General features: G+C 41.1%; 4 protein-coding genes and 6 non-coding genes across 10 annotated transcripts in view; 8 read left to right on the top strand and 2 right to left on the bottom strand.

Moving 5' to 3' along the window:
• Positions 1–14119: 14119 nt before the first annotated feature.
• Positions 14120–18557, bottom strand: LOC130376297 (uncharacterized). The gene is made up of 4 exons (XM_056583517.1): positions 18118–18557; positions 16711–16830; positions 16089–16307; positions 14120–14437 (listed from the first exon to the last, which is right to left on the bottom strand). The coding sequence occupies exons 1-4, from the start codon at positions 18275–18277 to the stop codon at positions 14124–14126; spliced, it is 813 nt and encodes a 270-aa protein (XP_056439492.1). The 5' UTR covers positions 18278–18557; the 3' UTR covers positions 14120–14123.
• Positions 18558–18695: 138 nt separating this feature from the next.
• LOC130375976 (uncharacterized) lies at positions 18696–21403 on the top strand. Its single transcript, XM_056583156.1, has 4 exons — positions 18696–18954; positions 19040–19153; positions 19645–19852; positions 20849–21403. Exons 1-4 carry the CDS (start codon positions 18776–18778, stop codon positions 21320–21322), a joined length of 975 nt encoding a protein of 324 aa, XP_056439131.1. The 5' UTR covers positions 18696–18775; the 3' UTR covers positions 21323–21403.
• A 2067-nt stretch (positions 21404–23470) lies between these two features.
• On the top strand, positions 23471–23589 carry LOC130376391 (5S ribosomal RNA). The gene has a single exon (XR_008894022.1). It is a non-coding gene; the product is annotated as a 5S ribosomal RNA (ribosomal RNA).
• A 529-nt stretch (positions 23590–24118) lies between these two features.
• On the top strand, positions 24119–24237 carry LOC130376403 (5S ribosomal RNA). The gene has a single exon (XR_008894034.1). It is a non-coding gene; the product is annotated as a 5S ribosomal RNA (ribosomal RNA).
• Positions 24238–24766: 529 nt separating this feature from the next.
• LOC130376383 (5S ribosomal RNA) lies at positions 24767–24885 on the top strand. The gene has a single exon (XR_008894014.1). It is a non-coding gene; the product is annotated as a 5S ribosomal RNA (ribosomal RNA).
• Positions 24886–25414: 529 nt separating this feature from the next.
• LOC130376415 (5S ribosomal RNA) lies at positions 25415–25533 on the top strand. Its single transcript, XR_008894046.1, has one exon. It is a non-coding gene; the product is annotated as a 5S ribosomal RNA (ribosomal RNA).
• A 518-nt stretch (positions 25534–26051) lies between these two features.
• Positions 26052–26170, top strand: LOC130376352 (5S ribosomal RNA). The gene has a single exon (XR_008893988.1). It is a non-coding gene; the product is annotated as a 5S ribosomal RNA (ribosomal RNA).
• Positions 26171–26680: 510 nt separating this feature from the next.
• LOC130376346 (5S ribosomal RNA) lies at positions 26681–26799 on the top strand. The gene has a single exon (XR_008893982.1). It is a non-coding gene; the product is annotated as a 5S ribosomal RNA (ribosomal RNA).
• A 26948-nt stretch (positions 26800–53747) lies between these two features.
• On the top strand, positions 53748–60015 carry cdca7b (cell division cycle associated 7b). Its single transcript, XM_056582107.1, has 10 exons — positions 53748–54033; positions 54615–54755; positions 54844–54935; positions 55043–55346; positions 55738–55800; positions 55966–56157; positions 57046–57201; positions 57469–57618; positions 59273–59409; positions 59610–60015. Exons 1-10 carry the CDS (start codon positions 54016–54018, stop codon positions 59629–59631), a joined length of 1275 nt encoding a protein of 424 aa, XP_056438082.1. The 5' UTR covers positions 53748–54015; the 3' UTR covers positions 59632–60015.
• A 1625-nt stretch (positions 60016–61640) lies between these two features.
• sp4 (sp4 transcription factor) overlaps positions 61641–64585 on the bottom strand; it is a 14077-nt gene continuing 11132 nt past the window's right edge. The window contains exon 7 of the mRNA XM_056582106.1: positions 61641–64585. This exon is cut by the window's right edge and continues 66 nt beyond it. Coding sequence (XP_056438081.1) covers positions 64362–64585 — 224 coding nt within the window. The 3' untranslated portion in view covers positions 61641–64361.

Raw genomic sequence — 64585 nt, 5'->3', positions numbered from 1 at the left:
AAAAGTGATTCTAAGCGCTCTGAAAAGAATTTTGCGGCATAAAATAATAAATGTTGGTATCTCTGTCAATTTCAATGCAAAACGTGTTACTAAGCTTACCAAAGGGTAATAGGGCCATACTCCACCAATTGGAAGGGGAATACATTAGTTTTGAGCAAAATCAACAATATAAGGTCAAAGACACATTGTTGGTCAAAAAGTGATTCTAGCGCTCTAAAAAGCATTTGGCACGCATAAAAACAAGAAATGTTGATTTTTCTGTTCATTTCAGAAAACAAGTCGAAAACACATTGTTGGTCAAAAAGTGATTCTAGCGCTCTGAAAAGCATTTTGCATGCGTAAAACCAAAAATGTTGATATCTGTCATTTTCAATGCAAACGTGACTAAGCTTACCAAAGGGTTATAGGGCCATACTCCACTATTTGGTAGTGGAATACATTAGTTTTGAGCAAAATCAACAATAAGGTTAAAAACACATTGTTGGTCAAAAGTGATTCTAGCGCTCTGAAAAGCATTTTGGCACGCATAAAAACAAGAAAGTTGTTTTTCTGTTCATTCAGAAGCAAGTCGAAAAAACATGTGTGGTCAAAAAGTGATTCTAAGCGCTCTGAAAAGATTTTGCCGGCTTAAAATAATAAATGTTGGTTTATGTCTGTCAATTTCAATGCAAAAGTGTTTACTAAGCTTACCAAAGGGTAATAGGGCCATACTCCACCATTTGGAAGGGGAATACATTAGTTTTGAGCAAAATCAACATTAAGGTCAAAGACACATTGTTGGTCAAAAAGTGATTCTAGCGCTCTGAAAAGCATTTGGCACGCATAAAAACAAGAAATGTTGATTTTTCTGTTCATTTCAGAAACAAGTCGAGAAAACACATTGTGGTCAAAAAAGTGATTCTAGCGATCTGAAAAGCATTTTGCATGCGTAAAAACCAAAAAATGTTGATACCAGTCATTTTCAATGCAAACGTGTGACTAAGCTTACCAAAGGGTTATAGGGCCATACTCCACTATTTGGTAGTGGAATACATAGTTTGAGCAAAATCAACAATATAAGGTTAAAAAACACATTGTTGGTCAAAATGATTCTAGCGCTCTGAAAAGCATTTGGCACGCATAAAAACAAGAAATGTGATTTCTGTTCATTTCAGAAAGCAAGTCGAAAAACATTGTTGGTCAAAAAGTGATTCTAAAGCTCCTAAAAGAATTTTGCCGGCTTAAAAATAATAAATGTTGGTATCTCTGTCAATTTTCAATGAAACGTGTTACTAAGCTTACCAAAGGGTAATAGGGCCATACTCCACCATTTGGAGGGGAATACATTAGTTTTTGAGCAAATCAACAATATCAGGTCAAAGACACATTGTGGTCAAAAGTGATTTTAGCGCTCTGAAAAGCATTTGGCACGCATAAAAACAAGAAATGTTGATTTTTCTGTTCATTTCAGAAAGCAAGTCGAAAAAACACATTGTTGGTCAAAAGTGTTCTAAGCGCTCCTGAAAAGAATTTGCCTGCTTAAAAATAATAAATGTTGGTATCTCTGTCAATTTCAATGCAAACGTGTTGCTAAGCTTACCAAAGGGTTATAGGGCCATCCTACTCACTTTTGGTAGTGGAATACATTAGTTTTGAGCAAAATCAACAATATAAGTTTAAAAACACATTGTTGGTCAAAAAGTGTTCTATGCGCTCTGAAAAGCATTGGAACGCATCAAAAAACAAGGAAATGTTGATTTTTCTGTTCATTTCGAAAGCAAGCGAAAAACACGTTGTTGGTCAAAAAGATTCTAAGCGCTCTCTGAAAAGAATTTGCCGGCATTTAAAAATAATTAAAAGTTGGTATCTCTGTTCAATTTCAAGGGCAAACGTTTACGAAGCTTACAAAAGGGTTATAATGGGCCAACTCCCCAGTGGGAAGGGGAATACATTAGTTTTTGAAGCAAAATCAACCAATAATAAGGTCAAAGGACACAATTGTTGGTCAAAAAGGATTCTAGCGCTCTGAAAGCATTTGGACGCATAAAAAACAAGAAATGTTGTTTTTTCTGTTCATTTCAGAAAACAAGTCGAAAACACATTGTTGGTCAAAAAGTGATTCTAGCGCTCTGAAAAGCATTTTGCATGCGTAAAAAACCAAAAATGTGATACCTGTCATTTTCAATGCAAACGTGTGACTAAGCTTACCAAAGGGTTATAGGGCCATACTCCACTATTTGGTAGTGGAATACATTAGTTTTGAGCAAAATCAACAATATAAGGTTAAAAACACATTGTTGGTCAAAAAGTGATTCTAGCGCTCTGAAAAGCATTTGGCACGCATAAAAACAAGAAATGTTGATTTTTCTGTTCATTTCAGAAAAGCAAGTCGAAAACACATTGTTGGTCAAAGAGTGATTCTAAGCGCTCCTGAAAGAATTTTGCCGGCTTAAAAATAATAAATGTTGGTATCTCTGTCAATTTCAATGCAAACGTGTTACTAAGCTTACCAAAGGGTAATAGGGCCATACTCCACCATTTGGAAGGGGAATACATTAGTTTGGAGCAAAATCAACAATATAAGGTTAAAAACACATTGTGGGTCAAAAAGTGATTCTAGCGCTCTGAAAGCTTTGGCAGCATAAAAACCAAGAAGTGATTTTTTCTGTTCATTCAGAAACAAGTCGCGAAAACAATTGTTGGTCAAAAAAGTGATTCTAGCGCTCTGAAAAGCATTTGCAGGCGTAAAACCAAAATGTGATACCGTCATTTTCAATGCAAACGTGTGACTACAAGCTTACCAAAGGGTTATAGGGCCATACTCCCTATTTGTAGTGGAATACATTAGTTTTGAGCAAAATCAAACAATATAAGGGGTTTAAAAACACATTGTTGGTCAAAAGGATTCTAGCGCTCTGAAAAAGCATTTTGCCGGCATAAAAAAAAATAAATGTTGGTCCTCTGTCAATTTTCAATGCCAACATGTACTAAGCTTACCAAAGGGTTATAGGGCCATACTCCACATTTGGAAGGGGCATAATTAGTTTTGAGAAAAATCAACAATATAAGGTCAAAGACACATTGTTGGTCAAAAAGTGTATTCTAGCGCTCTGAAAAGCATTTGGCACGCATAAAAACAAGAAATGTTGATTTTTCCTGTATAGTTTCAGAAAAACAAGTCAAAAACACATTGTTGGTCAAAAAGTGATTCTAAGCGCTCTGAAAAGAATTTTGCCGGCATAAAAATAATAATGTTGGTATCTCTGTCAATTTCAATGCAAACGTGTTACTAAGCTTACCAAAGGGTAATAGGGCCATACTCCACCATTTGGAAGGGGAATACATTCGTTTTGAGCAAAATCAACAATATAAGGTCAAAGACACATTGTTGGTCAAAAAGTGATTCATAGCGCTCTGAAAAGCATTTGGCACGCATAAAAACAAGAAATGTTGATTTTTCTGTTCATTTCAGAAAACAAGTCGAATACACATTGTTGGTCAAAAAGTGATTCTAGCGCTCTGAAAAGCATTTTGCATGCGTAAAAACCAAAAATGTTGATACCTGTCATTTTCAATGCAAACGTGGTGACTAAGCTACAAAGGGTATAGGGCCATACTCCCACTATTTGGTAGTGGAATACATTAGTTTTGAGCAAAATCAACAATATAAGGTTAAAAACACATTGTTGATCAAAAAGTGATTCTAGCGCTCTGAAAAGCATTTGGCACGCATAAAAACAAGAAATGTTGATTTTCTGTTCATTTCAGAAAGCAAGTCGAAAACACATTGTTGGTCAAAAAGTGATTCTAAGCGCTCTGAAAAGAATTTTGCCGGCTTAAAAATAATAAATGTTGGTATCTCTGTCAATTTCAATGCAAACGTGTTACTAAGCTTACCAAAGGGTAATAGGGCCATACTCCACCATTTGGAAGGGGAATACATTAGTTTTGAGCAAAATCAACAATATATAAGGTCAAAGACACATTGTTGGTCAAAAAGTGATTCTAGCGCTCTGAAAAGCATTTGGCACGCATAAAAACAAGAAATGTTGATTTTTCTGTTCATTTCAGAAAACATGTCGAAAACACATTGTTGGTCAAAAGTGATTCTTGCGCTCTGAAAAGAATTGTGCAGGTATAAAACAAGAAATGTTGGTATCTCTGTCAATTTCAATGCAAACGTGTTACAAAGCTTACCAAAGGGTAATATGTATTCACCATTTGGAAGGGGAATACATTAGTTTTGAGCAAAATCAACAATATAAGGTCAAAGACACATTGTTGGTCAAAAAGTGATTCTAGCGCTCTGAAAAGCATTTGGCACGCATAAAAACAAGAAATGTTGATTTTTCTGTTCATTTCAGAAAACAAGTCGAAAACACATTGTTGGTCAAAAAAGTGATTCTAGCGCTCTGAAAAGCATTTTGCATGCGTAAAAACCAAAAATGTTGATACCTGTCATTTTCAATGCAAACGTGTGACTAAGCTTACCAAAGGGTTATAGGGCCATACTCCACTATTTGGTAGTGGAATACATTAGTTTTGAGCAAAATCAACAATATAAGGTTAAAAACACATTGTTGGTCAAAAAGTGATTCTAGCGCTCTGAAAAGCATTTTGCCGGCATAAAAACAATAAATGTTGTTATCTCTGTCAATTTTCAATGCAAACATGTTACTAAGCTTACCAAAGGGTAATAGGGCCATACTCCACCATTTGGAAGGGGAAAACATTAGTTTTGAGCAAAATCAACAATATAAGGTCAAAGACACATTGTTGGTCAAAAAGTGATTCTAGCGCTCTGAAAAGCATTTGGCACGCATAAAAACAAGAAATGTTGATTTTTTCTGTTCATTTCAGAAAACAAGTCGAAAACACATTGTTGGTCAAAAGTGATTCTAGCGCTCTGAAAAGCATTTTGCATGCATAAAAACCAAAATGTTGATACCTGTCATTTTCAATGCAAACGTGTGACTAAGCTTACCAAAGGGTTATAGGGCCATACTCCACTATTTGGTAGTGGAATACATTAGTTTTTTTAGCAAAATCAACAATATAAGGTTAAAAACACATTGTTGGTCAAAAAGTGATTCTAGCGCTCTGAAAAGCATTTTGGCACGCATAAAACAAGAAATGTTGATTTTTCTGTTCATTTCAGAAAGCAAGTCGAAAACACATTGTTGGTCAAAAAGTGATTCTAAGCGCTCTGGAAAAGAATTTTGCCGGCTTAAAAATAATAAATGTTGGTATCTCTGTCAATTTCAATGCAAACGTGTTACTAAGCTTACCAAAGGGTAATAGGGCCATACTCCACCATTTGGAAGGGGAATACATTAGTTTTGAGCAAAATCAACAATATAAGGTCAAAGCGAATTGTTGGTCAAAAAGTGATTCTAGCGCTCTGAAAAGCATTGGGCACGCATAAAAACAAGAAATGTTGATTTTTCTGTTCATTTCAGAAAACATGTCGAAAACACATTGTTGGTCAAAAAGTGATTCTTGCGCTCTGAAAGAATTGTGCAGGTATAAAAACAAGAAATGTTGGTATCTCTGTCAATTTCAATGCAAACGTGTTACAAAGCTTACCAAAGGGTAATAGGGCCATACTCCACCATTTGGAAGGGAGATACATTAGTTTTGAGCAAAATCAACAATATAAGGTCAAAGACACATGTTGGTCAAAAAGTGATTCTAGCGCTCTGAAAAGCATTTGGCACGCATAAAAACAAGAAATGTTGATTTTTCTGTTCATTTCAGAAAACAGGTCGAAAACACATTGTTGGTCAAAAAGTGATTCTAGCGCTCTGAAAGCATTTTGCATGCGTAAAAACCAAAAATGTTGATACCTGTCATTTTCAATGCAAACGTGTGACTAAGCTTACCAAAGGGTTATAGGGCCATACTCCACTATTTGGTAGTGGAATACATTAGTTTTGAGCAAAATCAACAATATAAGGTTAAAAACACATTGTTGGTCAAAAAGTGATTCTAGCGCTCTGAAAAAGCATTTTGCCGGCATAAAAACAATAAATGTTGGTATCTCTGTCAATTTCAATGCAAACATGTTACTAAGCTTACCAAAGGGTAATAGGGCCATACTCCACCATTTGGAAGGGGAATACATTAGTTTTGAGCAAAATCAACAATATAGGTCAAAGACACATTGTTGGTCAAAAGTGATTCTAGCGCTCTGAAAAGCATTTGGCACGCATAAAAACAAGAAATGTGGATTTTTCTGTTCATTTCAGAAAACATGTCGAAAACACATTGTTGGTCAAAAAGTGATTCTTGCGCTCTGAAAAGAATTGTGCAGGTATAAAAACAAGAAATGTTGGTATCTCTGTCAATTTCAATGCAAACGTGTTACAAAGCTTACCAAAGGGTAATAGGGCCATACTCCACCATTTGGAAGGGGAATACATTAGTTTTGAGCAAAATCAACAATATAAGGTCAAAGACACATTGTGGGTCAAAAAGTGATTCTAGCGCTCTGAAAAGCATTTGGCACGCATTAAAACAAGAATTGTTGATTTTTCTGTTCATTTCAGAAAACAAGTCGAAAACACATTGTTGGTCCAAAAGTGATTCTTGCGCTCTGAAAAGAATTGTGCAGGTATAAAAACAAGAAATGTTGGTATCTCTGTCAATTTCAATGCAACGTGTTACAAAGCTTACCAAAGGGTAATAAGGCCATACTCCACCATTTGGAAGGGGAATACATTAGTTTTGAGCAAAATCAACAATATAAGGTCAAAGACACATTGTTGGTCAAAAAGTGATTTTAGCGCTCTGAAAAGCATTTGGCACGCATTAAAACAAGAATTGTTGATTTTTCTGTTCATTTCAGAAAACAGGTCGAAAACACATTGTTGGTCAAAAAGTGATTCTAGCGCTCTGAAAAGCAATTTGCAAGCGTAAAAACCAAAAATGTTGATATCTGTCAATTTCAATGCAAACGTGTTATTAAGCTTACCAAAGGGTTATAGGGCCATACTCCACTATTTGGAAGTGGAATACATTAGTTTTGAGCAAAATCAACAATATAAGGTCAAAGACACATTGTTGGTCAAAAGTGATTCTAGCGCTCTGAAAAGCATTTGGCACGCATAAAAACAAGAAATGTTGATTTTTCTGTTCATTTCAGAAAGCAAGTCGAAAACACATTGTTGGTCAAAAAGTGATTCTAAGCGCTCTGAAAAGAATTTTGCCGGCTAAAAATAATAAATGTTGGTATCTCTGTCAATTTCAATGCAAACGTGTTATTAAGCTTACCAAAGGGTTATAGGGCTATACTCCACTATTTGGAAGTGGAATACATTAGTTTTGAGCAAAATCAACAATATAAGGTCAAAGACACATTGTTGGTCAAAAAGTGATTCTAGCGCTCTGAAAAGCATTTGGCACGCATAAAAACAAGAAATGTTGATTTTTCTGTTCATTTCAGAAAGCAAGTCGAAAACACATTGTTGGTCAAAAGTGATTCTAAGCGCTCTGAAAAGAATTTTGCCGGCATAAAAATAATAAATGTTGGTATCTCTGTCAATTTCAATGCAAACGTGTTACAAAGCTTACCAAAGGGTTATTGGGCCATACTCCACTATTTGGGAAGTGGAATATATTAGTTTTGAGCAAATCAACAATGTAAGGTATAAAAACACGTTGTTGGTCGAAAAGTGATTCTAGCGCTCTGAAAAGCATTTGGAACGCATAAAAACAAGAAATGTTGATTTTTCTGTTCATTTCAGAAACAAGTCGACAAACACATTGTTGGTCAAAAAGTGATTCTAGCGCTCTGAAAAGTATTTTGCATGCGTAAAACCAAAAATGTTGATATCTGTCATTTCAATGCAAACGTGTGAATAAGCTACCAAAGGGTTATAGGCCCATACTCCACTATTGGTAGTGGAATACATTAGTTTTGAGCAAAATCAACAATATAAGGTTAAAAACACATTGTTGGTCAAAAGTGATTCTGGCGCTCTGAAAAGCATTTGGCACGCATAAAAATAAGAAATGTTGATATCTCTATTCGTTTCAGAAAAACAAGTCAAAAACACATTGTTGGTCAAAAAGTGATTCTAGCGCTCTGAAAAGCATTTTGCCGGCATAAAAAAAATAAATGTGGTATCTCTGTCGATTTCAATGCAAACATGGTTACTATGCTTACCAAAGGGTAATAGGGCCATACTCCACCATTTGGAAGGGGAATACATTAGTTTTGAGCAAAATCAAACAATATAGGTCAAAGACACATTGATGGTCAAAAGTGATTCTAGCGCTCTGAAAAGCAATTTCGCACTCATAAAAACAAGAAATGTTGATTTTCTGTTCCTTTCAGAAAAACATGTCGAAAACACATTGTTGGTAAAAAAGTGATTCTAGCGCTCTTGAAAAGAATTGTGCAGTATAAAAACAAGAAATGTTGGTATCTCTGTCAATTTCAATGCAAACGTGTTACAAAGCTTACCAAAGGGTTATTGGGCCATACTCCACTATTTGGAAGTGGAATATATTAGTTTTGAGCAAAATCAACAATGTAAGGTAAAAAACACGTTGTTGGTCGAAAAGTGTATGTCTAGCGCTCTGAAAAGCATTTGGAACGCATAAAAACAAGAAATGTTGGTATCTCTGTCAATTTCAATGCAAACGTGTTACTTAGCTTACCAAAGGGTTATAGGGCCATACTCCACTATTGGAAGTGGAATACATTAGTTTTGAGTAGAATCAACAATATAAGATAAAGACACATTGTTGGTCAAAAAGTGATTCTAGCGCTCTGAAAAGCATTTTGCAAGCGTAAAAAAACAAAAATGTTGATATCTGTCAATTTCAATGCAAACGTGTTATTAAGCTTACCAAAGGGTTATAGGGCCATACTCCACTATTTGGAAGTGGAATACATTAGTTTTGAGCAAAATCAACAATATAAGGTCAAAGACACATTGTTGGTCAAAAAGTGATTCTAGCGCTCTGAAAAGCATTTGGCACGCATAAAAACAAGAAATGTTGATTTTTCTGTTCATTTCAGAAAGCAAGTCGAAAACACATTGTTGGTCAAAAAGTGATTCTAAGCGCTCTGAAAAGAATTTTGCCGGCATAAAAATAATAAATGTTGGTATCTCTGTCAATTTCAATGCAAACGTGTTATTAAGCTTACCAAAGGGTTATAGGGCTATACTCCACTATTTGGAAGTGGAATACATTAGTTTTGAGCAAAATCAACAATATAAGGTCAAAGACACATTGTTGGTCAAAAAGTGATTCTAGCGCTCTGAAAAGCATTTGGCACGCATAAAAACAAGAAATGTTGATTTTTTCTGTTCATTTCAGAAAGCAAGTCGAAAACACATTGTTGGTCAAAAAGTGATTCTAAGCGCTCTGAAAAGAATTTTGCCGGCATAAAAATAATAATTGTTGGGTATCTCTGTCAATTTCAATGCAAACGTGTTACAAAGCTTACCAAAGGGTTATTGGGCCATACTCCACTATTTGGAAGTGGAATATATTAGTTTTGAGCAAAATCAACAATGTAAGGTAAAAACACGTTGTTGGTCGAAAAAGTGATTCTAGCGCTCTGAAAAGCATTTGGAACGCATAAAAACAAGAAATGTTGATTTTTCTGTTCATTTCAGAAAACAAGTCGAAAACACATTGTTGGTCAAAAAGTGATTCTAGCGCTCTGAAAAGTATTTTGCATGCGTAAAAACCAAAAATGTTGATATCTGTCATTTTCAATGCAAACGTGTGAATAAGCTTACCAAAGGGTTATAGGCCCATACTCCACTATTTGGTAGTGGAATACATTAGTTTTGAGCAAAATCAACAATATAAGGTTAAAAAAACATTGTTGGTCAAAAGTGATTCTGGCGCTCTGAAAAGCATTTGGCACGCATAAAAATAAGAAATGTTGATATCTCTATTCGTTTCAGAAAAACAAGTCAAAAACACATTGTTGGTCAAAAAGTGATTCTAGCGCTCTGAAAAGCATTTTGCCGGCATAAAAACAATAAATGTTGGTATCTCTGTCGATTTCAATGCAAACATGTTACTATGCTTACCAAAGGGTAATAGGGCCATACTCCACCATTTGGAAGGGGAATACATTAGTTTGAGCAAAATCAACAATATTAGGTCAAAGACACATTGATGGTCAAAAAGTGATTCTAGCGCTCTGAAAAGCATTTCGCACTCATAAAAACAAGAAATGTTGATTTTTCTGTTCCTTTCAGAAAACATGTCGAAAACACATTGTTGGTCAAAAAGTGATTCTAGCGCTCTGAAAAGAATTGTGCAGGTATAAAAACAAGAAATGTTGGTATCTCTGTCAATTCAATGCAAACGTGTTACAAAGCTTACCAAAGGGTTATTGGGCCATACTCCACTATTTGGAAGTGGAATATATTAGTTTTGAGCAAAATCAACAATGTAAGGTAAAAAACACGTTGTTGGTCGAAAAGTGATTCTAGCGCTCTGAAAAGCATTTGGAACGCATAAAAACAAGAAATGTTGGTATCTCTGTCAATTTCAATGCAAACGTGTTACTTAGCTTACCAAAGGGTTATAGGGCCATACTCCACTATTTGGAAGTGGAATACATTAGTTTTGAGTAGAATCACAATATAAGATTAAAGACACATTGTTGGTCAAAAAGTGATTCTAGCGCTCTGAAAAGCATTTTGCAAGCGTAAAAACAAAAAATGTTGATATCTGTCAATTTCAATGCAAACGTGTTATTAAGCTTACCAAAGGGTTATAGGGCCATACTCCACTATTTGGAAGTGGAATACATTAGTTTTGAGCAAATCAACAATATAAGTCAAAGACACATTGTTGGTCAAAAAGTGATTCTAGCGCTCTGAAAAGCATTTGGCACGCATAAAAACAAGAAATGTTGATTTTTCTGTTCATTTCAGAAAGCAAGTCGAAAACACATTGTTGGTCAAAAAGTGATTCTAAGCGCTCTGAAAAGAATTTTGCCGGCATAAAAATAATAAATGTTGGTATCTCTGTCAATTTCAATGCAAACGTGTTATAAGCTTACCAAAGGGTTATAGGGCTATACTCCACTATTTGGAAGTGGAATACATTAGTTTTGAGCAAAATCAACAATATAAGGTCAAAGACACATTGTTGGTCAAAAAGTGATTCTAGCGCTCTGAAAAGCATTTGGCACGCATAAAAACAAGAAATGTTGATTTTTCTGTTCATTTCAGAAAGCAAGTCGAAAACACATTGTTGGTCAAAAAGTGATTCTAAGCGCTCTGAAAAGAATTTTGCCGGCATAAAAATAATAAATGTTGGTATCTCTGTCAATTTCAATGCAAACGTGTTACAAAGCTTACCAAAGGGTTATTGGGCCATACTCCACTATTTGGAAGTGGAATATATTAGTTTTGAGCAAAATCAACAATGTAAGGTAAAAAACACGTTGTTGGTCGAAAAGTGATTCTAGCGCTCTGAAAAGCATTTGGAACGCATAAAAACAAGAAATGTTGATTTTTCTGTTCATTTCAGAAAACAAGTCGAAAACACATTGTTGGTCAAAAAGTGATTCTAGCGCTCTGAAAAGTATTTTGCATGCGTAAAAACCAAAAATGTTGATATCTGTCATTTCAATGCAAACGTGGTGAATAAGCTTACCAAAGGGTTATAGGCCCCTACTCCACTATTTGGTAGTGGAATACATTAGTTTTGAGCAAAATCAACAATATAAGGTTAAAAACACATTGTTGGTCAAAAAGTGATTCTGGCGCTCTGAAAAGCATTTGGCACGCATAAAAAATAAGAAATGTTGATATCTCTGTTCGTTTCAGAAAAACAAGTAAAAAACACATTGTTGGTCAAAAAGTGATTCTAGCGCTCTGAAAAGCATTTTGCCGGCATAAAAACAATAAATGTTGGTAATCTCTGTCGATTTCAATGCAAACATGTTACTATGCTTACCAAAGGGTAATAGGGCCATACTCCACCATTTGGAAGGGGAATACATTAGTTTGGAGCAAAATCAACAATATTAGGTCAAAGACACATTGATGGTCAAAAAGTGATTCTAGCGCTCTGAAAAGCATTTCGCACACTCATAAAAACAAGAAATGTTGATTTTTCTGTTCCTTTCAGAAAACATGTCTAAAACACTTTGTTGGTCCAAAAGTGATTCTAGCGCTCTGAAAAGAATTGTGCAGGTATAAAAACAAGAAATGTTGGTATCTCTGTCATTTCAATGCAAACGTGTTACAAAGCTTACCAAAGGGTTATTGGGCCATACTCCACTATTTGGAAGTGGAATATATTAGTTTTGAGCAAAATCAACAATGTAAGGTAAAAAACACGTTGTTGGTCGAAAAGTGATTCTAGCGCTCTGAAAAGCATTTGGAACGCATAAAAACAAGAAATGTTGGTATCTCTGTCAATTTCAATGCAAACGTGTTACTTAGCTTACCAAAGGGTTATAGGGCCATACTCCACTATTTGGAAGTGGAATACATTAGTTTTGAGTAGAATCAACAATATAAGATTAAAGACACATTGTTGGTCAAAAAGTGATTCTAGCGCTCTGAAAAGCATTTTGCAAGCGTAAAAAACAAAAATGTTGATATCTGTCAATTTCAATGCAAACGTGTTACTAAGCTTATCAAAGGGTTATTGGGCCATACTCCACTATTTGGAAGTGGAATATATTAGTTTTGAGCAAAATCAACAATGTAAGGTCAAAAACACGTTGTTGGTCGAAAAGTGATTCTAGTGCTCTGAAAAGCATTTGGAACGCATAAAAACAAGAAATGTTGGTAACACTTTATAATAAGGTGCCATAATAAATAGCAAACTAGTCATTACCTAACCCTTTGTTAATATTTGTTAATTGTTACTAAAATATCTATTTGGCACAAGTTAATAGTTTTTCCATCATTAATTAAATATTAGTTGTTTGCATACAATTTGTATGTTAATGTTTTAACAAATAGAAAACAATCTATTAACTAATATTGTATTAATATTTATTAATAGTTAACTAAATGTATTTTTGGCACTAATTAACAGTTATTTCTTACATTATTTAAATGTTAAATGTTTATTTACAAACTATATGTTGATATAAAAGTTAATGACATATTATTATTTAACTAATTGTTATTAAACTGTGCTTCTGCCTATCCCAATATGAACCACTCTCATCGGACTCTTACAATGAAGTTGGTTAAGCTTAATATATATATATATTACTATTATAACTATATCAGTATGCGTGGGGACCCCTTATATAGTAATATAGTTGCGCTTAAGCTTTAATAAATTTTAACTTATGAGTAATTCGTAATATAACTATCAGTATGGGGGACCCTTATAATAAAGTTGGTTAAGCTTAATTAATATATTAGTAATATATAACTATCAGTATGGGGACCCTTATAATAAAGTTGGTTAAGCTTAATTAATCTATTAGTAATATATAACTATCAGTATAGGGGACCCTTATAATCAAGTTGGTTAAGCTTAATTAATATATTAGTAATATATAACTATCAGTATAGGGGACCCTTATAATAAAGTGGTTAAGCTTAATTAATATATTAGTAATATATAACTATCAGTATGGGGGACCTTATAATCAAGTTGGTTAAGCTTAATGAATATATTAGTAATATATAACTATTAGTATTGGGGACCCTTATAATAAAGTTGGAACAGTAATTATTAATCATTTACAAATATTTATTATAACATGTATTAACGATAGCAAATATTTTAACTCTCACACTGGAAATGAATGATCTCAGCACACACTGTTGGGAAGGGGGATGAAAATACTTTATTTATAACTCTCTAACAAAGGACTCTCAAAGAGCTCACAAATAGCTTTTTGTTTTCTCCTGGAACACTGACCACTGATAGTTAACCTGATGGTCTACTGGAACACTGATCATTAAACTGATCAAAAGATGATCAAACTAGAATGCCAACAGAATGTATAAAATGGTATATCAAATAAACAGAGAAAGAGAGAGGGGTTCAACCAGAGCGTGAGAAAAAGAGAGAAAGACAGTGAGACAGAGCACAAGAAAGTGAGGGAAAGACAGAGTGAGAGACAGGCAATATTTCTTAACCACACTAGAAAAAAACAACACGAACGGGTAAAAAAATAATAATTATGCTCTCTTTGCATACGGGATTAATTTGCATTGACTTTTTAAGTCATCTATTTTTGTCTGAACCTGAGCATCACCTTTAATGTAGTTTTCGCATAAATTTGCTACATCTTTCAGCTTTCCCTGTTTGGTTTTATCGAGGAGCTTTGTGAACTCGGCAGGTGACGCTGTTGCCAGCTCTGCAATGCTTGCCGTGGACCTGACTGTGAGTTCGTTCACCCCTGCGTATGCACAGGAAGCCGACAATTTCAAGCCCCGATTGTATGCTTTCAGGACCTTCTTGTATCTTCTTATCACTTCAAAAGGGCCACGGGCTGCAAGGAGCAAATCATAAAGAAAAACTACATTATGGACGGTACATAAAAATGTGTGTTCACAACAGTGCTATGAGTTGAAATGCTTATTGTATTGTTATGTGGCAGCATACAAGACAAGACAGAATTCCACCTAGCTCCTTTAAATAGGTCCACTTTATGTTAGGGTAGAATTAAAGGGATACGTCACCATTTGGGGAATTACACCAGTTTCCACTTTCCCTCGAGTTAAGTAGCCTAATTGAGATTGACCTTTCTCCAGTTCATTCAGCCGTTCTGAGTCTGACGGTAGCATTTTTGGCTCCAGCCAAGCATAGATCATTGAATCAGATTAGACCATTATCTCGCCCATTAGCATCTTGCTCAAACGTAACTAAGAAATCTGATATTTTCCCTGTGTAATACTTCAGTAATTACAAAGTGTACCAACAGAGAATGAACATGGTGATCAATACCGTGGTTTGCACTACTTGACTTAAAGGGATTATGCGGAGTGAATCAACCTGTAGCCCTGTTGTTTCGCATTGCCAAGTGCTGTCGATAGGCATGAGAACGACAGAATTCCATGCACGGTAGACCAAATAGCGAAACGGCAGCCAACGCTAACTACTGAGGGCATGTGAGTTTCGTTTTCCTATGCCCGCATCTGGTCTACGTTGTAACTATTGCTGTCGTTCTGATACCTATTGACAGCACCCGGCAGCCTCAAACAACAGGGCTACGGGTTGATTCACTCCTGATAATCCTTTTAACACATGGAGGGACTATTTTCAGATGTGTCAGCAAATGTCCTAATTTACTATGCTGGAATGAGAGTATAGTTCCATGTTTTATAGGAATAGAAAATCGCCACATTTCATTATCCACTGTCTTTGTACTCTTTGCAACTACAGAAGGATCAAGTTTTAATTAGAATTTTTCTTTGAATTCTTAGTCACTTTTGAGCAAGATACTAACAGGCGAGATGCTAATGGGCTAATCTGATTCAATAATCTATGCTAGGCTGGAGCTTAAAGTACTACTGTCAGACCAAAGTTACTGACCAAGGTAGAGCAACATAATACATTACAATGGGAGTAGTCTCGCAAAGCCAGACCAAACTACAGCAAGTAGAATGGTCTGGAACCACGCTATTTAGAGCCGTCTATCCGTGGGGAAACTGGGCTGGCCTGTTTTTATTTCTTTAAACCAATCATAATCGTAGGGGCGGGGCTAACCCCGGGAAGCAGCAGCGGTGCGCAATACGGGAAAGCCAGAAACCGGAAGGGGAGGAGTAGCGGTGGAATCTGACGCTAGCGCAATAGACGCTGTCCATTTCCGCTCAGCCAGACTACAATGGGAGTAAACGTGAATAGTTCCAGTCTGCATAAGTGGGAGTGTCACATAACGTCACAATGTAAACTTTTCAATTAACTTCTGTATGAGGTATGAGGGCTCGACTCTGGGATTTCCCCCCCTCCCCCTTCTGAAAATAGAACACAGAATTTAACAGACATTTGTGCTTCTCGCTTCACTTTTAACCTCTCTGGTCAAACTCAGAGAAAGGCTGAATGACCTGGAGAAAGGTCAATCTCAAATGTTGAAGACAAGGGGAGGTGGAAAATGAATTTGCTCCATAAAGGATAGATTCAACGTTTTACTGGAGTTTTACCTCTTTTGCGGACATCAGTCACTTTGTGGTGCTTCCTGGCCTTCTTTATTTTGTTCTTTGTCTTTGAAAGTCTGAGTTTTCCCTTGCCCTTTCGTTTCATCTTCTCATCTGAGGAGGAGGAGGAAGAACAGGAGGAGGACCGGCTCATTGAAGACAATGATGAGCAGGAGGCAGTGTCTTCCTCTGAAGATTGTTCTTCTCTGGGAGCTTTAGACAGGTCTAGACAGTACAAAAAAACAAAGATTAAACAGATATTGCTGATGCCTTATACAGAATACCATTTCTTCCTTTTTGTTCCAACAAAGGTAATATTTTGTGTAAAGTCAAAATAACCCTAGACCTGGGATGTGTTACTATTAGGTGGTTACTATTAGGTGGTTAAGTGTCGAACCAGGGTAAGTAAAGCTAGAGGTAGTGGTAAATATGATAATAGAAGAGTCTGGAGTCTCCATTCTCTTAACTACAGAAAGCCAGCAGGCTACTATAAGGAGGTTTACCACTTCCTCTAACTTAACTAACCAGGTGTACCACTTAACCTCCTACTTGGAATAGGTATATGTTTGACTGACACTGTATACATTTTTGTGTCATACACCGAAAATGTAGGCTTGTTGAACCTTACATGCCAGTTGTTTGCGAAGAGCATCCCTCTCCTTTATCACTTTCTGGAGTTTCTTATCTTGAGACCGCTCTCTCATCTTGGCCTTTTGGAGGAGATTCTTCACCGTTGGTGACCGGTCACCTGTCAAAAAACGTCATTTCAGCATAGTTGTACAGCTAACACACAGCAATTTAATAATTTTTTTTAACACAGCCTGTTTATGTTATAGCAAATTCGGTAACAAATACCACGAACATTGTCTATCTAGCCATAACTTTTGAAAGTAAGAGATTTTGAAAGTATTGTGCATCAAAGTTACTGTTAGGAGCAAAATATTGCCGTTCTCATGAATAGCTTAGAGTATTTTGGACATTTAAGTAGTTACTCAGCTGTAAAGTAGCCACTAAGCTGTAATGTAATTCATGCAGAATAATAATTTTTATACACTATGACAAGACCTGAGGTGCGTTCAAGTTCAGCGAACATAGGCGAACGTTCGCAACGAACGCGTTGACCATAAACAATTAATTTTGAACGATTTTTGAACACCGTTCTAAACAAACTGTAAACGAAAAAAATGGATACGAAGGCCATGGTATTAGCGGCAGCCTCCATGTTAATGGAAGAGTTTACAGAAGAGGGTTTGCAAGTGGTCGACCTCGTTGAAAGCCTACTGCAGACAACCAGTACGGAAAATTCAAGAATAGAGGGCTACGTCACCGAAGTTGTACCCACTTACTGCGATATAACGTTCAAATCGCATTTTAGGATGCAAAAGACAACAGTTGAAGTAAGGGTGTAGATAGGCTATATGAAACGTTTTATCTATTGCTTTCAGTGTAGGAAAGGAGTAAATGATTTCAATATAGTTTAGTTTAATGCCATGGCAACGAATGTCACGTAGCCGAAGAGAGCACCGCGATCCATCTCTGTTTGTGGAGAACTACCTCTTCAGACAGTTTGCCTATGTTCGTAAACGTTTGCTTGCTTATGTTCGTTTAACGGAAAATGTTTAAAATCGTTCGCGAACGTTCGCCCATGTTTGCGATTCTGAAAGTGAACGCACCTCAGGTTATTTGAATAGGCTCAGGCTTTAATAGGCCTACGGTCAGAGTTCGACACTCCATTTGTTCCGACCCGTGGTCGTAACAAAAGTTGTAAGAATTACATAATACCTAGTCAAAAATAACCACATGTACTCCGACTGTGTAATAAATATGTATTAATAATAATAAAAACAAATCTAGGTCTCGTACCAGTGCATGACATGCTTCGGCCAATGAATCGATTTTCTCACCACGCGGCGGACTATGGCGGTGCGCCATAGTCTCGTCAATGTGTGGGAAAGGGTGCCAGTGTTAATGCTAACCAGTAAGCATAGCCTAATTTTATGAACATAATGCTAGGTCATAACCTGTTCGAACTTACCTTTCTTCGGTTCAGAGACATGGGGGGTATCTGTGGAGTCATCACCACTGTCAAAGTTGATGTCACATGTTTGAGCGGAGGCGGAGGGGAGCATTTTGTCGTCCTTCGCTGCTGTTGTGTTCTTTCTTAAAACTTTCCCAGATCTGGTGCCTGCCGACATTACGTACACTTCCAAATAAACTAGCGAGCCTGGCTTGCGCAATCAAAAGAGCATCAATGTGAACTTCAGCCAAGTGTCTCTGCTTGTTGAGCTCTGCGAAGTGAGTTCCAACAGGAGGAGTCAGATGTATGCAGACCACTGTGATTGGCGCATTTGAAAAAAATAAATGTATGCATATTTATTTATTTAGTGGTTTATAATATAAAAGTTTTAAGAATTACATAATACATAATTACGGTAATAAAAAAAAGTTTCACAGCTAATGTAGCCGTTAGCACACTCAGGATCTCGTAATTACGAGATAATATCTCGTAATTACGAGATCCTGAGTGTGCTAACGGCTGCATTAGCTGTGAATCTTTTTTTTATTATTTATGCTCGCGCCACCGTACTTTACTAACCCCAAGGAAGAATTGGAGGGAAAGAGCCATTATGTACATTGGGCTAACAGCGCACTCAGTCAAGCATAGATGGGTCTGACGACATGCTGTGTACACTATGACAGACTTAGCTAGGAAATTTAGAATCCTTATTGAGGGTCGCCGATCAACTAAGAAACATTTAAAATTAATTAAGTGGCTACAGAAAAAACAAATCCTCAAGCAGAAGATGAAATGCAAAACCTGCAGAGGCAAAATGAAAATGACAAAGAAGTCTTGTGGAGACTACTATGAATGGTAAGTTGGTCTTCTTCTTAAGTTTAATGTCAAATTTACTTTTGACTTTTTTGTTAAAGAAATATATTTATATTTTAATCCGCAGGATGTGCAGAGGGGGCTTCAATCACAGGAACAGAGTGAAGCAGTCTATAAGGCACAAGTCAATTTTCAGCCAGTCCAAGTTATCTCTTTTTGATTGGTCACGGTTCATTTACAGGTAAGATTATGACACAATAATGTAGGCTAAGGATAGATGAGTGGAGTGTTTTCATTGTGCGCCTGCATGTAGCCTCTGGTAATGTTATTTTAACGTATAGCTTGAGAATGAAAGGAAAGGTGAGAATGAAGTGAACGGCTCTTCTGCCAAAGTGCACCACATACACCAGCAGCCAAAATGTGACATTAAAATAGCCTGTAGCCAAATAAACACTGTCATGCTCTTACACAATTTCAAATGTGATGTGAAGCCTTGCAGTGTGATGTGAAGCCCTACGCATACCGGCTCTGTTACTAATGTGTTACACGTGTCCTTTCTATTTTCTGAATATTATTACAGTCTATGTATGTATGTGTGTGTGTGTGTGTGTGTGTGTGTGTGTGTGTGTGTGTGTGTGTGTGTGTGTGTGTGTGTGTGTGTGTGTGTGTGTGTGTGGAAGGGGGGGGGGGTCATTTGAAGAAATGCTAATTATTTGTGATGCTTTGTTTCAGGTTTTCACAAGGACTGCGTTTAAGACAGATTGACATGATGATGGATGAGATATCAAGGAGTCCGACCTCTCTTTCAAAGATGGCAAAGAAGCTACGAGAAGTATGTATTTGGGCACTTAATAGAAGAAGGAGAAGGAAGGGACAGCGATTGGGTGGAAGACACGAGTATGTGGTGATCGACGAAAGCCACTTCAGACATAAGAGAAAGGTGAGAAAATATTGTTTGAATTTTCATAACATGTACATAAAATATCAGAGTAACTACCATAATTAAAATATTCTGGAAAATTAAGTGTTAGACATCACTGACAACAACACACATTGATAATAGTAAAGTGCATACACACGCATTGTGCACCCATTCCCCTCTGCATTCGGCCAAGTGTCATTCTTCACATTCAGCCCCAACCTACACACACTCATTTACCCACATGGGCCCACTACTCTACCCCGACAGCTCGGCCCCTAGCTCTGCCCATCATCAAAAAAAACTCCACTGATGTATTCTGTATATTGTAAGGCCCCCCCCGCCTCCCCCCTAACGCCTGCTACCACCCCCCACTCCACACACCCCATAGCCCATCACCAGGAAGCCCCCCGCCCCTCCTGCCTGCAAACCCCACCCAGCTCTTGCCCATTCGTCATACCACTTCATCACCTTATGCCTAGTACACAACATCATACGAGTTCAGCCTCTGATTTGGAGAGTGCCGACACCCCTGCTAACTCTCCATTGTTAAAACCACATGTCTGGTATTTTTATAATTGGGAGTCTCGAGTTCGTGCATAGGGCTGATCTGTAACTTCGTTATACACACCACTGGCACAGGTAGACCCTCAGATTACATGGTGACGTCATGTTTAATCCCTTTCAAAGTGTTAACATTAGATCAGGGGCAAATTCAACCGATGCACCGGTTTTCGCAAATGAATTACCGATTGATTTACGAGGCAAGGTCTTTATCTGTGATGTCCAAGCCGACCCTACAATCCCTCAATAATCCCTCCCCAATGTCCAACATGCACTTTACATCTTTACGAACTCAATTTCATTGCATTTCTTACACCAGTAACTATGTGCATGTGACAATAAAACGTTGTTGTATCCTTGTGTAATGCATCCCTTATACACAGAATGTGTTATGCTTTGCTGCGACTTGCTTGCCTTCATGATCATTTTCTCTTTTGTTTTGTTTTAATATAGTATGGGAGAGGCAGAGCGGCTGGGGGGTGGAAAAGAAAAAAGTGGGTTTTTGGCATGTTGGGCGTGAAGAAAAGTGATGGGAAGAGTCAGAGACCAATCCTGCGCCTGGTGGACAGGCGAACCAGACAAGAACTTGTCCCTTTGCTATGCCGACATGTAAAAATGGGCTCTTACATCATTAGTGATGAATGGCGGTCATACCGCGTACTTAATGATCTGGGGTTCAGACACTTGACTGTAAACCACAGTATGTGGTATATGGATCCTATTACAGGAAACCATACACAGCACATTGAACGTGCTTGGCGAACTGTTAAGGAGCAGGTCTGGAGACAAAGGGGCAACCGGACAGAAGAACTGTTGTCAGACCACCTAAATGTGATTGAGTGGCATGAATGGATTGCAAAAAAGTACCACAGTGGTCCATTGGGTAGGATTTTGCATGACATAGCAGAGATGTACAAACATCTCTGAAACACATACACAGTCTTTCATTAAAGGCACACCAGGTAACATTTTTAGGTTAATTTAACAGTTTCTTAGTCACTGATGATTAAATGGCTAATTACGGGTGAATGGAGCGTCTCTCACCCATCTTTGCCTTGTGTGCCTTTAAGAAACCTATTAAATCTTAAAAAAAGCTATTGGAGAGTTCTTTGTTAGAGTTATAAATAAAATATTTCCATCCCCCTTCCCAACAGTGTGTGCTGAGATCATTCATTTCCAGTGTGAAAGTGAAAATATTTGCTATCGTTAATAAATGTTAAATAAATATTTGCAAATAATTAATAATTACTATTACAACTTTATTATAAGGGTCCCCAATACTAATAGTTATATATTACTAATATATTAATTAAGCTTAACCAACTTTATTATAAGGGTCCCCTATACTGATAGTTATATATTACTAATATATTAATTAAGCTTAACCAACTTTATTATAAGGGTCCCCTATACTGATAGTTATATATTACTAATATATTAATTACGCTTAACCAACTTTATTATAAGGGTCCCCCATACTGATAGTTATATATTACTAATATATTAATTAAGCTTTACCAACTTTATTATAAGGGTCCCCATACTGATAGTTATATATTACTAATATATTAATTAAGCTTAACCAACTTTATTATAAGGGTCCCCTATACTGATAGTTATATATTACTAATATATGAATTAAGCTTAACCAACTTGATTATAAGGGTCCCCAATACTAATAGTTATATATTACTAATATATTAATTAAGCTTAACCAACTTTATTATAAGGGTCCCCCATACTGATAGTTATATATTACTAATATATTAATTAAGCTTAACCAACTTTATTATAAGGGTCCCCCATACTGATAGTTATATATTACTAATATATGAATTAAGCTTAACCAACTTGATTATAAGGGTCCCCAATACTAATAGTTATATATTACTAATATATTAATTAAGCTTAACCAACTTTATTATAAGGGTCCCCCATACTGATAGTTATATATTACTAATATATTAATTAAGCTTAACCAACTTTATTATAAGGGTCCCCCATACTGATAGTTATATATTACTAATATATTAATTAAGCTTAACCAACTTTATTATAAGGGTCCCCATACTGATAGTTATATATTACTAATATATTAATTAAGCTTAACCAACTTTATTATAAGGGTCCCCCATACTGATAGTTATATATTACTAATATATTAATTAAGCTTAACCAACTTTATTATAAGGGTCCCCCATACTGATAGTTATATATTACTAATATATTAATTAAGCTTAACCAACTTTATTATAAGGGTCCCCCATACTGATAGTTATATATTACTAATATATTAATTAAGCTTAACCAACTTTATTATAAGGGTCCCCATACTGATAGTTATATATTACTAATATATTAATTAAGCTTAACCAACTTTATTATAAGGGTCCCCCATACTGATAGTTATATATTACTAATATATTAATTAAGCTTAACCAACTTTATTATAAGGGTCCCCATACTGATAGTTATATATTACTAATATATTAATTAAGCTTAACCAACTTGATTATAAGGGTCCCCCATACTGATAGTTATATATTACTCATATATTAATTAAGCTTAACCAACTTCATTGTAAGAGTCCTATGAGGAGTGGTTCATATTGGGATAGGCAGAAGCACAGTTTAATAACAATTAGTTAAATAATAATATTTCATTAACTTTTACATTAACATATAGTTTGTAAATAAACATTTAACATTTAAATAATGTAAGAAATAACTGTTAATTAGTGCCAAAAATACATTTAGTTAACTATTAATAAATATTAATACAATATTAGTTAATAGATTGTTTTCTATTTGTTAAAACATTAACATACAGATTGTATGCAAACAACTACTATTTAATTAATGATGGAAAAACTATTAACTTGTGCCAAATAGATATTTTAGTAACAATTAACAAATATTAACAAAGAATTAGGTAATGACTAGTTTGCTATTTATTATGGCACCTTATTATAAAGTGTTACCGATTGTTTTTGTAAAAGTGTAACGTCGAGCCTCAGCAGCTTTCTCACTCCTTATGTGCTACTGTATAAAACCTGGTTTTGCGCCTGCACTATTTGCTTATGGCCATACCACCCTGAACACGCCTGATCTCGTCTGATCTCGGAAGCTAAGCAGGGTCGGGCCTGGTTAGTACTTGGATGGGAGACCGCCTGGGAATACCAGGTGCTGTAAGCGTTTTCTTTTTCAACTCGAGCTCATTGCCTCCGTGGCCTACCGTGGCGTACCGTGACCTGATGTTTACTGCCAACCGCTTTGGAGGATTTAAGCAACATACAAAAACTGACAACGTCTCTCAAAACTATTTTTGTGAAACATGAGGACAGTATAGTGATACTGCCAGCAGGGAGCACCAGAGAGCTGAAACGACAGTTGTACATTTCTTAAACTTTCACCAACACAAACACGCACGCTCACTTCAGATCACGGGAGGACGTCAAAAAATCACCACCCATTCTCTGACACTTTAACCGTTAACCTTGGTTCAAACATTTAACATCACACGCACACGCAGTGTATTTCAGATAATTAATGAATTCAGATGTCACAATGATCGTTTACATGGATAAGGAGTCCTACTGAATCAATTACTGCCGTTTATATCTAACTAATGATTGTTTTTGTAAAAGTGTAACGTCGAGCCTCAGCAGCTTTCACACTCCTTATGTGCTACTGTATAAAACCTGGTTTTGCGCCTGCACTAATTGCTTACGGCCATACCACCCTGAACACGCCCGATCTCGTCTGATCTCGGAAGCTAAGCAGGGTCGGGGCTGGTTAGTACTTGGATGGGAGACCGCCTGGGAATACCAGGTGCTGTAAGCTTTTTCTTTTTCAACTCGAGCTCATTGACTCCGTGGCCTACCGTGGCGTACCGTGACCTGATGTTTACTGCCAACCGCTTTGGAGGATTTAAGCAACATACAAAAACTGACAACGTCTCTCAAAACTATTTTTGTGAAACATGAGGACAGTATAGTGATACTGCCAGCAGGGAGCACCAGAGAGCTGAACCGACAGTTGTACATTTCTTAAACTTTCACCAACACAAACACGCACGCTCACGTCAGATCATGGGAGGACGTCAAAAAATCACCACCCATTCTCTGACACTTTAACCGTTAACCTTGGTTCAAACATTTAACATCACACGCACACGCAGTGTATTTCAGATAATTAATGAATTCAGATGTCACAATGATCGTTTACATGGATAAGGAGTCCTACTGAATCAATTACTGCCGTTTATATCTAACTAATGATTGTTTTTGTAAGAGTGTAACGTGGAGCCTCAGCAGCTTTCTCACTCCTTATGTGCTACTGTATAAAACCTGGTTTTGCGCCTACACTAATTGCTTACGGCCATACCACCCTGAACACCCCCGATCTCGTCTGATCTCGGAAGCTAAGCAGGGTCGGGCCTGGTTAGTACTTGGATGGGAGACCGCCTGGGAATACCAGGTGCTGTAAGCTTTTTCTTTTTCAACTCGAGCTCATTGCCTCCGTGGCCTACCGTGGCGTACCGTGACCTGATGTTTACTGCCAACCGCTTTGGAGGATTTAAGCAACATACAAAAACTGACAACGTCTCTCAAAACTGTTTTTGTGAAACATGAGGACAGTATAGTGATACTGCCAGCAGGGAGCACCAGAGAGCTGAACCGACAGTTGTACATTTCTTAAACTTTCACCAACACAAACACGCAGGCTCACTTCAGATCATGGGAGGACGTCAAAAAATCACCACCCATTCTCTGACACTTTAACCGTTAACCTTGGTTCAAACATTTAACATCACACGCACACGCAGTGTATTTCAGATAATTAATGAATTCAGATGTCACAATGATCGTTTACATGGATAAGGAGTCCTACTGAATCAATTACTGCCGTTTATATCTAACTAATGATTGTTTTTGTAAAAGTGTAACGTCGAGCCTCAGCAGCTTTCTCACTCCTTATGTGCTACTATATAAAACCTGGTTTTGCGCCTGCACTATTTGCTTATGGCCATACAACCCTGAACACGCCCGATCTCGTCTGATCTCGGAAGCTAAGCAGGGTCGGGCCTGGTTAGTACTTGGATGGGAGACCGCCTGGGAATATCAGGTGCTGTAAGCTTTTTCTTTTTCAACTCGAGCTCATTGACTCCGTGGCGTACCGTGACCTGATGTTTACTGCCAACCGCTTTGGAGGATTTAAGCAACATACAAAAACTGACAACGTCTCTCAAAACTGTTTTGTGAAACATGAGGACAGTATAGTGATACTGCCAGCAGGGAGCACCAGAGAGCTGAACCGACAGTTGTACATTTCTTAAACTTTCACCAACACAAACACGCAGGCTCACTTCAGATCATGGGAGGACGTCAAAAAATCACCACCCATTCTCTGACACTTTAACCGTTAACCTTGGTTCAAACATTTAACATCACACGCACACGCAGTGTATTTCAGATAATTAATGAATTCAGATGTCACAATGATCGTTTACATGGATAAGGAGTCCTACTGAATCAATTACTGCCGTTTATATCTAACTAATGATTGTTTTTGTAAAAGTGTAACGTCGAGCCTCAGCAGCTTTCTCACTCCTTATGTGCTACTGTATAAAACCTGGTTTTGCGCCTGCACTAATTGCTTATGGCCATACAACCCTGAACACGCACGATCTCGTCTGATCTCGGAAGCTAAGCAGGGTCGGGCCTGGTTAGTACTTGGATGGGAGACCGCCTGGGAATCCCAGGTGCTGTAAGCTTTTTCTTTTTCAACTCGAGCTCATTGACTCCGTGGCGTACCGTGACCTGATGTTTACTGCCAACCGCTTTGGAGGATTTAAGCAACATACAAAAACTGACAACGTCTCTCAAAACTGTTTTTGTGAAACATGAGGACAGTATAGTGATACTGCCAGCAGGGAGCACCAGAGAGCTGAACCGACAGTTGTACATTTCTTAAACTTTCACCAACACAAACACGCACGCTCACTTCAGATCATGGGAGGACGTCAAAAATCACCACCCATTCTCTGACACTTTAACCGTTAACCTTGGTTCAAACATTTAACATCACACGCACACGCAGTGTATTTCAGATAATTAAAGAATTCAGATGTCACAATGATCGTTTACATGGATAAGGAGTCCTACTGAATCAATTACTGCCGTTTATATCTAACTAATGATTGTTTTTGTAAAAGTGTAACGTCGAGCCTCAGCAGCTTTCTCACTCCTACTGTATAAAACCTGGTTTTGCGCCTGCACTAATTGCTTACGGCCATACCACCCTGAACACGCCCGATCTCGTCTGATCTCGGAAGCTAAGCAGGGTCGGGCCTGGTTAGTACTTGGATGGGAGACCGCCTGGGAATACCAGGTGCTGTAAGCTATTCCTTTTTCAACTCGAGCTCATTGCCTCCGTGGCCTACCGTGACCTACCGTGACCTGATGTTTACTGCCAACCGCTTTGGAGGATTTAAGCAACATACAAAGACTGACAACGTCTCTCAAAACAATTTTTGTGAAACATGAGGACAGTATAGTGATACTGCCAGCAGGGAGCACCAGAGAGCTGAACGACAGTTGTACATTTCTTAAACTTTCACCAACACAAACACGCACGCTCACTTCAGGGCCCCGTTTCCCGAAAGCGTCGTTAGCCTAAGTGGATCGTGAAGTGCGTCGAAAGGGCATCGTAGAGTTTTCACCGCGTTTCCCGAAAGCATCGTGGGGAACGAACGTCTTGAAAACGCTCGTAGCTAACGAGTACTCCAGGGGTGCTCGTAGCGGGTACTCGTAGGACGCTAAGAGCATCGTCAGCTATAGCCTCAGTGGCGACACCATCGGACATTCCATCTATTGGATGCGTTTTATTAAAACGCATTGCGCCTTTATGTTCTTAGTTTGGTAATTAATAAAGATTATTAATTAATTTATTAATAAAGATGTTCAAATGGCCAAAATAAAACGGGACAGTCCAGAAAATGTTTGCGCAGGCAGGGCACTCAAAATGTGTGAGAGAAAGTGGGGGGATTTGTGCAGACTGACATAGGCTACTCATAAAACGTAGCATAAAATAATTTAAAAAATAAATTAAATTAAACCAATTAAAAAAAATAAAAAATAACGAAATAAAAGAAATTAAAAAAAATAAGAAAATAAAGAAATAAAAAAAATTATAAAAAACAAGCAAAGGAGCAGGCAAAAGGCTGGGATATGGTGGGGATTGGTCACGTTGACGGGAATGTTTAGTGACATGAGGGAGGGTGGAGGGGGTTAAAAAAAAGTCTCAATCACTATTCGACGCGCATGAAAACCAGCCGCGTAGTTATGAGGGAGGCCGTCCTCACACCGATCTTCCTCATCGTCATCGTCCTCAACGTCCTCCGGTTCAAGCAATGCCACGCCAGCCTTAGCTGCAATGTTGTGCAACATTTTTTGAGGACGTCAAAAAATCACCACCCATTCTCTGACACTTTAACCGTTAACCTTGGTTCAAACATTTAACATCACACGCACACGCAGTGTATTTCAGATAATTAATGAATTCAGATGTCACAATGATCGTTTACATGGATAAGGAGTCCTACTGAATCAATTACTGCCGTTTATATCTAACTAATGATTGTTTTTTTAAAAGTGTAACGTCGAGCCTCAGCAGCTTTCTCACTCCTTATGTGCTACTGTATAAAACTTGGTTTTGCGCCTGCACTAATTGCTTACGGCCATACCACCCTGAACATGCCCGATCTCGTCTGATCTCGGAAGCTAAGCAAGGTCGGGCCTGGTTAGTACTTGGATGCGGGACCGCCTGGGTATGGCTCATGACCCCCGAAAGTCCCTATCCCTCAACCCTGGGATTGATCCAAAAGGATCGAGAATCAAAACGGAAGGCTCCATCTGGTGGCCACCGGTGGGAGATTTTATTTCCAGAAATATTATGTGCAAGGCCTAGATTATCAAAATCCGCTAGTCTGCTGAATGTTTTGTTTATTATTTTCATACTTTGAGTTGATGTAGCTGATGAGATTCATATAATCAAGTGGAAAAGTGTTTAATTGTTACATTTTTGGGCTGAATTAAGAAAAATAATAAGAATGTATTCAGTGCACTCACTTTGTCTGGATGACAGAGCCATTCACAGAACTCATTATTTTGACCACACAAGGAGTGCAGCCAGCAAAGTGGGGGTGTATTCACACCTCTGGTTGCGGGAGAGAAGACACAAGGACTTGTAATTTCTTTGGTGTGTTTTTTCTTTCCACTACCCCACCCCTTGTGAAAGCCAAACACACAGAGACTCCAAAATTCTTTTACAACTTTTATTTTTCACCCAGAATGTGTTTCATTGAAAAGGCAATGCATATAAAACACAAGTAAACAAGATCTGTTTAGTTAAAAGCTCGCCCACCACGACAAGGTACAGATCTACAGGCGAGAACACTAGAGCATGAGACGAGAAACAAACATGTACTACCATTTGCAAACATTAAGTTAAACATGGAGCTGACAGACATGCACACATCAAAAGGAAAGGCACATATAAATAACATGAATAATAATCAAAAAATCTCAACAATTGAAGAACACACACTTGTACTTAAGATACAACTCAACAATTGGCTTGTACAGGCTAAAGTGCAATAATGAACATGATTATCCAAAGACTCAGGTGACCAATCAACAAATAAAGGCTCTGTTCCTCCCTTTTGTGTTTTTTTTGTGTTTTCTTTAGCAAACTTTTGTTAAAACTGAAGCAGACACAAACACATGAAGCTGACAAAGACAAACAACATGCATGACAAAAACACAGATTATCTGAACATGAATAACCACTAAAGGGTATGTAAACTGATTGTGTTAGATTGGAACTGATTAAGGTTAAAAAGATTGGCCTTGATATTGAAAATAGACCAGAATGGATACTACAAAGTTAATTTTAACAGCAATATAAATAATAAATAAAAGACTAACGAAGAACTTCAAGTAAAACTGCAAAGTGCATTTTTTTGAACGATATAAATAAATAGATAGTGCTTGCTGAAGCACTTTAATAACACACACAAAGACAGAGACAAACACACACAAACAAGCCTCTTTCTCTCTCTTACAGATGGCAGAGGAACAGTGGCATCACAGAGGTAAGTTATTCACACACACACACACACACCACACACACACACACACACACACACACACACACACACACACACACACACACACACACACACACACACACACACACACACACACACACACACCCTTTCCAACTCTGAATCCACGACACTCTTAAAGAGTTCAAAGTTGTCATACACCACATTGTCGAAGCCAGGGGTAGTGGACTTCCTAGTGGATGGACAGTAGGAAAACATTTTCTGCATGCTTCCAGCCACTTGTCCTTGGAAGGGGTGTACCTCATCCACTGTCCACCACAGTTTGGCACGTGGCAAGCCCCACATGGCCTTGAGGACTTGTTAGGCATGAATGCCTTCACTGTTGGTGCAGGAGGGACAAAGCTCTGGCTGCAGGATGTCCCACGAAACAGGACGGAGGGGGCCTGTGGCTGTGCGGGGAAGACCTGCAGTATGGGTGCTGCCGACACAGGGGGTGGGCCGTAGGTCAACGCAGCAGGTGGCCTCGGCTGGAGGTGGGTGGGCGCAGAAGGCCTCGGCAGAATGGGGGTGAGCGCAGCAGGCTTCGGCCGGGTGGAGGACGACAACCCAGTGGGCTGAACGGGTCGGTTCGCGGGAGTCACAGGCTCTGGCTCATCAACAAATAGCTCAGCCCCCGACCTCTTGGCAGCCGCCTCTGCTGTCTTGAGATCCAGCCATTTAGGGTCAACAACAATGCTGCTGCGGGCCTCTGCCACAGACCTTGCTGCCTCTGTACAGTACAGCCTGGCCTCTCCTTGCCGGTACAAAATGATGTTGGGGTACTGGTGTAGCTGTTGATGGCTGACCAGCGATGGTTTAGTGGCCAAGCTCTTCCCGCAGACATCACAGGTAAAGCTCTCCCTGGCGATGGCATGGATCTTCAGATGCCTCGCCAGGTTGGACTTTTCACTGAATGTCTTGTCTCACACGGTGCACTGATGTGTAGGCATGTTCCATCTGGTACAGTAAAACATGAATAAATGAGTACAACTAAAAGCAGATCATTTAGATTAACAATATGAAGGCCTTTATTATACAGAAATGTGCTGTTGGTGTATTAGCCTAGGACAACACGCTCGCCAGATTGTTATCTATGTTGTTAGAAATTAGCTACTGTTTACCAGGTATGCGCGCATCCCATGCAACAAGGATTAACACGGTCGCCAAATTGCTTCATGTTACACTTACTCTCGCATCAGCTGTGGTCTAAACCGTCACATTTACCCATATTAACACATATCCACATCAAATTGACCAGAAAACGTTGATTGTCGCCGAGAAAGCAACAAGTTTGGCAGGCATGCGACGTAGCCCTTACTATTGTAGAACAGTGTCGTTAGCCGCGCCTAGCTATCGTTACAAAAACACACATTAATCAGCTTATATTTAAACGACCCTTGGGTGAATATAGTAATGCCATACACCGTTGGAAAGCTTAGATTACCACGATTAAAACGAGACCACCCACGGGTAGTATGGTTGCTCGCCGACAAAACGGCGATAGGTTGACTAAAGTCTACCCAGCAGCTAAAACGTACCCTCTACGTCTTCCCTTTATACACAACGACCGCGTTATGACACGGTCGAAATCTTTTCTCTTTCTACAAAATCGAAACAGCTTAATGCAAACCTTAAAAAAAAAGGCTAATTATTAACTAGCAAACGATGCAGGGGATACAATTTACCTGAGTGAATCCTCCGTTGACAGCTTCCCCGAACTAGTGGCATGGCAACCTTGATCGTGAACAGAAGAAATTAGTATTCCAATCCACGCTCAATGATTGGTCTGTTGGGCGCTCAGTAGGGTGCATCAAAAAACACAATTCTTGAATTTTGATATGGCTGGGTGCTATAAGTGTTCCAATATATGTAGAAACAACATATGCAAAATATTTTTCCAGTACATGATGATTTAGGGGGGCCACCACACATCTGTTTTTGTTGGATAAAGTGGTTAACTGTGCTCAATGGTCGCCATGGAGATCTGAGGTAAACAATACTACATCTTAAGAAAACTGAGGTGATCTTTCTGTTTGAGGTGATCTTTCTGTGTTGGGTATGCAATTACACATTACTATAATATCTGTAGTTGTGTCATTGTGTCATCAAGTTGTATTAATAGGTATTGGCACACACAAGCGTGCCACAAGATGGTAGACTTAGTCAATGCTAACAACAAGCTGCTGAAAATCTCCCTGGCCATGGAGTGAAGACTTGATGTCACATTTCCGTTGTGGCCTTCAAAGGTCGAAAACCTGATTGATAACCCAGAAGACCTAGCTTTCTTGGCCAGCATGAAGACTGACAGAGTGGCCACATTTGGTGTATTGGACAAAAAGCTGCAGCTCAAGGTGAAGCAGTGAGAGGAGCGTCAAGGTGCCGCTGCAGCCAAACAGCCGGCTGTGTAAAGGAGCTGGAGGAGATGACGGCAATGTCAAGCTTGGAGTCGGAGAGTGATGAGGAGTCAGAGGAGGATACTGACAGTCTTTCCACCATCTGAGCCATCCCACAAGCATAAGAAGACTGGAACAAACGTCTTAATTCCACTTGACTTCCTTAGCCGACCAAGTGTCGTGTCATTGGCTACAAGGTTGAGGATGTCACCAATGCAACAGGCTGCATTCACACGTGGCCTTGTTGCAGTGTCAGGCGGTGAATGTAGACTCTCTCTGCATCTTACGAAACAGCTCACCGAGCAAGACGCAAAGAGCTGGAGACAATCAGTGAGGAACAGCACAAGCAGTGGACACCAAGTTAACACCGATGCTCAGCAATGTGCGCCAGGTGGAGGAGCGTCTTACAGCGGTTGGAAATGCAGAGCGGCTGAAACTGCTTGGTGTCCCGGCGATAAGAATTAGACCAATGAGGCATGTGGAGTGATCATTGCCCGGTTGACATGCAAGTTGCTGCAGGACTGGTGGTGCGCTGACCAGGTTGGCAACATGGCCTTTGACACCATTACCTCAAACACTGGCCATCTCACAGCAGCCTGCATTGCCATACAGCTCTCACTGGGCCGACCACAGCTTTGGTCTGGGTGCCGGCACCACATTGGTGAGGTCCTCCTGAACCAGGTTTTCACAGACCTGAAGGTGGAGACATCATGCTCGCCAGCGGTTACCTTGTTCACACGTCTCTGACAGAAATGTAACCTATAACCACAAGAATACAGCAGCTACTGGTCCCGCTACATTCCTGGCAACACGAGCAACCACTCCTGGGCAATTTACGTGCTGAACTTGTCAGGTGCGCAAAATAAGTCACTGACCACAAGCAAGGTGACTACCATGAGTTTGTGCAGCTGTGTCTTGTGTATCTGGATGCAGATGGTGAAGAGCAGACTGCAGTGACCTTCCAATAACCGGGAGAGCTCCACAAGGCACGATGGATGGCCAAGCTGCTCTATACACTCAAGCTGGCTTTGATGGAGAAGCACATCGAGTTGCTTCCCCAGGGCACAATCACCACACGCGGTAGCAGGTGCCGAAGATTGGGGCATTTGCCATTTTCATTAGACACATCTATGCAAAGTGGTGGTTGACCTGCGAGAAAGCTGTAGATGCTGCCTGGAATGACCTGACACTCTACCACCACCTGCAGGCATACAAGGCTATAGATGAGGGCATTGCAGCATCCGCGATCAAGGCGATGGAGAGGCATCGCTGGTACCTAACTGTTGAGATGCTACCCCTGGCTCTCTTCAGCAGAAAGGTGCCCAATGATGACAAGTGTGCACTTGCCAGAGCAATCTTGTAGCACAAGCCCGCTGATCTCCCCATGCACATCCCTGGGCAGCGCTTTGGCACTGGCTTTGTCAAGCCAAAGTTCCCCACCTTCTTGCCAATCACCAGCTTGGCTGACCTCGCCAATAAGGATTGCTGCTTTTGAATGCACCAACTGCACATTAATGCTGCATTCAATTAAGTGAGGTCAATGTACGTGCAATGAACGTGGTCAATGACTGTGCCAAGTGTGGCGTCAAGCTCACATCCGACTTCGTTGCAGTGGCAAGGGAGGAGCAGCACCTGCATATTGTGCTGCAGGCAGTTGAAAATGACCGCAACCAACAGCAGAACCTCCACCGCTAAAAACGCAAGCTAATCCCTGAATAGGACGGTTACTCTAGGGCGGTGGGTGGGAGGCATATCTGGGGGGAGATGCACTGGTTAGGTTCAGAGTTCAGGTTCCATTTCCTCTCTCTTTCTCCCAGGTGATGTTGCTTAGTGGAGCAGACTCTGGCACAGACTGAGCAATTAAGTTTGAAGTTTAGTTAGTGTCAGCTCTACCATTAGGTAATGTTAGTTGCAGTGAGAAGCACTGAGAGGGTTGGATTTTAAAGTGTGTTCAGCAATATATATATAATATAGGTCAATTAAACTTTTGTGTTTGTCCGAAACTCCATAAATGCTGCACAAAATTGGGTAAGTCCAGTGAACATGTCCCATTGAACTCCATTCTTAGTCTTAAAACAAATGAATGGAGAATCTTGAAAGTGAATTCTGAGGAAATGCCCAGTTGCCCAAAGGCAAACGAAAACTTTTACTTTGGTAACCCTATTGAACATGCAACTGTGTAAAAGTTCACTGTACTCAACATTTCCAGGTCAACCTTTAGGCAATTAGAGTAAAAATTGCAAATTTTTCGAAATTTCGCCAAAGTTCATGTGTTAGGTGCCACCCCTAATCTCAATGGAATTCCTCAAAACTTTGCAAAAGTCACTTTTATGTTAATTGGAACAAAGTGCAATGCCAGCCAAATTGATATTTTAAAATAAAAAAAATTCCATTGAAATTTGATGCACCCTAGCGCTCAGCGCTGCTCAGCATCGCTCAACCATTGGTCGGCTGACGGGATAGATAGGGACTTGGAGGGGAAATTGCTTGGGAATACCAGGGCCTCATGTACTAAGGTTGCGTACGCACAAATAACGTGCGTACGTCCTTTTCCACGCTCACGTTCAGATGTACAAAACGTGGAAATGACCGTAGAAATGTGCGGTCCCCACGCCAGCTCCAGAGCTGTGTACGCACGTTTCTACCGCTATTGTTCCTTTGGCGACACTTAGGGTGACGCTGGGAAAACTGGGGAAAAAAAGGTGAAAACAATGACTCATCAGAGTGATTTGCACATCAGAGAACACTAATGAACAATTAACACACCTTGCAATTATATGGGTGGCTATAAAAGCCATGCGCAATGGATTAAGATTTTTTTTTTAAAAATGGCTGCGTTAGCGTTGTTAGAGCATCGCAAATGGTCAAATCCGAAGGGCGCTGGAGACGCCGGAGCCGACGGAGGAGACGCCGGGGCCGACCGAGGAGACGCCGGGGCGACGGAGGAGACGCCGGGGCCGACGGAGGAGACGCCGGGGCCGACGGAGCAATCGTGCCTCTCCTTGCTTGTCTATTCAAAAATAAAAAAATTAAGTTAATAAACACGAGTCAGTCTTTAATATCCTGGCATCTTTACGCACGACTTTGTGTATTGCAAGCAGCCAATTGTATGACCAGTATAATTACAGCATTTATGACTCAGCATATTTGCCTTGGGGATGATCGGTGTCCCCTTCATGGGCTCCCCACCACCTCCGGTGAGAGCCGTGTCACCGATCAAAGCGGCCCACTCTCAAATCGAAGGGGGAGAGTTCCCCACTCCCGTCCCCCACCTGTTGCGGTCACGCTTCGCGGTGGGCAGAAACCCTCCGCTTCACCTCCCACCTTGAGGTCTGACCACTTTTTTTTAATTTCAGAGTGTGTGCGCTGCTGAGACCCCACTGCATTGACGGCCTCGCAAACACGCTCCCACTCACTTCTCTTTTGTTTTGCATTTATCCCTGTTGACAGGGTTCCAAATAGCACATGCTTGCGCATTTCTACCTCGTGGAGCAAAATCTCGAGCTCAGACTCCGTGAAGTTTCGTTTTTTGCCTCTGTTCATGGTGCCAGGTGATCGGATTAAGAGGTGAATCTCAGGTCCAGAGGCCCTATTTAAATGAAATTGCATATTCAAATGACTGTGCGTGGACAGGGCTGAGTTTGGACACCCCCTCGGCACCTGTGCGCTCAATTCCACGTTCATTGAGATGTACAAAGAAACGTGCTTGGATCCATGCGTTCGCACACTTGATACATCTCAATTTATTCTGTGCGTAAGACAGTTTCGGGTTTGGCGTACGCCAAGTTTCAGTATGAAATCCACGCAAGTCTTAGTACATGAGGCCCCTGGTGCTGTAAGCTATTTCTTTTTCAACTCGAGCTCATTGCCTCCCTGGCCAACCGTGACCTACCGTGACCTACCGTGACCAGGGGCCTCATGTACTAAGGTTGCGTACGCACAAAAACGTGGCGTACGTCCTTTTCCACGCTCACGTTCAGATGTACAAAACGTGAAATGACCGTAAAAATTTGCGATCCCCACGCCAGCTCCAGAGCTGTCGTACGCACGTTTCTACTGCTATTGTTCCTTTGGCGACACTTAGAGGTGACGCTGGGAAACTGGGAAAAAAGGTGAAAACAATGACTCAGAGTGATTTGCACATCAGAGACACACTAATGAACAATTAACACAACTTGCAATTATATGGGTGGCTATAAAAGCACACTTTGATCCATCTGAATTTATTTGTGCGTAAGACAGTTTCTGGGTTTTGGCGTACGCCAAGTTTCAGTATGAAATCCACGCAAGTCTTAGTACATGAGGCCCCAGATTTTTACTGCCAACCGCTTTGGAGGATTTAAGCAACATACAAAGACTGACAACGTCTCTCAAAACTATTTTTGTGAAACATGAGGACAGTATAGTGATACTGCCAGCAGGGAGCACCAGAGAGCTGAAACGACAGTTGTACATTTCTTAAACTTTCACCAACACAAACACGCACGCTCACTTCAGATCATGGGAGGACGTCAAAAAATCACCACCCATTCTCTGACACTTTAACCGTTAACCTTGGTTCAAACATTTAACATCACACGCACACGCAGTGTATTTCAGATAATTAATGAATTCAGATGTCACAATGATCGTTTACATGGATAAGGAGTCCTACTGAATCAATTACTGCCGTTTATATCTAACTAATGATTGTTTTTGTAAAAGTATAACGTCGAGCCTCAGCAGCTTTCTCACTCCTTATTACTTATACTGTATAAAACCTGGTTTTGCGCCTGCACTAATTGCTTACCAGTAGGTTGGAGAGACACACAGCCACACGTTATAAAGTTTACCGTTGTTTACTAACAGTTAAGGGAATAATGTCATGCACTCGCAGGTGCGTCATTGAGTCATTGTATTCAACACAACAAAATACACCAAGTCCTTGAAAATGGATCTCCGTCGCATCAAAAGATGAAAACAAATAGATAGGCTACCTCATAGATTATAGTAGGCCTAGTTAGAACCACAATCTGGCATGACAACTTGGCCACGTTAACAAATAGATACATATTATTAACCAGAACAATACCAGAATACCACAAAAACCATAATAATAATAAAGTTCATTTTGGCCTTCTTGCCCCTCTTCTCCGCAGCCACTTTCGCTAACTCCTCGCAGATTTATCACACATCACTCAACCGACTCGCGTCACTCCAAGTCCAACCTCTCTTGCTGCACATCTGAACAAAACACACACATGCACACAGTATTAGCCCCACACACACACCACACACACACACACACACACACACACACACACACACACACACACACACCACACACACACACACACCACACACACACACACACACACACACACACACACACACACACACACACACACACACACACACACACACACTCCAGATCCAGCTGGCGGAGCGCACGTCAGAGCTTCCGGAGCGCGCTCCCCCTTGCTCCCAGTGGCGGCGCCAGGGGGGGGCTAGGGGGTGCTAGAGCACCCCCTAGATTGGCCATAGCACCCCCATAGCACCCCCAAGAAAATAACGGTAAAATAAGAAAAAAAAAAAAAAATCATTCTGAGTTCTTAATAAAATGTATTGTGTGATAATAATATTTTAATCACAAAAGAAAATAACAGATTGAAATAAACAGATTGTTCACGTAGCACGACACAGACACGTTGCGTGCGTGAACATGATTGTTCAATGAGTAGGCTAGTAGGCTAGTAACAGTAATCCTGGCGATCGGTCTATTTTAAGTCAAGCGTTCACAAAATCACGAAAATGGATCGGCTCTTTTTGAAAGCATTTCTGACTCTTTGCCTGTTTAAGTTAATTCTATCTGGACATTCTAATCTGCCGTCTTTAGTTAGAAGTGTATTGAACTGGTATGTTTAGTTTAATTTGTCGCTCATGGTAGTGGTGACCTGGTAGTCATCTGGCGCAAACTTTAATCCACACACTGAAGTAAGTGAAGTATTTGGGATTACGTTATCTATAACATGCTGCATCCATTTTGACCGTCGGAGATGAACGCGGCTTTGTGCGCGTCCGTCAGAAGTAGCCTAATGACAATAATAATCGATCGATTTGAATGGCGCTTTTTATGAAGGCTACCCCAAAGACCCGTTAGAGAGCAAACGTGTAAACATATGTGACGATATGTGGGGAGGTGTTGTAGTAGAGAAAAATGCGACTCATATGCTATCACCCTAATTTCATAGCACCCTCAGTAAAACGCCGAGCACCCCCATAGCACCACCAGAAAAAAATCTCTGGCGCCGCCACTGCTTGCTCCCCCTCGAATTAAGCACTGGGTATCTCCGTAAAACAACGGCGAAAGTTAAATTTTTTGAACGTATATTATGGACATACCGGACAGAAATTTTACGGAGGGGAGAATCACATAGGAATGAATGGACTTTCGGTCGGAGACGGTTGGATCGCATACGAGAATGTACGTATGTGGAAACGAGGCGTTATCGTATGCGATCCAACCGTCTCCGACCGAAAGTCCATTCATTCCTATGTGATTCTCCGTAATGTCCGTTTTTCCTCCGAGAGTCTTCCCCTCCGTAAAATTTCTGTCCGGTATGTCCGTAATATACGTTCAAAAAATTTAACTTTCGCCGTCGTTTTACGGAGATACCGTATGAAAGTTTTTATGTTTTTCACAAAACTTGTAGGCTAAGTACCTTGCCTGTTGGTTTTGTTTTTATCTCTGTATATGTCGATCCTCATGTTCCAAAGTACCGGTCTCCTATCCGCTTATCCGGGGTCGGGTCGCGGGGGGAGCAGCTGACTTCCCTTTCCTGGGCCACATTGACCAACTCTGACGGGGGGATCCCGAGGCGTTCCCAGGCCAGTGTTGAGATATAATCTCTCCAACTAGTCCTGGGTCTTCCCGAGGTCTCCTCCCCACTGGACGTGCCTGAAACACCTCCCAAGGAAGGCGCCCAGTGGGCATCCTTACCAGATACCCGAACCACCTCAGCTGACTCCTTTCTAAGTAAAGGAGCAGCGGCTCTAATCCGAGTTAGGGAGACGCCAGCCACCCTTCAGAGAAAACTCATCTCGGCCGCTTGTACCCGCAATCTCCTCCTTTCGGTCATCACCCAGCCCTCATGACCATAGGTGAGGATAGGAACGAAGATCGACCGGTAGATCGAGAGCTTTGCCTTGCGGCTCAGCTCTCTTTTCGTCACAACGGTGCGGTAAAGCGAACGCAATACCGCCCCCGCTGCTCCGATTCTCCGGCCAATCTCACGCTCCATAGTACCCTCACTCGCGAACAAGACCCCGAGGTACTTGAACTCCTTCATTTGGGCACTCATTTCCTACCCGGAGTAAGCAATCCGCTGATTTCTCCTAACATCTTTTGTCCGTAAATAAATTCATGCCCGTACGTAAAACACTAGCGACTCCTTCCGTAAATTTACGGAAGGACGGACACGAAAAACATACGTATGTGGAAACGAGGCGTAATGTACGTATGTTGAAACGCCACGGTACAGATGCTAATGAGCCGACACGCACGGCTACGCAACCTGAGCTGGATGACGTATAGTCCATGCGACGACCCTTCTTTCCCATTAAACGATAAACATGACGGCTAGCGGTTCACGTTGATGCGATAGTGAAGTTGAGTTTTTGATCAAAAAAACCCTGTTCGTCACGGCACAGGCTGTCTTGGTACACTCACTGGAGAAGGCGGGGCTGTAGTCTAACCTCCCAAAGCTCTTTAGAATCATTTGCTTCTCGTAGATCGCACCATCTTTCAACGTCTTTGTTTAATACGACTGCATCACCTTCTCTCATATGATCAGCAGCTCGCGGATTTCACTTTATCAAGTTAGAAGTCAACTGCTCATGATCATATCGCTGCGTTGTCTCTGTGGAGCAACACCGCTACCCAAGCCCCCCCCCCTTGAACCGTGGAGCCTTCGCATTTACATCAGAATGAAACCCAATAAACCACTTATGTGTGCAGGGTCCGGGAGGGTAAATTGGGGTTCTAGCTCACGCGCGGAAATATAAAAATGTGTTGCTCCAAATAAGCAACAAAGTCAGTAAAGTGGCAACTGTGTTCTCTGTGTTGTTCTACTAATCAGCGGACGCTTGGTGGTGACATGTTACAACGTGATGACGTATGTAGAAGAGGCAACCGTGCTCAGGCCCAGTTGCGATTGCCTAGTGTGAGCACAGGCCAGAGAACAATAGGGGGGGCATCTAGACTTGGTTAGGTGTGAAACAGACTTGGGCCACGGTACAGATGGCCTAGTGTGAGTGAACTGACAGCTGTCCCGCACATATTTTACATTTTAGGGCATTTAGCAAACGCTTTTATACAAAGCGACTTACATCGGTTAATACACACATTGACACACCGACGGCAGAGTCCACCATGCAAGGCGACAGCCAGCTCATCAAGAGCCATTTGGGTTAAGTGTCTTGCTCAGGGACACATCAACACTCAGCTAGGAGGAGCTGGGGATCGAACTCTGACCATAGGCCTATTAAAGCCTGAGCCTATTCAAATAACCTGGTCTTGTCATAGTGTATAAAAATGTGTTTTATTATTCTGCATGAATTACATTACAGCTTAGTGGCTACTTTACAGCTGAGTAACTACTTATGTAGCAGCCCTTGACACGAAATAACCGGAGAGTCTCTGACGGGTGCAACCTTTTATGATTTTGTTCCTTTGTTGCTATGGCACCGTGAAACTAGAAAAAGTAACATAAAATGGTTGCACTTTTACACAAATATATTAAGATCAGGGCAGTACAATGTTCACAAATAAAAGAATGACAGAAAACATATTTCAGGACAACAAAGAAAACTTAAACGTGTGCATTATCTGCTTAACTTACATAAAGACACCAAAATTAAACATAATCACACTAAAAGAATACAATAAACCAACATACCTCGCTCTGCTTGCCAAGGGTGCAAGACGAGGGTAAATTGAGCGGGAAAAGTTGAATTCACCGGACATTCATGGGTCTGGCCGTTAGCTTGCTTCATACACTATTTACGGACATAAAACGGCATAGAAATGCGACCGGTATAAGACACATGAACTATAAAAATTACACAGAAAATGTTTCAATATGAACCCAACATTTATAACCAAAATACAGGCATTAAGACATTAAACTTACGTTTTCGACGCGACTACGCGCGAGACACGCATCGCCGGGAATGCTGCTGTGCGCCTCTAAAAGGGTACCGGGTGAAACGTAAATAAAAGGTTCCGGGGCGCAATACAAGTCGATACACAATAGGTCCGTTACACTCCCACCAAATCATGTACTGATGAACACTGGGAGAATCATACAAGATTTCTTGACCATACAAAAGGACCGAACTAAAGAGACTAAATGTATGAACAGGCCTCGTATGAAAACAAATTAACATTTACCCACTTTCAAGGATTACTACAAGTTTTTGAATGGGCCTCTCAATAATTGAGGGTTTGAACACTGGGCCCTTTTTCTTTGTCAGTGTCTTATCTCCCATTTGGACCTTGACTCGTCGAACCAAACCATCAGTTCCTTCTGTGGTTTCTACCACACGCCCCAGTTGCCATTGGCTTCTTGGTAGCATGTCCTCCTTGATGATGACTATGTCATTGACTTTTACGTTCCGGCGTGGTACATGCCACTTCTGCCTTGTGGAAGATTCCATTAAGTACTCCTTTTTCCACCGGCTCCAGAACTGTTCCGTGAGGTACTGCACTCTGCGCCACCTCTTTGCAGCATACATATCCTGCTTCACAAACTTTCCAGGCGGTGGTAACGCAACCTTGGACTTCATCAAAATGAGGTGGTTGGGAGTCAGAGGCTCTGGTGCCATGGGGTCATTTATTCCATCCACAGTTAAAGGACGACTATTAACGATGGCCATAGCTTCATAGAACAGTGTTCTGAGAGATGCCTCATCCAAACGGCCTGAACACTGAGTAATTGTGGCGTTTAGCACCCCGCGAATGGTCCGGATCTGTCGCTCCCAGACTCCGCCCGCGTGACTTGCAGAGGGGGCATTAAAGATGAACTCGCACTGTTTGTCAGCCAAGAAGGCTTCCAATGTCTTGGTTTCACATTGTTTGAGAGCTTCTCTGAACTCATTTCTAGCTCCTACAAAGTTTGTGCCATGGTCACAGTGTAATTGGCAAACGGCTCCTCTTAGACTGATGAAGCACCTTAAGGCGTTGATAAAGGAGTCAGTGGAAAGATCTTCAAGCATTTCGATAAGGACTGCACGTGAAGATAGACATGTGAGGAGGAGTCCATATCGTTTGTGCTCTTTGCGGCCCCTCTTGATAATGAATGGACCAAAACAGTCCATGCCAGTGTATGTGAAAGGGGGTGAGACTTCAACACGTTCTTTGGGAAGCTCAGACATACACTGCTCCTCAGTTTGGCGTCTGAGTTTCCTGCATTTAACGCATCCGTGTATCAACTTGGCGACTGCTTTGCTCCCACCAATCGTCCAAAATCCATTGGCTCTCAGTTCCATCAGGGTTTGACTGCGGCCCTGATGACAAATCATGGCATGATAATGTGACAGAACTAACTTGTTTATGGGGCTATCCTTAGGAAGAATGACTGGGTGCTTTAGTTCATGACTGAGACTTGATTTGTTCAACCTTCCACCAACTCGAAGAAGTCCCTGATCTAGAATGGGGTTGAGGCGTATAAGAGGACTACTCCCACCGTGGGGCTAACATTTCAGGAAGCAGATCATCCCATCCAATGCCACGGCGACATAACTCCTGCAGGATACACTTGCCACTGAGAACAAAGGGAGCTACGAAGCCGAGAGGGTCGTAAAGAGATGCAACAATTGACAAAATACCACGGCGGGTTGGTGGCTGGTCCTTTGTGACCACGTTGAAGCCGAAGGTGTCATTCTCAATTGACCACTGGATGCCAAGTACATGTCCATCTGGTGTCATGTCAGGTTTAAGGTTGAGGGGACCAGTGGTTGTTGCCCTTTCTGAAGGGTCTATACATGAGAGCACGTCACTTTGATTTGAGTTGAACTTGTGCAGATGTAAGCCTCCACACTTGCACAGCTCTTGAGCTTCAACAATCGATTTTTGGGCCTCTTCAACTGATGAAACACTGGTTAAACCATCATCCACATAGAAGTTATTTTCTATAAAGGCTGATGCTGCAGGGTAATCAACCTTGTGTTGCTGTGCCAGATACTTAAGGGCGAAGTTTGCGCATCCTGGGGAGGAGCCAGCGCCAAAGAGGTGGACTGCCATCCTATACTCTTTGGGTTCCGTATCCAACTGACCACCCTCCCACCATAGGAACCTTAAGTAGTTGCGGAATTCAGGTGAGACAGAGAATTGATGGAACATCTTTTGAATGTCACAGGTCACGGCCACTGCTTCCTTTCTGAAACGACAGAGTACTCCCACCAAGGAGTTGGTTAAATCAGGACCTGTCAGTAGAGTGTCGTTAAGGGAGATGCCACGGAACTTAGCTGAACAGTCAAAAACAACTCTGAGTTTGTCTGGCTTTCTAGGGTGGTACACCCCATGGTGCGGGATGTACCATACAATATCTCCCTCAGAAGATACAGGGGCTGGTTCAGCGTCACCTTTGCTGATGGTTTCTTCCATAAAGGCTTTGTAGTGATCGAAGTACTGCGTGTGGATCTTTAACTTCTTCTTGAGGTGTTCTAGCCGAATTGTAGCTAGTCTGTTATTATTTGGTAGCGCAGGGGGATTGTTGTCTTTGAAAGGAAGGGGCATCTCATAGTGTCCATCTTCTCTTTGCCTTATAGTGCCACAAAGGAGTTGTACAAAGCGAACATCATCTTGAGACACAAACTTGTCCTCATAGCTCCTTTCACTGAAATCTGACTCCAAGGCCTTGAGCACATCGGTGGCATGGTGACTGGTGGCATTGGCATTTCTTTAACTGCAACTCTGTGCAAAAAGCTTTGGCAGTCTCGTCTGTCGAGGTGTGGGTTGGCTGACCCTATGATGCTCCAGCCGAGGGCGGTTCTTTGGGCAAAGGGTTCAGTTTCGGTACCTGTAATGACCTCTAAAGGAGCTAGTGCAGATGGGCAGTCGTAGCCGATTAATAGTCCCACTTCACAGTGTTGCAGTGGCTGTAGCTTGTTTGCTAGGCGTTTGAGGTGAGGCCACTGAAGTGCTGTTTCCCTTGTAGGGATGTGAGATTTATCGACTGGGATGAAATCCCGAGTGTAGGCTTGCTTTAGCTGCACACAGGTCTCGGAGTTAAATTCACGAACACGGAAGCCGCATGTAGCCTTACTTGCTATAACTGTGTCCACAGATGTCATCGTACTGAGCTTGAGTTGGATCGGTTGAGTGCTCATGTTAAGTTCAGACACTAGATCTTCTAAGATAAAAGTCGTGTCACTTTGTGTGTCAAGAAGCACATACGTTAGGATTTCCTTTTGGGGGTCTGTTGTAGTGGACACAAGGACAGGGACAATGCTAGATGTGGCGGAACTATACCTTGTCAGTGCATGTGCCATAACCTTACGAACATCCTTGGTATCGCCATCTCCTGAGGCTGCTAAGCTGCTCCTTGAGTTTCCTACAGGCACTTGGTCTCTTTCTATGTGTAGACAGGTTGGATGACGTTGGCTACATATGTTACAGGTGTGACGTCCTTTGCAGTCTTTACTTACGTGACCTTTCCTTAGGCATCCAAAACAAAGACGATTTTCCTGAATGAAAACCTTCTTTTCATCAGCAGTTCTTGCTGCAAAGGTTGGGCACTTAACAATACCATGACTATCATCTTCACAGACTGAACAAGGTGGCCTTGGATGTGAGGCTGAGGTTTCTGGTGGGCCAGAGATTAAGGACTTTGTTTGAGCGTGTGTGTTTAGGGCTTTTGCTCTCTTGGGAAATCTCTCGTCTTCAAATCTGTTGTTCATCAGGAAGGGGGAGGCAATGGGGTTGCAAGCTATTCTGGCTTCCTTCTGCATGAACTCCGTGAAACGAGCAAAGGTTGGATACTCTTGAGATTTGTCTAACTCGTTCACTACAATGCGACTCCATCTATGTGCCATGGACTCAGGCAACTTTTTGAGGAGCTTATGATTTTCTTCACAATCGTTGAGGATGGCTAAGCCTTTAACGTGGGGAGTGGCTTCGGCGCAACTTTGCAGAAAATCTGCAAACTCTCTGAGCGCTGCGGGGTCATTTGCAGCTACCTTTGGCCATTTTGTGAGTTTGTCCCTAAAAGCTCTTTGGATGATGAATGGATTTCCATATCTGTCCTGTAGCACGTTCCAAATGCCCTTATATGCGTCTTCAGTGTTTCGGTAGAAGAATCCTTCAACTGCTCTGCGTGCCTCCCCTGCAAGATAACTCTTTAGGTATAGCATTTTTTCACACACAGGGAGGGGCTTCTGGCCGATAAGTGCCATAAAGGATGTCTTCCAATCCAAGTACTCTAAGGGGTCACCGGTAAACGTGGAGGGTTCTGGTACAGGCAGACGATTAAGAATAAGTGAGCTTGCAAGCGCTTGGGTTAGACTCACCTCCTCTTGATTTCTCAACATCTCAGGGGGTCTTTGCTGAGATTGAAATGGCAGGGCTCTTGGATACAGTGGAGTTTGAAGATCAGTATTTAGGTAGTCGGGCAGCATTATGTTGTCGACCTCTTGATTGCAACTTTCAACATTATCAAAGGCATTGTATGCTTTGACTCGTGCTGCTGCTACCTTTACTTCCTTTGACGCTTGTAGCCGTTGTAGCTTTGTTTTCTCCTCCTCTAGTCTTAATTTAACCTCTGCCTCTTTAAGCTTCCATTCACTCTCCAGCTTAATGAGTTTTGTTTGTTGTTCATGTATTTTTTCCATTGCATTGGCCTGTTCTAGCTTAGCTGCAAGATCTGCTTCTGCGTCTGCACGTTTACTAGATACCTGGAGGTGGCTTTTGAGTTTGAGCTTTCTGAGGGGGATGAAATTACTGTTTCTGTTTCTGTTTTTCCAAAGACAGACTCATACTCATTCTTATTTAGCGTCATCCTCACTCTTTCCTTTTCCTTACTTTCATTAAATGTCTCGTCTATGTTCTCTAGACGTTTGCTTATGAGCTCAAACATTTCGTCTGTTAGAGTGCCACATGCATCCATTCTTTGAACAATAACTGGGGTAGTAGTATGGTTGCGGCGAATTGGTTCATAATGTTGTTGCACTATGGCGTGTTTAGCTTTAATGTCTCTTTCAATTGTATCAAGATCTTCAGGTGAGCAGAGAGCCTTTAATTTTACTCTGGTTTCTCTTGCTAACTGCTTCCACGAGTCATAGGCTTTGTTGAATGCCTTTTCGTTTTTCTTTGCTTCCTGTTCTTGCATCTCTAGGCCCTTTTCTGTTAAACTTCGTTCTCGTGAGTTGGACCTCCCCTGTTTGTCTTCCGGGGGGGCAGTCTGGTTCTTCAGCAGGTGTTAACATTTTGATGGTCTGATATATTAGTTTGCTCCTTGAAGTGTTTTAATGTCTGGACTTACATTTGGATGAGTGGTGACTTTAACTTTACGCAAGTACTACTAAATAACACTCAAACGTAGACATTTACACCTTATGAACACCTCAAGATTAGCAAAACAATATGCACAAAAAGGGCAAAATGTTATGGACAAAAATACTGCTGGTACTTCACAATCAGACCTTTAAAATAATGAGCTTCAACAGTTAGGGTTTCATGAGATAACAATTATTTCGGACTTGATCATGGACATTAAAGCCATCAAATTAACAACATTCAAACCACGCATTTAACCTTTACAATGAACTTGGTTGTTTAACCGTTCTTAAACTCTTAGGTTGCCAGAGTCTGTTTTTTAAGTTCTCTTACCACATCACCTTTGATTATGTGTACAGTGTCTCTTGATGCAGCTGAGGCGCCTGTGGGAATGTGTGCAGGACATCGGGCGATGTCTTATTTACAGTATTGAAGATGTCCGCACATCGAAGTTGGACGTCCAGATGCAGCGTTGAGGGTCCGTGGAAGAGGATTCGTCGTGGTCGAGTTTCACTGTAGCAGCCCTTGACACGAAATAACCGGAGAGTCTCTGACGGGTGCAACCTTTTATTCTTTTGTTCCTTTGTTGCTATGGCACCGTGAAACTAGAAAAAGTAACATAAAATGGTTGCACTTTTACACAAATATATTAAGATCAGGGCAGTACAATGTTCACAAATAAAAGAATGACAGAAAACATATTTCAGGACAACAACGAAAACTTAAACGTGTGCATTATCTGCTTAACTTACATAAAGACACCAAAATTAAACATAATCACACTAAAAGCATACAATAAACCAACATACCTCGCTCCGCTTGCCAAGGGTGCAAGACGAGGGTAAATTGAGCGAGAAAAGTTGAATTCACCGGACATTCATGGGTCTGGCCGTTAGCTTGCTTCATACACTATTTACGGACATACAACGGCATAGAAATGCGACCGGTATAAGACACATGAACTATAAAAATTACACAGAAAATGTTTCAATATGAACCCAACATTTATAACCAAAATACAGGCATTAAGACATTAAACTTACGTTTTCGACGCGACTACATACGAGACACGCATCGCCGTGAATGCTGCTGTGCGCCTTTAAAAGGGTACCGGGTGAAACGTAAATAAAAGGTTCCGGGCGCAATACAGGTCGATACACAATAGGTCCGTTACAACTTAAATGTCCAAAATACTCTAAGCTATTCATGAGAACGGCAATATTTTGCTCCTAACAGTAACTTTGATGCACAATAATTTCAAAATCTCTTACTTTCAAAAGTTATGGCTAGATAGACAATGTTCGTGGTATTTGTTACCGAATTTGCTATAACATAAACAGGCAATTGCTGTGTGTTAGCTGTACAACTATGCTGAAATGACGTTTTTTGACAGGTGACCGGTCACCAACGGTGAAGAATCTCCTCCAAAAGCCAAGATGAGAGAGTGGTCTCAAGATAAGAAACTCCAGAAAGTGATAAAGGAGAGGGATGCTCTTCGCAAACAACTGGCATGTAAGGTTCAACAAGCCTACATTTTCGGTGTATGACACAAAAATGTATACAGTGTCAGTCAAACATATACCTGGTGGTATTCCAAGTAGGAGGTTAAGTGGTACACCTGGTTAGTTAAGTTAGAGGAAGTGGTAAACCTCCTTATAGTAGCCTGCTGGCTTTCTGTAGTTAAGAGAATGGAGACTCCAGACTCTTCTATTATCATATTTACCACTACCTCTAGCTTTACTTACCCTGGTTCGACACTTAACCACCTAATAGTAACCACCTAATAGTAACACATCCCAGGTCTAGGGTTATTTTGACTTTCCACAAAATATTACCTTTGTTGGAACAAAAAGGAAGAAATGGTATTCTGTACAAGGCATCAGCAACATCAGTTTAATCTTTGTTTTTTTGTACTGTCTAGACCTGTCTAAAGCTCCTAGAGAAGAACAATCTTCAGAGGAGGACACTGCCTCCTGCTCATCATTGTCTTCAATGAGCCGGTCCTCCACCTGTCCTTCTTCCTCCTCCTCAGATGAGGAGATGAAACGAAAGGGCAAGGGAAAACTCAGACTTTCAAAGGCAAAGAACAAAATAAAGAAGGCCAGGAAGCACCACAAAGTGACTGATGTCCGCAAAAGAGGTAAAACTCTAGTAAAACGTTGAATCTATACTTTATGGAGCAAATTATTTTTCCACCTCCCCTTGTCTTCAACATTTGAGATTTACCTTTCTCCAGGTCATTCAGCCTTTCTCTGAGTTTGACCAGAGAGGTTAAAAGTGAAGCGAGAAGCACAAATGTCTGTTCAATTCTGTGTTCTATTTTCAGAAGGGGGAGGGGGGGAAATCCCAGAGTCGAGCCCTCATACCTCATACAGAAGTTAAAGGCCCACTATTGAACTTCGGGAATTTCTTCGCTGTTTTCTTTGTTTTGGCACACACATTTCTCTACACAGCGCCCCCTACAGCTTCGTAGTAGATATTTTACAACACTGTCGTAACAACTCGTTGACGACCCTTCCCCATGCACTTCTAAGCGAGCCATGTGCATTTGTTTTCAAAGAAGCCGGCGAATGCGTGGAGCCATGTCCGAAGTAAATGTTCATAAAGTGTAGGCAAGGTTATACATTTTTAAAATGGTGTATTTGTATTGCAATAAACATAAAGCCATCCTTTTTATAGTTGACGGGGAGAATTTATATCCTAGATTATAATTGTTTTATCTTAGGTTGAACAGAACAATCAGTGTGAGAGTGTTGGCCAACATAATAATCTAAATAAACAAGAACCTGGATTCGGGGATTCAGTCTGTATCTGGGGGACGAGACAGACGAACAGCAAAACACCAATGGAAACAAAGGTGTTTATATGGTTGCAACCAAGCAAGCTAGAAACATACAGGGCTCACAACAAAACGGTTGAGAAAACAATTTTTACAGGGCTCACAACAAAATGGTTGAGCAAACACATTTGTACAGAGACTATCAACATCAAGAATACCACGAGGACAAAGTTCACCCAAGGGTACTTTCAATTTCAAAAGCAACACGGCCAAGTCGGAGTCTGATTTGAAGTCTTCTTTTTCTTTCAGTTCACGCTATTCCTGAAAAGCTTGCCCAAAATTTACTCGTGTCTGGCCTCTCTGTCGGTCAGTCTCCCTTTCCTCTTCTTCTGTTCCTCCGACATTGGGTTTCTCTGTCTCTTTTTAGTCGGCTGATCTATGATGAATGTAACAATCCCTTAGTTACTTGTGTTTATATCGAGCCGGTTCCGTGTTTGGGGGTCTGTGCCGCAAAGCAATTCGTTACTTCGCAAGACCCGAGACTCCCGCGAGAGTGGGCGGCGGGTCGCCGGCAGAAACATTCATTTTCTCCGACAAGATGCGCAAGGGGGAGTTGAAACAACGAACAATCGAACAAAAATGTATAATGGAACCATCGCAATGACTCCTAGCCTGTTATATTAAGGTAAATCAAGCCAAAAAAGTTGCATAGTTCCCCTTTCACTCGTGTCTGATCTCTTTTCTGGTCCATTCTTCTTTTGTTCCACCGACAGTCGCCTCTTGGGTCCCTTATCAGTCGATTGATCCATGATGAATGCAACAATTGCCTCGCAACTGGCTGTTTATATCTAGCCGGTGCCATGTTTGGGTGTGTGTCTGTGCCGTGAAGCATTTTCGAAACTACAATCTGACTACATTTTCGAGGATACTTCCGCTGCGTCACATCCGGAAATTTAGTCGTCCAAAAGAAGAAAGGTGAGTTTTAATCGAAATGTGCATCTTGACAATTACGCACAATTACGCACGGGCCAAAAATATATTTTAACCTATTTATATTATGCGGAATTATGTGAAATGTTAGCAATGACGAGTACACTACTATGTTGTCCGGTATATTGCATAAAAACAAGAGTAAGTTCAATCGTTTATTTTTGGATAATGAAATAATGAAATGTGGCGATTGTCTATTCTGATAAAACATGGAACTATACTCTCATTCCAGCATAGTAAATTAGGACATTTGCTGACACATCTGAAAATAGTCCCTCCATGTGTTAAAAGGATTATCAGGAGTGAATCAACCCGTAGCCCTGTTGTTTGAGGCTGCCGAGTGCTGTCAATAGGTATCAGAACGACAGCAATAGTTACAACGTAGACCAGATGCGGGCATATGAAAACGAAACTCACATGCCCTCAGTAGTTAGCGTTGGCTGCCGTTTCACTATTTGGTCTACCGTGCATGGAATTCTGTCGTTCTCATGCCAGCACTTGGCAATGCGAAACAACAGGGCTACAGGTTGATTCACTCCGCATAATCCCTTTAAATCAAGTAGTGCAAACCACGGTATTGATCACCATGTTCATTCTCTGTTGGTACACTTTGTAATTACTGAAGTATTGGGAAAATATCAGATTTCTTAGTTACGTTTGAGCAAGATGCTAATGGGGGAGATAATGGTCTAATCTGATTCAATGATCTATGGTTGGCTGGAGCCAAAAATGCTACCGTCAGACTCAGAACGGCTGGATGAACTGGAGAAAGGTCAATCTCAATTAGGCTACTTAACTCGAGGGAAAGTGGAAACTGGTGTAATTCCCCAAATGGTGACGTATCCCTTTAATTCTACCCTAACATAAAGTGGACCAACTATTTAAAGGAGCTAGGTGGAATTCTGTCTTGTCTTGTATGCTCCCACATAATAATACAATAAGCATTTCAACTCATAGCACTGTTGTGAACACACATTTTTATGTACCGTCCATAATGTAGTTTTTCTTTATGATTTGCTCCTTGCAGCCCGTGGCCCTTTTGAAGTGATAAGAAGATACAAGAAGGTCCTGAAAGCATACAATCGGGGCTTGAAATTGTCGGCTTCCTGTGCATACGCAGGGGTGAACGAACTCACAGTCAGGTCCACGGCAAGCATTGCAGAGCTGGCAACAGCGTCACCTGCCGAGTTCACAAAGCTCCTCGATAAAACCAAACAGGCAAAGCTGAAAGATGTAGCAAATTTATGCGAAAACTACATTAAAGGTGATGCTCAGGTTCAGACAAAAATAGATGACTTAAAAAGTCAATGCAAATTAATCCCGTATGCAAAGAGAGCATAATTATTATTTTTTACCCGTTCGTGTTGTTTTTTTCAAGTGTGGTTAAGAAATATTGCCTGTCTCTCACTCAGTCTTTCCCTCACTTTCTTGTGCTCTGTCTCACTGTCTTTCTCTCTTTTTCTCACGCTCTGGTTGAACCCCTCTCTCTTTCTCTGTTTATTTGATATACCATTTTATACATTCTGTTGGCATTCTAGTTTGATCATCTTTTTTGATCAGTTTAATGATCAGTGTTCCAGTAGACCATCAGGTTAACTATCAGTGGTCAGTGTTCCAGTAGAAAACAAAAAGCTATTGGTGAGTTCTTTGAGAGTTCTTTGTTAGAGAGTTATAAATAAAGTATTTTCATCCCCCTTCCCAACAGTGTGTGCTGAGATCATTCATTTCCAGTGTGAGAGTTAAAATATTTGCTATCGTTAATAAATGTTATAATAAATATTTGTAAATAATTTATAATTACTGTTCCAACTTTATTATAAGGGTCCCCAATACTAATAGTTATATATTACTAATATATTAATTAAGCTTAACCAACTTGATTATAAGGGTCCCCTGATAGTTATATATTACTAATATATTAATTAAGCTTAACCAACTTTATTATAAGGGTCCCCCATACTGATAGTTATATATTACTAATATATTAATTAAGCTTAACCAACTTTATTATAAGGGTCCCCCATACTGATAGTTATATATTACTAATATATTAATTAAGCTTAACCATCTTCATTGTAAGAGTCCTATGAGGAGTGGTTCATATTGGGATAGGCAGAAGCACAGTTTAATAACAATTAGTTAAATAATAATATGTCATTAACTTTTATATTAACATATAGTTTGTAAATAAACATTTAACATTTAAATAATGTAAGAAATAACTGTTAATTTGTGCCAAAAATACATTTAGTTAACTATTAATACATATTAATACAATATTAGTTAATAGATTGTTTTCTATTTGTTAAAACATTAACATACAGATTGTATGCAAACAACTAATATTTAATTAATGATGGAAAAACTATTAACTTGTGCCAAATAGATATTTTAGTAACAATTAACAAATATTAACAAAGGGTTAGGTAATGACTAGTTTGCTATTTATTATGGCACCTTATTATAAAGTGTTACCCATAATTCTCTACACTTAGAATTATTATGCCCTTTGAAATGTTATCAAGTGTTGTGAACATTGCTTACATTACATAGTTTGACTGTTGCTGACCCCTGTCACTTGTAAGTTTTGACGGCTGAGCATTGCCATCCATTTCTTCCTGCGCTCTTGGTCCTTGGGGAAGCCATACATGATGTGGTAACCCTTCTCGGACCGATTGGAGCATCCAAACGCTGCACAGCCAACCATGGTATGACCATTGATCTAAACCAATTTTGAATTTGCTCAGGGCTATTATAAGTATTGTAATGGCATAAAGTATAGTATATTTGCAATGTTATATGTTAATGGTTTGCCCTAAGTATATAGTGTTCCCTGCTGTGTCCATTGTTGAATCTGTTCACACAATCGCACTCACTTGTTCGTGTCACACTAATTGTTTAATTAAAAAAAATACTATTTCATTCATCCAAGCGTAATGAGTTGTTATTCTTTGATATATTTGATACTTTGTGTGGCTCATATCTGAAAATGATCATGATAAAACATCTTGAATACTTTGATTTCAATACAGATGTGGGGTAAAAGTTAAGGTTAAGCCAGTATGCTAACACGAACGTGAAGCTTTCCCTCAAACTTAAAAACGTATGTAAGTAATACTTATAGATAGCTTTCAGTTGTCCCCCTACCACTCTAAATATAAAACTGACATTAACAAATATGCAATAATGCCATAACAGTCAGACAAATACTTGTATGTGTTTTTTTCATTCATATTTATTTACCATTCAATATTGAAATCTCTGCTGTCGTCCCATAGAATAACATTGACTGCGCGGCCTGTTTGGAACTATTGAGGCTTACATAAACCACGTGACAACCACGTGACCACCCTGTCGGCGAGATCATAGCGTGTCGCAACTCTGGCTCTGGGGCCATGGTGGGGTCGTAGCCACGCCCACTTTGGTTTCCGCGGGAAACTGAGACTTTACTATTCTGAAAGTAGGGGGACGGGAAAATATGAACAGTAGGGTAGTCTATATTAGGTGAAGGCACACAGCCTGCTCGTTAGAAATACTAATCGAAACGTATAAATATATTTTATGAACGTAAATATGCATATTAAATGCATCCAGTTGAACTGACTGAATGCAAGAGCAAAAATCCATAGCGTGCTACACCCCTCCTCCCAGCCGTGGACTGTGACTTGGGCTGTTCATTAAACCCTTCGTAGCCCATTCATTTTCAACAAACACGGGGAACTTTATTTGATCCGTTAAGACCAACGCCAATGCAACAATGACTTTAACGTCAGAGGTAAGTGTTCAAGTATAATCGAAAACGTCTCAAATCTCCCCTTCATGGTTGTGCTGAACTATTGGCATGAATTGTCAAATTTCCCAATATAGCTAACATATTCAAAGTGGTTCGGCTAACGTAAGCTAAATTGTTGCAACTTTTCTGTCCATAATGATTGCCGATGTGTGTCAAATGACGAATTAGAATTTCTACTCTGACGATGAGCAATTGGCTGGGTCCAGTGAGATGTCTTTGTTACCTGCGCCCCATCTTGATACAACTAGGTCCATAAAGGCTCTGTTGTTTCGCACTACCGATGCACTCGCTCTGACATTTCATTACTTGCTGCAGAAATGGAGTGAAAATAGTGTCTCTGATGCTAGTGTTATCTCCCGCTTTTGAGATCAATCCAAGAAAATGTTTCTGAATCTGAAACCAATCAAGTTTTCAAGTCAAATCAAGTCTTCAACCACATTTATACATTATTCATTTAAAATAGACTCTCAGTGTCTCTGCCTTTTCCGTGCCATGAGTAGTAGTAGTAGGGTTGATGATAGCAATGCAATGCAAAAGGCCAATGTTATGTCTCGTGTCTTCAGACGTGTTACAAGTCAAAGTTCATCACTGCGGAGCTGGCGCGTCTGTTTAGCCAGTCAGACGACGAAGAGGATTTTGAAGGGTTCAGTGAAGAGGAAGAGGTGGAGGAGAGCGAACAGCTCACCAAACCCTCAAAGCATAAGGTAGGAGTGGATCAACGCGTTTCCCACTTTGTCAATAGGAACAGGTTATCTAGCAGTATCACAGTGTGTGTTTGTTGGTCATTTCTAGATTGTTGAGTCAGAAGGCAGCGACATAGACACAGGCTTCTACTCTGATGACGAGGCCGCCCAACCAAGGAGAAGTCTCTGTGTGGCTTTAAAGTATGTGTCTTTCTGTCTCTATTTAATATCCGTGACAAACTGGTGTGCGTGTGTGTGTGTCAACCTATAGTTCCACATGTCCAAAACATAACTCATAATTTCTCCAGGTTCCCTTCAAAGAAAGCCCCCACACCCAAACCGGAGCTCCCTGAGAAGAAGATGAAGGCCAAGGAGCTGGGGGCGGTGGCAGCACCTCCTCTCAGGAGAGCTAGTGTAAGGAATAAACTGAAGGAGGTGGTGGTGGTGGTGGCGGCAGCAGCCCCCCCCCCCCCCTCCTCTCGCAGGTGGGCCAGAGAGAGGAAGAAAGAGGAGGAGGTGAAGTTGGATGAGGTCGACAACGACAGAAAAGAGGAGGACCTGTGTCTGAGCTTAAAGAAACGGGACAAGAACATCATGGAGAACAAAGCCATGGTAAGTATCCCAAAGGAATTGATTTGTTCTTTGTTGTACCGAAAATCGATTGGTAATGTGTATGAATACCTCAGTTTACCGAAGACCAGGGAAATCATTGCAGAAGATTCAACCCTAAGGCCATTTGTCCAATTCCCCCTGGGTTGTGTCACAGTTGCTAAGATAACACACCCTGGTTCAAGGTTGATTTGCTCTCTCCCTCGTCTATGCTGCTTTATATACACGGTTTGGGCAGATGTAGAATGAGATATTTTTCAGTTTGTTGTACACTGCCACACTAGTCTACACAAAGGCTTTCAACGCGGTACCCTTCGTTCGGGATTCTCTAACTGTGGCTCCAGAACGGATGGTGACTGTGACCCTCTGTATGTCCTTGCTGTCCCTTTTTTAGCTCGCCCAGCTGTTTGCCGAACTGAGCACCATCGCCGAACTGACATCACTCGACACTCTGCAGGTGAGCGTTGCCAGGCAACACCGCAACCACCGTTCCACGACGGTGGGTTACGGATGGGAACCGTTAATGGGGTCGCTACGGAGATGCCCCTCGCATGGATCTGTGACTCATTGAGCCCCCACGTTGGTGACCGTTGTTTGGTTGACATTGTTCCATCTCCCTCAGAGGAGGAAGAGCGCCACGGGCCAGACAGCCAGCCCCCGCAAGCGCAGGTTGGAGTCCCAGGCCGGCTCGGAGAGACGCAACCCGGCCCGCAAGGCCCGCCCACGAGAGCACTTTGGGGTGGAGGAGAAGCCTGAGTCCCCCAGGGGAGGTGGGCACGGCCCCAGGACCGTAGACATCAGGAGACTGGTGGAGGTGTGTGTGTGTGTGTGTGTTAAAAGTATCTGCTAAATAGGGCCGTAACGATACGCGTATCAAAACCGAAATCGAGACACGATCCTGTCAATAAACGATCCACCGATTATTGACAGGATGGGTACATTATTCTACCGGAAGCGTTCGCCTTTTCACTAGACACACGCTACCGCTCTCCTCGCTCGTCCGCTCGCTCGCTCGCTCGCTCGCTCACGTCACTCACACACACGCATAAGCACACTGCCATTCTCGCGCCCACACATACGCTACTCGTAACACATGCCTCGTTATTGCAACGTTCATGTTGGGCGTTCAAGTTTTTTTCCATCTATTGACGTTAGGCTATTAAACATGTTGCATTCTATACGGCCTGATTATGTCATTATTTAAGCTACATAGCCTAATAAGAAGCGCTAATAGGATATTTGACTAAACTAACCAAACTAGTTGAGGGTTTTTGCCTAGCTGCAAGCAACCTCCAACTGCAATCTTTGGTTATTTATTTAGCTATACTTTAATATTCTTTCTGTTCAAATCTGTTCAGTGTTCCAAATTATTTCTTATTAAATGTTACATTAAGTTAATTGTTATACAAGTGTTGTTTAAATAAAATGCTTTTTAAATTTAAAAAAATCGTGGGATGTATCGCACAGTGGGTCGAAAATCGTGATACAAACCGAATCATGAGTTGGTGTTTCGTTACAGCCCTACTGCTAAATGATCAGGGCGAAGAGGAGAATAGGCATGAGAAATATACAGAGTCATGGCGCTGGCTGTTGCTGAGCCGTTATGGGCTCAGGGCGCTGCAAGGCCCTTTGGATACAAGCGCCCCCCAGATGGCCTGTGTATGTATGGCGTAAAGTGCGACCTGAGGGGGGTTTGCTTCAGGTCAATGAGGACGGCGTGAAGATCGCCAAGAAAAGGCGGGTGAGCGGAGGCTACAAGAGGGGCCGATACGTGGTGCGCTCCGTGGACGAGATCACCCCGGAGGACCTGAACAACATCGCCTTCCGAGCAAAAGACAAGATCTGGGACAAGGACCGCGTGAGTCGCTGCTGCAACAACCACCCTGGTCCTTTTTAATGTTTTAATGTTGTATCCTGCTTGGATTTCAAGGTTTCAAAGTAAAAGTCCCCGCATAGAATTCTTGTGCATTATTGACCAAGCGATATGCTTACCAATATGTGGACTTGTGGAGGGGGGGATGGACTTGTATTTTATTGGATCAGCTGGTGACAGTGTTTCTGTGTGCCACCTTGTGGTGGAAGGCCTGGCTGATCAGAGTCTGTCTCGGGTTTGTGTGGTATCCAGGGAAGTTCCTGTCACCAGTGTCGACAGAAGACCCTGGACACTAAGACGGTGTGTCGTAGCGGGTCCTGCGTGGGGGTCAAAGGTCATTTCTGTGGGCCATGTCTGAAGAACCGCTACGGCGAGGACATCCGCGAGGTCCTGCTGGACCCGGTCAGTAAAACACCTGCACACCCTTCATGATCGACTACTGGGAATCTACTGAGTGTTTGGACTGGAGCCGAGTGGTTTCAGGGCTGGCAAGGGCCTTTCCCTTGACTCACAAATGACCAAAGGTAGTATTTTAAAGGCACAAAATAAACACACTATTTAGTTGTATTTTATTTAATGTTTTTAGAATAAACTCTGTTTCCCATACATAGACTAATGTGTGGCGCAGCGCCACAGAATCAAAGCGCAAAAATTGATTTGTCTTTTTTTTTAAAAATATAAATATCGTTCCATTCATTCATCTCCGCATAGCACTCTTTCTCCCTGTCATTCTTCAGCGTCCCTCCGAGAGAAGGCTCGGCTAGAGCGGTTCGCCGGCAATTTATCCTATGGAGTGAGCACCTTTACTGCTGGAAAGGACAAAACGGCGTATATAACTCGCTTCGGACTAGTGCCTTTCATCTGAAACGAGCTAATCTGCAGCGTCAACAAGGCTGATTTTGTTTTGATGTTTGATGAGACGTTGAACCACGCCACTAAAAGCAAGCAACTTGACGTGCACGTCCGATATTGGGTCGGAGATCAAGTGCATTCCCGGTACTTGGGCTCGCAATTCATGGGGCCCCACATATATGGGGGTAAAAGGGATGATGATACATAATATTTTTTAGACAATATGCAGAATCTTTTCACTTACGAATTAACACGGTCGGCTATTTTTGCCAGCACGGCACCCTAGCCATATTATGGGCAACCCCTTGGCTGTGATTTGAACTTTGAATTCCTCGTAGGAGTTCATAATAATACATTGCTCGCCTTGGATGAAATACACCGCTCTTGAGCGATTTATTTTGCATAAGGGTGAGTCAAATGACGTGATAAACACACCTTTTATGTGAACGCGCATTGAACGTAAAGCGGAAAACCTGGTTCAACTAATTGAATCTAAAGTGAGCGTCGTGGTACCATTTAACTGTGATTGCGAGTTGCGGCTCTGTCGAGCCAGGTTTTCCCAAGAAAGCCTTGGTATGTTCAACGAGGTTTGTGGTATACCCCCCAGGTCTTACCATAAATACGTGACACCCAAATTAAAAATCAACACTTTATGTTCAATAAACAGAAAGAAAGTAAACTTGAATGAGTCCCATTGAGTGACACACATGCTATGCTTTGGTTGTAATACAGCGGGATCCCCCCCACCATCGTGGGTTTAAGGTCTTAAATTTCATTCAAGGTGGTATTAAAAAGTCTTCAATTTGTCTTGCTGAAACCTGCAGATACCCTGAGTGGTATAATGAGCACATACCACAGCCTGGCGTGATCTATTGCTTAAATATACTACGGTGTTAGACCCCCAAGCCGTTCTGCTGGCAATTTTAATTCGCTCTGCAGCAGAGGCTGGAGATCGGGAAGATTACTGCCATTTCTAGACTCAAGGCACAGCAATCATACCCATTCATTTTTAGAAATGACTGTGTCTGATCAAAACCTGCCCATACAAGATAAATGTTTCTGATTGGGAAAGGCCTGCTGGAAATCTGTCTTCAACGGGAGTGGTGCCTGAGCTCAGACGTCCAGTTCCCAGGCTTATGATGGCCTATTGAAATCCACGGTACCTGACATGATGCAGACCTCTACCTGTTCGCTTCTCTCTCAGACCTGGGCCTGCCCGCTGTGCCGCGGGGTGTGCAACTGCAGCCTGTGTCGCAAGAGGGAGGGTCGCTGTGCCACGGGCATCCTGGTCGGGCTGGCCCGCTACAACGGCCACGACAATGTCCACCAGTACCTGGAGAGGTAGGGACTCTGACCCATTAAAAATAAAAAATAAAGTGTGTCTTTGAGGGAGAACCTTGGTAGTTTCTGTAGCCAGAGGAGACAATGACACACAGGACAGAATCCTGAGGGAGGAATCAGACACGCATGATCTCCAGGTTTCCCCACAAGTGCAAGCAGAAGAAACATGGCCTGGAGTTGACTTTTCATGTGTCCCACAGCATTCAGAAGGAGCTGCAGTAGAGGGAGGAGGATCCCCCCCCCCCCCCCCCCCCCACTGGATACTGGAACCAACCCTGACAGACGGACCGTTCTTGACGGTTATTATTTTTTCTTGTTATATGCACAAGTTAAGTGTTGTAAGTGCTATTATGTCAACATGTTGGTGAATGTAATTTGCTACATGCCTACACTGTAAATGTGTTATTACTGTAAGAAGAGCAGGGATTGTTGTGTAACTCTTTTAACTTGACTAAGTTGTACTTTTGTCCCTTCTATGGTAGTTTTTTTGAGTTTTAAATGATGCAACTGGCTTTACTTTGTTCAAGCTGTTTTATACTGAATACACTTTAAGGTTTTAATAAAGGATAGCATAGAAAAAAGTATTGGACTATTGTATCAATGGAACGATTTCATCAGTCATTGTCTTGTCTTTTAGTTTAATGTTAACTTGATGAAAGGCAAATGGTAACTAATAATCCCTTGACATTCTGCTAATGGGCATACTTGGTTAACAGTGAAACCAAAATGTGTTTCTTTGCTAGAATGTCATGAGCTGGCCCAAGGCTCTTCCTTCCCAAAAACAAGCCATTCATTTACACATGGTTGGTTAGCTTTGTCTATCAAATAGAATTGGATGTAATGCCACTATTTACCAACAGGGGTTGCTCTTACCATTGACATCAGTGCTTCAGGGTTCAGATCAGAAAACTATCATGCAGAAAGCAATTTATTTCTGTGCTGGGTGCCCTGCTGAAGTAGGGTGACGCTAGTAAATGCATGAGTATATGCATCAAATTGAACACAAACGGCAAGCCAATAAAAAAAATAACATGAGATTTGGAAGCATATCCACATAAGGAATGTAGATACTCTGGAGGGACCGCCTCTGTAGGACACAGCTAGGTCCGCTCATAACCGTGACCAAGGAGCTGGGAGAAGTACTTGTGTTTGTCAGGTACATCACAATACGGCAAGAATGTCTCTTACCAGAGGCTCTGTGCTGTTGCTGGAGACCAGGGGGTCAGAAGATGGTCCACTGTCAGATGGCTCAGCATGGGGTTCACTTCATTCCCATGGAATATGTTTGAGAGTTTGTGCATACTGAAAACATCAGGGGAATGTTGTACATTTTTTTCTTTTTTTTTTTGTGAAGCTGACGGCCTGAGTCACGCTCAGAAGACGTGTGGATGTTGAAAAGACACTGAAACACACTTAATATCTTAAACACTTTTATGTCAATCTTAGATTTAATCTGATATGATAGATTTAGGGATTTATTAGCAGGCTTATTCTCTTTAATGATTCCAATGGGGTTTATTCAAGCCTAAATCATGTGTCCAGTGCCGTTCCTCTGGGTCCGGTTGAGGTATGACCTTCTTCTACATCCTTGATGAGTTCCTACTTGTGATCTCTGACGATCATTCATTTAAGGTTTTGTCCAACCTTATCAATATCTCCACAGATGAGTTTGAACCCCTTTGCTCAAGGCGCCTGGAAGCGCCTTTTCTAGGGGACCCTTTTACTCATGCCTGCTCACAGCCTAAACGATGTGAGACCGCCTCTTTAAATTATAATATACTGTAATATTATACATTTACAAGTTAATATTTTTCAATAAGAAAAATAGTCTTGCTAGGAGTAATTAAATTGTCCTGAATCCTCGAACAGCATCACCGTTGTCTTGTTTGCACATCTGAACGGGGGGCAGGTGACCAGAAGAACCTTTCAATAAAAAGACCCACACAGCCCTCCGGTTCCGGCCGCTGCAGATGCACCATCATCCCTATTATCCGAAGAATGAGAGATTATAGGCTATTAGAGGGCCGATGGGCGTGAGAACGACAGGAGACAGGTGAAAGCGAGGGAGTCCATATATGGACAAAGACATTAGACGGGACACTACGGACGGCACTGCTGTATTTGGGTTTGTGAGATTATTGAGATGATTAGTCAATTATTTAATTTCAATGATTCAATCTAAGCAATTTTGGTAACAACATTAATAATAAATGTATTCATGATCCAAGCACATAATACAGAAAGGGCAGTTTTAGTCACTTTATTGTCAAGTGTTATGCAGGCAACGTTTTTTTTCTATTTTCTGACTTGTATCTGTTTTTATTCATTGACAAACACATCTGTACAAACTGATTTTTAAAAATATCAATAAACCAAAGCCTTTAAGGCTAATCTGGCAAAAAACCATTATCAAATGTCATGGAGATAAACATTTTAGAAAAAGATTTACAAATGAGATGTCACTATAAAATAGAAACAAACAAAAAAATAAATGAAACAAAAGTCAACACTAAATATTACGAAAAAGACGTCTACTTTTTTTAAACAATATTTTTTGCGTTCTTATTTATATCTCAAAAAACACATGACGCACAGAGAAGAATAAATGGTCAGTCGTTATTTAAAAAAAGAAAAGCAGCACTACCGCAAAAATCAAAACAAATGAACAACCAACTGAAACATGCCGTACACACACCTTAGATCCAACGAGCACAAATACAACTCCAGCAAAAAGGCAAAGATACCAACCAAAGAACAATAATAAGAAACATATTCTGGGCTCTGTTCATAAAGTAGCAGATGGGTTTTTTTAATTCTTTTTTGGGGAGGTGCTGAAAGGGGAGGAAATAAAATTAAATAAATACGATTATCTTAATCAAAAATTTGTCACGCACGGAACTAACATGGAGCAACATCACCAGAAAAAACGCATCATAACATCCAAGTCGCTAAACAGGAACAAGCCCCTCCCCCATCCCCCAGACATGTCTCCATCCATCTGCCTTTCTTTCCCCAGGTTCTCCTCCTTCCTCTGCTCCAATCGCTCTTCAGAGGCAGAACCCCACAGCACCAAGTAGAAGCCCCAGGTGGGTGTGTTCCCTTACCCTGAGTGTTGCTCAGCTGGGGCTACATGTGTGTCTGACAGCCTCGGAGACTACTGAACATAACATACCACCATTGTGCCATTTCATCATCGTTCGCTGTCTTGCACACGCGCACACACACACACACACACAACCACACACACACACACAACCAAGGTCTCCCTAGATGTTTGCAAACAACCTCAAAGTCCACTTTCCGCAGTAATACAGCTTGTGTTAAGGCATTGTCGTACTTTAGTCACACAAGTGGCCGAAGGTGCAAGCAGAGAGGGAGCGTGTGCGTGCGTGCACACACACAACAACACACACACACACACACACACACACTAAAATAACCCTTTTTTTTCGCAGAGGTGAAATCGGAATGGAAACCATTATTCGTTACCTACCAAACGCTATGCAGCTATCATCTCTCACGTAAAAACCCACTTGCATAAACTCTTTGCGAATGTACAGCTGTATAGACATTCTACCTCTGTTCAAAACCCACCAAAAAAAGGCTCAGGTGTTTAAAGTCCCAACCCAAACCCACCCACACAAAACGACAGCAATGCTGTCACACACTGCGTGTTCGCCTGGGTGGGTGGACTTGTTCTGTAATCAGAAAAAAAAAAAAAAGCATACCCCCCCACCCTAGGCAATGTAAACATAATTTCGTTAGGATTGTCGTTAATAGTATTGCCTTCACTACACAAACCAAGTTGTAGAAAGCTAGATTGTTTTTCTCTTCTGTATAGAAACATTTTCATTGAACGGCCAAGCAGCAGGCCTTCATAGGAATGCATTATTATTTTATAAATCTTATCTTTTAATATGTGCTTTTTTCATCGCTAGACATTTTTTTTTTTTTTTAGACCTATGCCCTCTTCTGATTTCTTTGCTTGAATAACAATTTATCAGTTGACTGGTCTCTATGGAAACATCAATACCTGAACGGAACCAGAGGATCAAACTCAGAGTGACTGAAACCTTTTCCCATGTTATGTCTGATCCTCTCTGACTGCACGGGACTTGGAAAACACACACTTAACACACACGTCCATCCACTCTCTGACATTTTTCTGACATCCCATGTGCAAAAGGTATGTACATTTCTTTGTAAGAAAGAACATTGTTAGAACATTGTAAGTTAAAATCCTACTGAACAACTAAAACAGTCATTATTAATGAGAATAATGAACTCAATGAAAACTGCATACAATCGGAAATTGAAATGTCCAATGGAAATAAAATTTAAATAAAATAACAAAAATCAATTAATATCTCTACCACACACACACATACCCATATCTATATATAGATATATATCTATATATTTTTAGAACTTGTATATATTCTACAGACCTTTTGCATATGGGAAGTGCACACAGGACGTCCCAAGACTGATTGACCCTCGTTTAAGTCCAAATGGTACCAAGCAGAGACCCCACAGTGTGCATAGAGATAGATTCTGTTCATCGTAAAAATCAAACAAAAAATGATGTCTTTTCATATTGGTGTCACGTAGAATCTGGGGGGGGGGGGGGGGGGTCTCCATTTTGGGTTGTGCTAGTTTTGGGTTATACCCATTGCTCCACCATATAATGAAGTCTTATGCAATTCATTACTTCACAAATCTCAAACTCAATCTCATTCCATTATACTCGCTAGATTTAGTTTAGTTGCTATTATTATTGTTATGGGGTCTTTTTTTTTTTTTTTTTTTTTTCATCATTCACGTTCTTTGTCTCTTTTTGAGTATTTTTCAGTAAAAATATACAAATTTTTTGCAAAACCCCTCTGGGCTGACTCACGGGACCACAAGCGACAACACACAGACCTCTGGGCAGGCTGGGCGGGCCTTCATGTCTATTCAAATTCCTCCTCTTCCTCCTCCTCGTCTTCTGCCTGGTGATTGGATGCACTGGGCGTTGCCGGGTCCGAGTCCTGAGTAAGCGTTGCCACGGTGACGATGCGCGGCGGGCTGCCAGGGCCCTCGCCACCGCCGGCCTCCTCGTCCTCCTCCTCCATGTCCTCGGTGGTGATGATGGCCACCGACGCGCCCGCTTTCTTGTTCTGGTGGGTCTTGATGT

This window comes from Gadus chalcogrammus, chromosome 22 (assembly GCF_026213295.1).
Source record: "Gadus chalcogrammus isolate NIFS_2021 chromosome 22, NIFS_Gcha_1.0, whole genome shotgun sequence".
Lineage (NCBI taxonomy): Eukaryota > Metazoa > Chordata > Actinopteri > Gadiformes > Gadidae > Gadus > Gadus chalcogrammus.
This window is presented reverse-complemented; position numbering and strand designations above follow the sequence as displayed.

Coding starts and splice junctions, on each gene's coding strand:
- LOC130375976 (XM_056583156.1), top strand. CDS start 18,776: ATGACAGACTTAGCTAGGAAATTTAGAATCCTTATTGAGGGTCGCCGA. Junction 19,154..19,644: donor TGGTCACGGTTCATTTACAG/GTAAGATTATGA, acceptor GCTTTGTTTCAG/GTTTTCACAAGGACTGCGTT. Junction 19,853..20,848: donor ACTTCAGACATAAGAGAAAG/GTGAGAAAATAT, acceptor GTTTTAATATAG/TATGGGAGAGGCAGAGCGGC.
- cdca7b (XM_056582107.1), top strand. Junction 54,756..54,843: donor CCAAACCCTCAAAGCATAAG/GTAGGAGTGGAT, acceptor GGTCATTTCTAG/ATTGTTGAGTCAGAAGGCAG. Junction 55,347..55,737: donor TCATGGAGAACAAAGCCATG/GTAAGTATCCCA, acceptor TCCCTTTTTTAG/CTCGCCCAGCTGTTTGCCGA.
- LOC130376297 (XM_056583517.1), bottom strand. CDS start 18,277: ATGTCGGCAGGCACCAGATCTGGGAAAGTTTTAAGAAAGAACACAACA. Junction 16,831..18,117: donor TGTCTCTGAACCGAAGAAAG/GTAAGTTCGAAC, acceptor GTTTTTTGACAG/GTGACCGGTCACCAACGGTG. Junction 16,308..16,710: donor TCTTCGCAAACAACTGGCAT/GTAAGGTTCAAC, acceptor TGTACTGTCTAG/ACCTGTCTAAAGCTCCCAGA.